Here is a 60948-nt window from a genome sequence, read left to right on the forward strand (position 1 = left end):
GGGGTAATAGTTCAACTCCTAACCTCAGTGATTAAGGATATGCCCAGGAATAAGCAAGAACTACAGCTTTAGTTAGAGATCAGGAAAGATCTGACTTGTGCATAAGAATCAAGGTGTCTCAGAGATGTAACTAGCAAAGAAGAGGGAAAGAAAGAGCTGTACATGTGTGAGGTGGGTCAAGTTGGGACCTAAAATCCTAAAAGATGGATGTGCTTAGCTGATTTGGGGGAGGTTTTGAAGAAGGGAAGACTAAATGTATACTGTCTTTGTCTACTTTTCCACCTCCCTTTAGGGTGAGGCTGAGTAGAATCGTATTGGAGTTTCTATAGTGATTTGTTTGGCAAAAGGCTGCCACACAGTTGAGGGTTTGCTTGTAGCACTGTAAACTCCCATTAGATCACTGACTGCTCAGTGGTTTTACGCAGTGTTAGGAATCCAAGATAATATATACAGGGTATCTTAACTTTCTTCCCCATAACAAAGGTGAACTATGGGGGCAGAGTAGGGGGGATGTACAGGATAGACATAGCTGGGCTGAATAGAGCAGGGACCCATGAAAGACAGGTGTTTGTAAATATAGGTGAGAAGAGCAAGAGATGTAAGTAACATAATGACAACTCTCCATGCCCAAGAAAGGCTGTCCACAGCTCATAGACAGGATTAGTAACAGGTCACCTAGAAAGAGACTACACCTGTTTTGTTAATTAAATAGTCCCTTTGGGCCATTGATGGATACAGCAGGGAATAATAAAAGATGCAGTGGATACATGGAGAGAGAAGGTGGTTAGAGTGGATATGGAAGACTAGTCAGGAGGTGCAACCCCATGTACTGTAGCCTACCAGGCTCCTCTGTCCATGGAATTCTCCAGGAAAGAATACTGGAGTGGGTAGTCACTTCCTTATCCAGGGGATCTTCCTGACCCAGGGATTGAACCCGGGTATCCTGCATTGCAGGTGGATTCTTTACCATCTGAGCCATCGGTAACTTCAGCCAAAGTGAAATGATACCAACTTAAATAACAAAAGGGTTATAAGTACAGTCAAAAAGATATTTGAAAGTTCTAAGAAAACATTACATAAAATTTTGGTGCCACAAACTTGAAAATCTAGATGAAATGAATGTTACATAGGAAACATGAATTACTGATACTGACTTAAGAAAAAGAAAACTTCAGTAGACTGGGTTGCACCAGGTGTGAGAGGTGGGACTGAGGATAGACATTTTTACATGCTTTTTACCCCCTCACTCCCACCTCTCAAGCTAGGATGATTAACCAAAAGGATTCTATCAAATATTCAGAATGAAAGTTATATGTATGATATTCACATTTTTCCAAAATCAGAAAAGAAGTAATTTTCCCAATTCATCTTACACAGTTAGAATAACCTGGGGACCAAAATCTGGCCAAGAATCATTCAAAACTGTAGACCAACCTCTTAAAATACATAAATAATAAAATATGACAACTGGTTCTAATGGCATATTTGTAAACTATATTTTGCCCAAATATGCTTTATTTCAGAAATGAAAAGCTATTTAAATACTATAATATCTATTTATTAATAGAATAAAAGATTTAAAAAGCAGAAGGCCAAGAGCCAGTCATTATAGCATAAATCAGAGGCTTAAGAGGCAGCCAGTGTGGGCTCCAGTCAAGATAGGTAAAGAGGATTATTCTAAGCAAAGAAGAGGGACAGTGAGTCAACTAAAAAAAATGGGTTGAGTCTGTAAATTAGAAATTTGGTGATATTTCCTGTTTTTTTTTTTTTCCTGAAGGGTCGTTCAACTACAATAGGAAGGTCCGTTGCATTGTGTGCTCAGTCGCATCCAACTCTTTCTGACTCCGTGGACTGTAGCCCACCAGGCTCCTCTGTCCATGGGATTTTCCAAGCAAGAATACTGGAGTGGGTTGCCATTTCCTACTCCAGGGAATCTTTCCCACCCAGGAATCAAACTGAGTCTCTTGCGTTTCCTGCATTGACAGGCAGATTCTTTACCACCAAGCTACCTGGAAAGCAGAAAGATCCTTCCTAAGCACAAATAATTCAAGCTGTTTAGTATTCCCTATGAGGCTCCCACTGGTGTGTTACCAGTAAAGCTGGAACTTAAAAACAAAATTAGTAGTATCTGATAAAATCACAGATTTATTTGTGAAGTTGGCTGGTGATGAGAAGTCATATCAGCCCAGAGATTATACCTGTGAGATGTAAAGATCTCTAAGGAGAACTCAGTTGATCAACAGACAATTGGGTTAGATGATACATATGGGCTTTGGCTGCACATGGCCCTGAGGAGGAAATTGGCCCTTGTCACTCACTTGGTGACCTTGGGTCATTTACTTCAACTGTCCAAGAGTCTATATTCTCATCTGTAAAGTGGGGATAATATGACATATCTCTCAGGGCTGTTATGAGAATTAAATGAGATCATGAAAATGAAGAAGTTAGAACAAAGCCTGGCATGTAGCAAAGCATAGTAGCTCTTACCTTATATTGATTATCATTGTATTTGTTGAAACTGAGGCTGATGGCCAACATTTCATGCGTGCTTTCTCCTCTGACCACCAGGGAGCACACTGAAGTTGCCCTTCCCAGGTGAGAAACGCCTTAGTTCTGCAGTCTGAGACCTCAGAAATGCTCTGGGTAAGTCACTCAGAAGAGCAAACCAACCTTCTGGAAAGGCGTAAACAGAATATCTGCTTTCCTCCTGATATGTTAGTTCAGCAAGGAGTGCACAGGATAGAAGTTAAATAGTGGCTGAATAAAAAATTATATATAAACATCAAGGTACACTAGGTTTCTGGCATTAGGAAGCAAGGTGATTTGAGGTATTAACTTTCTTTTTCTTTTATATTTCAGAAAACTTTATTACTTCTTTGAAGTACTATTCTACACATAGCTTCATTTTCTCCCTCAAAAGAACACTGTGAGACACACAGGGCAAAGAACAAATTTTACCTATTTAACTGGTATGAACACTGAGGCTCTGAAAAGTTTAGTGACTCACTCAAAGTCAAAGAGGTATTTGGTGTCAGAATCTGAACCACCCAGATCTTAAGATATCATTTTCACGAATGCTCTTTTGTTTTTTTCTTTCCCTACCTCGTCCATCCCTACTTCCTTCCCTCCCTTTTTTTCCTTCTTTTCTCTTCCTTCATTCCTTCCAGCTCCTCCCCTTTTCTTCTTCATTATGCAGTATTTCACGCATACATATATCTGATCTAAACAAAATGAATGCCCATTAATCCACCATCCACCATTAAGAAATTTTGATACAACCAGTATTTGTGAAGCCCCACAAATTCCACCCCTAACTGTCATCACTGTCCTGGATTTTGCCATAATGGTTGCCTTTGCTTTCTAGTTTGATCATCTTATCACTTATGCATCCCTACAATATCTATATTGCTTTATTCTGCCTATTGATGAACTTTCTATAAATGGAATCATACAGTCTGTATTCTTTTTGGCTAATATCATACATCTGAGATTCATTCCTGTTGATGTGTACAGCTGTAGCTCATTTTCACTGCTTTAGAATACTCCATTGTATGAATATACCACACTTTATTCATCTCTTCTCCTACTGATGGGCGTTTGGGTTGTTTTCCATTATGTGCTAGTCTAAACAAAACTGCATACAACTCATATAATACAAAACTGCAAGAGTTCCTCCAGTGAAATCACTGACTCATGGAATGTACCTACCTACGCTTTAGTGGCTAATGCCAAATTGTTTTCCAAACCGCTTGCACCAGTTCCCATAAGCCTATGAATTCCAATTAGTCGTTATTTTCATCAACTTGAAATTGTCAGAAATTTTAGCCAATTTCACACCTTGTGCTCATATGTTGGATTCTAAACTCTGCTCTCTAATAAAAGGAACCAGAGTTTCTTGGGGAAATGGTTGATTCCAGGGCAGGTAATATAAAGATGAACTTAGAATATCTTTTCCCAGATGGTAATAACATGATCCAAAAGCAAAACAAAATACAGGGACCAATACAAAATAGTTCCTAAGTGCCAGAGCTGGAACAATTTGAGAAGCAAAATAAATAATTATAGTGTTAGATTATAATTCATAAGTATAATAAATGAGCCAATACTGATAAAATAATCAAATAAATAAATGGTAGAAATGGGACAACTCTTCCTTATGGTAGAATTTTAATTAATATAAAAGGAAAGAGGAAAAAAATAAAATCACCATGCAATACCACAATAATAACTTGAAGACAAGTTGCATCAATAGATGATAAAATTGGTGGGTAAAAGTTTGAGGAGACATAAAGTCTGCATGATTACAAAAAATCTCCCCCAACATACTTATTAATTACAAAGGGAAAGACATGATTTTATGGGGGAGAAACTTGGCAGAAACCATATTAACCAATTGGGTTAACACCATCAGTAATAAGACATATCAACATAATGAACCCTGTGAGATATGATGCAAGTGAGGATAATAGTATTTCATGGTATTCTCACCTACCTGGAGAACCTCAGTCCAATCATGAAAAAACATCAGGCCACCTCAAACTCAGAGACATTCGGCAAAATCACCTACACTCTTCAAGAATATCACAGCAATGAAGGACAAGGAAAGACTGAGGCGCTATTACAGACTTCAGGGAACCAAGGACAATTAACAATGAAATGCAATGTGAGATACTAGATAAAGTCCTGGAATAGAAAAAGGACATTAGTGGGAGATATGTGGCAAAATTTTAATAAGTTCTTCAGTTTAGCTAGTAGTATTGTACCTATGCTAATTTCCTGGTTCTGATATGCTTATGTCAGATGTTAACATTGGGGGAAGCTGGGTGAAGGATACATGAAAAGGTACTACTCTGGCACCTTTCCTATCAGTCTAAATTTAGTTCAACATAAAAAGTTTTAAAGACAGTTCTTCACTAGTCCAAATTTGTAAAATTGGTAACTAAGTGTGAAAAGAAATAGGTGTAGGTGTGTGAAAATAAAGGTAGAAGCAGAATATCATCTGTATGCTTAAGAGCCTTGTGATGAGGGTGAGAGAGTGAAAAAGTTGGCTTAAAACTCAAAATTCAAAAAACGAAGATCATGGCATCTGGTCCTATCACTTCATGGCAAATAGAAGGGAGAAAAGTGGATTTTCCTGGACTAAAAATTCACTGCAGATGGTGACTACAGCCATGAAATTAAAAGATGCTTGCTCCTTGGAAGAAAAGCTACAACCAACCTAGACAGTGTATGAAAAAGCAGAGATATCACTTTGTCGACAAAGGTCCGTATGTTCAAAGCTATGGTTTTTCCAGTAGTCACACATGGATGTGAGAGTTGGACCATAAAGAAGGCTGAGTGCTGAAGAATTGATGCTTTTGAACTGTGGTGTTGAAGAAGACTCTTGAGAGTCCCTTGGACTGCAAGGAGATCAAACCAGTCAATCCTAAAGGAAATCAGTTCTGAATATTCATTGCAAGGACTGATGCTGAACCTCCAATACTTTGGTCACTTCATGCGAAGAGCTGACTCATTGGAAAAGGCACTGATGCTGGGAAAGATTGAAGGCAAAAAGAGAAGGGGGTGGCAGAGGATGAGATGGTTATATAGCATCACTGACTCAATGGACACAAGCTTGAGCAAACTCTGGGAGATAGTGAAGGACAGGGAAGCCTGGCATGCTGCAGTCTATGGAGTTGCAAAGAGTCGGACACGAATTAATGACTGAACAACAACAATGCTTGAAGAAGTTGTTGGATAATGTGGCTCAAGTATGAATGAGGCAACAGTAAACTTCTTAATACCATTCCCAAACCTAGACAGACTGACTATCCACCTAGATAGGAAGCACTAGACCCTAAGATCTATCCAGCAACGGCAGTGGCTTTATAAATAAGGTCACTCATGCACTTTCTCTCTGAAACAAGCCAATTAAAGGAGGTAGAGGTAAGGTGCACTCAAGCTTATTCTCCTATATTTACTAATGAGGAAGTTTTTTTCCCATTCCCCTGAAGATAAGTAACCTTGAGAGCTAGACAGATACCAGCTATATTAGACCAATACAGTTCCTTCCACGTGGTAGCAAATATCAAGCACTAGGAATAAGCATTTCCTGCAATCCTCAGCTACAGAATGTTCCAGGTCAGTGATTTTGGTAGGGGAAGATTTTATACTTTAGATTCATTCCTTTATTGATTATGGAATGATTCAGGTCTTCTACTTCTTCTTGAGTCAATTTTAGTAAGTTATGTAGTTTTTATATACTTTTTCATTTAATCTGTATTTTCAAAATGTATTGTTGTCATAAAATACCACCACCTCTGGCCCATCTCTGGAAGCAAGTGTCACCTTCTGGGCCTGGGGAGGCAGGGGTTGGCCAGTGGTGGGCATTTTATCTTTTGCCACCTATGATGATGGCTATTCCTATCCCCACACGGGTGGCAAGCTGTGACTTGACCTCACAGATAAGAAGAGAGCCTCTAGTGAGACACAGGATTGGGGAAGTAGGAGATCCCAACATCTGTATGTTTGAAACATTACATAATTTAAAAATTCTAAAAAATAAAAGAATGATTAAGGGTTAGTTAAGTGAAGGAGGAAATAAACACATCGCAGGTGGAAAGAGCAGCGTGTGCAAAGGCATGGAGAAATATCATTGGAAGTGTGGGTAACATGCTTGATGAAGGTGCTTAGCAAGCAATGGAAGATGAGAAATGGGAGTGTATTGGGGGAGGGGGTGAAACCATGTAACTCAGACTGGGACTTGAACCTACAGTCTTTTAACTGCAATCACACACCTGGTTCCAGGACTTAATGAAGCTCAGGTTCTTGAGGTCTCATTTACAGGAAGAATTCAGGGAGAGACAAAGTGATAGGTAAGAAGTGAAATTATTTAGAAAGAAACACACTCCACGGAATGTAGGCCATCTCAGTAGGTGAGAGCAGCCCCAGGGTATGGGGTTGTTAGTTTTTATAGGGGTGAGTAATTTTATAGGCTAATGTGTGGGAGGAATATTCCAGCTATTTGGGAAAGGGGGTGGAGATTTCCAGGAACTGGGCCACCGCCCACCTTTTGACCCTTGCGGTCTGCTTTGAAACTGTCCTTGCACCTGTGGGTACGTCATTTAGCTTGCTGATATGTAACAATGATTGTATACTGAGGTTCAAGTCTGCTGATGCTGATGCTAAGTCACTTCAGTTGTGTCCGACTCTGTGTGATCCCATAGACGGCAGCCCACCAGGCTCCCACATCCCTGGGATTCTTCAGGCAAAAACACTGGAGTGGGTGAGGTTCAAGTCTAGTGGAAGACAATTCATCTGCCATCTTGGAGCCATTTGGTTCTAGTCAGTTTATGTGGTGCCATCAGGCTATACAATTCTTTTTTAATTTTTTTTAACATTATTTATTTTTGGTCGCGCCTTGGGGCATGTGAAATCTTAGTTCCCCGACCAAGGATCGAATCCATGCCCCCTGCATTGGGAGCACAGAGTCTTAACCACTGGACCACAAGTCCCTATGGCATTTTTTTAAAAAAAATTTGTGCTCCACCCCCTTCTCTCCTGTTTCAGGAGGTGGTATCAAAGTCAAATTCTACTGAAAGGAAGTCAAGAAGCTATAGCTGCTGCCAAACCATTTAAAAGATAGAGCAAAGACAGGTGTTTGATAGACAGCACATACGAACTCTCATTAAGCATCCCAGTGAGAGGGAATATTTCATACTGAGCACTGATAATGTAGCAGGAGCTTTACATACGCCATCCCATGTAATCTAGAGAGCTAGAGAGAGTAGATCATTATTCCTCCTTCACACTGAGGTTAACTAACTTGACCAAGATCACACAGCTAGTAAATTACAGAGCCAGGAATCGGTCCACAGGTGTCTGTTTCTAAAGCCAATGTTCTTAAGAAAAAAAAATATATATCATAAAATTCAGCCATTTTTAGCATATAATCCAAATGAGTTTCAGTGAGTTTAATACAATTGTGAAACTGTCTCCACAATCCAGTTTTGGATTCTGGCTATAAGTCTACTCAATTTTTTTTAATCATTGTTTACTCTACCTCTTCCCCTATGTATTTAAATTTCTCACATCCTATCGACTCTTCTCACCCCTAACCCCTCCCCACACACACTTAAGAACCCCTCCTCCCCCAGCCACCAAAACACCTTGAGTCCTCAATAATTGCACTTGCATTTGTTGGACTGTAATTCATAGTTCATGAGTTCTCTCTTACTAGGCCATGCTCCTTGAGGACAAGGACTCTGTTTCACTTTATTTCTCTTGCTCCTGGTACAGTTTATGGTCGGTACTAAAAAATACTGTTAATTCTCTTTCTTCAAAACTTCAAAATTAGGAAGTTTAAGAACTTCTTGGGCTTCCCTGGTAGCTCAGCAGGTAAAGAATCCGCCTGCAATGCAGGAGACCTGGATTTAATCCCTGGGTTGGGAAGATCCCCTGGAGAAGGGATAGGCTACCCACTCTAGTATTCTGGCCTGGAGAATTCCACGGACTGTATGGTCCATGGGGTTGCAAAGAGTCGGACACGACTGAGTGACTTGCACGCGACTGAGCGACTTGCACTTCAAGAACGTTTTAATACAATCTCTTAAACACTAGGCGACATTCAATGAGTAATTGGTTACTTTTTAGTTCGATTTGCTGTTTAAGACCAGATCCTGTGTACTTCTGATGGTTTCACTTGTTTTCACCTTCCTTTTCCTATTTTTGTCCTTCTTTCTCACCCATTTCAGAGTAGGCAGAGAAACACAAAGCATAAAGAAATTAAATGCTTTTAGGCAAAGAGGAATATATATACGTACACACACACACTTACCATTTTTGGATTAAAAAATGAATCCTCTATCATAATATTTTGTTAAAAGTTGACCTGTTATTAATATCCTGCCTAATATGGTTGGATCCGAGAACACAGGTTTTTTTTTTCCTACTGGTCCTAAAAATAATTTTCAAGGCAAGTTTTAGCAAGCCATAGATGCCTGGCCTTTATACATTTAACATTTCAAAGGTGAAGAAACTAGGTCATTTGGCATTGTAGTTCTCCACTTCAGCGGTCACTGAGTGACCATGGATCACAACCACCTGAGTTTCAGCCCATCATCTCTCCAAGAACCATCAAGCAGTAGAGCCTTTGCCATAACTCTTAAGTCTAAATAGTCTAGAGAACACCACGTGCGAGGATAGCTTTTCTTGCTAATTTTTACATCCTGTGGCCTACAACAGGTGATTTACCTATCCCTTCCTCTTATCGGACCTCACTGAGGGATGGTGGCAGAGACTAGTTAGGAGATTCAGTGGGCATAGGGAGGTCAACAAGTGACTGGAACTCACTCATGGTTATCAAACTCATAACAAATTCTGTATTCTCATTATTCTTTACTTGAAAACTCACTAGTAAGTGAAGCCAGTCAAACTATTTTCTAAATTTAATTAATAAGGACTCTGTGAGTAATTAAATGGGGGATACAAAGAGCTTTGTCTCACTCAAGTTGGAGTCTCAGATCCACAGTAAAGTAGCTTCTCTCCTCTAGGTACAAAATAGCACCTAGAAGTAGCTAGAAATGATGGGTCTCAAAGCTGCCAGAGAACATTCTAGTAAGAAGTTCTGGGACCTCAGATAGCCTCCAAAATGTTTATCACATAAGTAGAAGATCTTTTATATGATGGGGCTTAGTTGAGAAGCTGAAACTGATTTCATCTGTAAATATATTATCTTTTTGTCTGCTGTTGTGATTTTTTAAATTTTAGATTTCTTTTTTTTTTTCCTTGTGCATTTCTTAAACCCCTTTAGGCTTCATATTATCTCAGTTCACTGACATCTGTGGCCTGGCACCTGTTTTGACTAAGTCATCACATGTCTTTCCCTACATAGTGCAGCCCCTGAAGCCTTATCTACTAGGACCAGCCTTTGGCTGCCCTGGGAGGGCCTCCGAGTTGCTTGCTGTATCTGTTTTTCCCCAGAAGAAAACAAGAGAAAATTAGCAAGGTTGATTTTACCTTCCACATAAGGAATTATATTGAGGCCTTCATTTATTGTTGAGACTTTTAAAAATTTACTGAGTTCTTTCCATGTATTAACTTATTTAAATAGTATAACTTTATGAGGTAGATACCCGTGTGTATGTGTGCTAAGTTGCTTCAGTTGTGTCTGATTCCTTGTGACCCCGTAGACTGTAGCCAGCCAGGCTCCTCTGTCCATGGGATTCTCCAGGGAAGAATACAGGAGTGGGTTGCCATGCCCTCCTCCAAGATACCCTTATAGTGGCTCATTATACAACAGAAGAAATAAAGCAAGGGTGTTGAAAAAAATTTTGCCCAATATCATGTGGTTAGTACAGGATAGAACCAGGACTGGAATCCAGGCAGACTGACCCTAAAGCCCACACTCTTACCCACTGTGCTACTGAATTTTCTTTGATCCTCCAAATCATGTTTTCCCCCTGCTGGACAACAACAAATCCCTAGGAACACACTTATGTTAGAGATTTAGTCTGGGAATTATGAAAATTGGATCCATCTTCTGCGCTTTAACCACCTGCAAAGAAAGAGCATGCTAGGTAGGGAAAATGCTTGTGCAAAGTTCTAATGGCCATAGGGGAGAAGAAAGGCCAGTAATAGGGGCAGTGGGAAGCCGCTGTGGCGTTTAAAGCTGGGGGAAGGAGGGGATTAGCTGTACCACAATGACAAAGCTCATCCTGTCTTGCTAAAAGGGAGCAAAAATGGATTCCGGGAGATTTGTTACTGATCAAATCCAGCCATGAGGTGATGGTAGCTTCAGTTAGGGTATTGCTATAGTGTGTGTGGCGCCGGGAGATTTGTTACTGATCAAATCCAGCCATGAGGTGATGGTAGCTTCGGTTAGGGTATTGCTATAGTGTGTGTGGCGGGGGTGGGGGTGGGAGGGCAAAAAGCTATCTTTTTAAAAAAAAAAAAAAAGGTATTTATTTGGCTGCACAGGGACAGCTTGCAGGATCTTTAGTGCAGTATTTGAACTCTCAGTTGAGGCATGTAGGACCAAGTTCCCTGACCAAGGACTGAACCTGGGCCCTCTGCATTGGGAGCACGGAGTACTAGCCAGTGGACCACCAGGGAAGTCCCCCAAAAGTTATCTTCCTGGTTAAAACTGTGATTTGATGATGCATACAGCCTTTAACAAAACATTCCAGAAGTTACACTTCCAAATATGTGTTACTGCCTTCAAAGTGTCATATTGGGAGGTGATACACCCATTTTAATGATGCTGCATGGCTCTAAACAATTTTGTAAAGCCTTTTAGAACTTCCTTCAGAACCAGTTTATAACCAAACCAGAGAAAAAGACATTACTCTCTATACTATACAGTCATACTTCATAACTCCCCAAAGCTAAGGGAACTATGTAACATTGTTAAACTGATGCAGCTTAAAAGAACTTCCCTTTATGAGTCTGACTTCCCAAAATATAGAGTGAGAACACTTTAGTAAGAAAACAAGCAAATATATGGGGGGGGTGGTGAAGCTAAGTTGTCTGATTCTTCATCAAAGAATGAGGATACATTCTTGAGGCAAAGAAGGAGCCAACTTGGGAAACTCAGAGGCAGAAGAAATTCTTGGACAGTCAGGAGGATATTTTTTTTTAAAGGGAGCAGATAACCAATAAATCTTAGGAGACTGACAACATATTTCTCACAGGGAAAAAAAAGAAAGAATGAAGTTATAGCCATCAGTTTTTAGAAGTAGGAGCATGGTGGGGAAGAGTTCAAATTTCAGAACCAAGTCTAGGAGTCAAACTCAGATGCTCTAATTAGCAGGTTTGCATAGATTCTCTCTGTGCCCTACTTTCCCCATCTGTAAAATGAAGACACATATGTCAGGAGTTGTGTAAGGTTTTATTAGTGGAGCCCAAGTCAACCACTCCCCCAATTTCTCTCATCTCAACACCTTTTCTTCAGGTTAAAGAATAGGAAACTGGAGAGAGGGAGGCAGGGGTGAAGGGGCAACCCTCTAGGAACTTTCAGGCTTCTCTGGCTTCAGCCTTCTTAGCTCTGCAGTGCCAGGGAACAGAGGGAAAAATGCCTGGCAGCTTTACCAGCCTCTTTTCAACAGACATTCCCAGAGCACCCTGTTATTTAAGGAAAGCAGCAGCCCGTTTAAATCCCTGAAACTTTGAAAGTAACTGAAACAACCTCAACGCACAAGAGTAGGAGACTGGTTGAATTGTGAGACGTAATACCCAAAGGTAGTCACATGACGGAATTGTAATTGGAGACTATTAAATGACATGGGGAGATGTTCATAATGAATTAAGTAAATACTGCCATGAAACAGTATATATACTACAGATTCCCACCTTTTTAAAATAATTGGTTTATAGGGGAAAAATTAGAAGGAAATAAGAATTGTTAACAATTTTACAAATGTCAAATGTAAAGAATTTTAACAAATTCTAAGTGGTAGGAATATGGATGTTCAAAATTTTTTCCTTTATAAGCCTTGTACAATGAACATAATATTTTTAACATACAGTATTATATGTAAATCTGACATGGCATTTGAAAAATAACTCCACAGGGAGAAATTATGACCACTTTGTTCACCCTACGACGCTCCATGTTGAGACATATAGTTCAGACTTCCTAATACCACAGCCACACAGTGGGTTTATACCCTCTTCAGCATTCACATCTTGACAGTCACCTCTCTGGTTTGCAGCAAGATTAACAAAGGAAATTCCTGTCCTATAGCCTCTGCAGCAGGCCAGATCTCCACTTAAGTAGACAGTGGGAAAGGGGAGGAAAGCATATGGCCCAGACTTTCTTGAGTTTGTAAAACAGGAGTATAGTGTGAGTAGTTAATAGTGTGATACATTTTATCACTGCTGTAGCTGTTAAGAATAACTACCATTTACTGAACACTTCCTTTGTGCTGGATGCCTCCTGCATCATCTAATTTTCATGATGGCCAATTAAGTATTATCCCTATTTCACAGATAAAGACACAGATAAAGAGGTCAGACAATGTGCCTAAGTTCCCAGTGCGGGGAAGTGACAGACGTAAGGTGCTTCGGAGATTGCAAAACTGTTTCAAAATGGCCTCCATCATTCTTTGCACTACTCTGTGAGATGAGCATTCTATGATTTAACTTGAGAAATGGAAGGGACAGATGGCTTCAAAGGCCTTTCTGAGGTTCTTCGTGGCTGATCTCAAAGGCCATTTCCAGTTTTTGGCTTCAGTAGAGGAGTCGTGTACTGAATGGGTCAATGGTGAAGCCAAACATTTTGGGTATGTTACCCCAGATGATGAGAAGCAGATTTTAATCTGACCTTGAAGAAGGCAGTGTGTAGTGGGAGACCAGCAAACAACCAGATCATGGTGGTAAGATTGCTAAGGAGATAATCCTGTACAGAGGATATAGGACCAGCTACTTTAAAGCTTGCTGGTAGAAAGAAGAGAGCCAAGACAGAAGAGCTTAGGTTCTTGAATGATTGGTGCACCAGCTCAACCCTACCTGTAAAAGGTAGTGGCTCCATTCACATAGTGGTGAAATTATTTTGGCCCAGTGTGTAGGCTATCATAAAACTGTATTTTATTCAGGTCCTGAATAAGACACTCTGCTACTAATTCTTAAAGTACTATATATGCTAATATTTACTTTTTGATATACTCACATAACAGAAAGAAAGACAACATGGCTATAATAATTTAGTGCATTTTCATTTCTTATTTGGGACAACACCAAACATTGTTTGAAGTAGTGAACTGGGACATTGAGCTATTTGCATACTACGCTGCAGCCGCTGCTGCTAAGTCACTTCAGTCGTGTCCGACTCTGTGCGACCCCATAGACGGCAGCCCACCAGGCTCCCCCGTCCCTGGGATTCTCCAGGCAAGAACACTGGAGTGGGTTGCCATTTCCTTCTCCAATGCATGAAAGTGAAAAGTGAAAGTGAAGTCGTTCAGTTGTGTCCGACTCTTAGCAACCCCATGGACCGAAACCTACCAGGCTCCTCCGTCCATGGGATTTTCCAGGCAAGAGTACTGGAGTGGGGTGCCATTGCCTTCTCCGACTATCTATACTATTTGTTATATCAGAAGTAAATGCTCATGACTGGTCTTAATGGAAGTAAATTTTCAAAATTTTTGTTGTTTAGTTGCTAAGCTGTGTCCACTGTTTTGCAACCTCATGGACTGCAGCCTACCAGGCTCCTTGGTGCATAGGATTTCCCAGGAAGAATACTGAAGTAGGTTGCCATTTCCTTCTCTAGGAGATCTTCCCAACCCACGGATCGAACTCACATCTTCTGCGTTGGCAAGTGGGTTCTTTACCACTGAGTAACCAGGGAAGCCCCAAATTTTCAAATTAGTGATCTTGGCAAATTTTAAACTTAGTAATCTTGATTTTTTTTTTAAATTGCTTTGTGTGTGTGTGTGTTAGGAGAGAGGGAGAGGCAACAGAAGAGGAAGCATTTTCCAAGAATTATGATTAGCAACCTTGGATCCTTGTCACTCCAGTATCCTTGCCCAGAAAATCCCCTGGACAGAGGAGCCTGGCGGGCTATAGTCCACGGAGTTGAGAAAAGTCGTGTTGGACTGAGCATGCACTTGCAGATCCTTGTCTAGGCTCTGCCCTCACCTAGCTAAGTAATTCCGAATAAACCTTTTAATCTTCAGATTACTCACCTGTACAATGAGATTCTAAAAGGCAGGTGATGTTTGATGTTGTTAATATTCTGTGTGACAAGCTAGCATTCCACAGGTATCCATAACAACAGTAAATAGACCTTAAGTCCAGAGTAAGTATCCCTAAATGTCAAATGCTATAAGACGGATATTTGTGAATGGCTGTCTTTATTCTCCAGGGTATGGATAGTGGGCACTCTAAGTAGAGAGCTTTGATGTCAACCTGTAGGAAAGTTTCCCCTCACTTTGTCCTCACCTGGTGTGGAGAAAAGGAAGAGGAAGTGGGTAAAAGTATAGGATTTGGAAGCTGCATTCTTGGGAGTCCAGACTGGAAGTTGCCTTCTCCAGTTGCTCAGACCTGACCTCTAGTTAATGACAAATACAAGCTGAATTCAACTATCCTTGGATGGTATCAACCCCTTGCTGGGATTTGTCAAGCCTTGGATTTGTGATCTTCCAGAAGCCGGGATGAATCTGTTCTTTGAGATCCTAGGAGAAACTGTTATGCTCTGAGGATAAATAAGATAATAGAACTAACTACAAATGCTTAGGTCTTAATTCAATACAGTGGATCACAGAGTTTAAAATGTGGAAATTACCTTTTCAAATGTATGTTTAATTATTCTGAGGATCTGGTTGCCTGTCAGATATCTACTGGACTTGTTATGAGGATGAAATAGGAAAAACTCAAAAAGAAGACACTAAACACTAGGAAGGACAGCTTTCAGAAATACGGGAAGGGAAATTTCCCATGTGGTCAGGCAAACACACCAATCCTTACTATCTTTCTTGCCCACCAAAGAGCTCTGACAGTAATGCTTCAAAGGCTTGTGTGGTGGTTCAAGCCTACTTAGAAGTTTACAGGGCCCTATGCTATGCTTCGGGTATCTTTATAGGTTCCTCTTGTTCAGTAATTGTGGCCTCCAAATTTATAATTCTCATTTCACTCCACACTCCCTTTATCTGTCCTCTAGGCTTTCAGTGCCTTCCACGAAACATTTTTCTACCTCCAACCAAAATAGCGTAAGAGGACTGCCTAAGTGAAAGTGATAGTCGCTCAGTCGTGTCCGACTCTTTGAGACCCTATGGACTGTCCATGGAATTCTCCAGGCCAGAATACTGGAGTGGGTTGCCATTCCCCTCTCCAGGGTATCGTCCCAACCCAGGGATGGAACCCAGGTCTCCTGCATTGCAGGCGGATTCTTTACCAGCTGAGCCACAAGGGAAGCCCCTGAGTGCCTAAGGGGAACCTATAAAAGTATTAGGAGAGAGTGAGGGCCAGTTACTGCTCATAAATCGGGCACTTTAAAGGCTTTTACTTTAATCACCGTTTAGGATTTAAAACACCAGGAAAGCGAGGAGTGCCCACCTTCATCCCCAAGCTGCAGTTTCCCATGAGTAAAGATAGGCATCACCTCATCACTTCAAGATTCCGTCGACACTTCTCTACGTTGGCAGATAGTTCCTTTTCGACGCGTAAGCGCTTTCAAGCACCTCAACCGCCTAAGAGCTCCTGAGGCTTACCTATTGCCCAGGCGACGCGCCGTGTTTTGTTTTTCTACGTCCCCGCCGGAACAGGCCCGCCCACTAGCGTCAGAGCTAGCTCTTCACTGGTGCGGAAGTGTGCTCGTCTCCTCAGAGAGCCAATCAGAGCCTCACTTTCTACTCAGGGGATTTGAAAAACGGAAAAGACCTTGACCTGTTCCTTGGAGTAGGGCGGGGGTGTGAATGATTGACAACTCGACTCTCCAATAATCAGAGCTCTAGGACCTGCCCCTTCTGGCTCCAGGGCTAGAAAAGAGAGTCGATGCCGGCCGCAGTGATGAGTCCTGGGAGGCCGTGGCTGCTCCGCGGTTCCGAGGAGCGGCTGCTACTGGTGGCCTTTTGGCAGGTGAGTGGCTGCTCTTGTTAATAGTGCTGTTGCGAAGGTTTTGCATTTGTCAGTGATGTGGTGGTTTATTTCGGCGCGCTGGAGGGCCAGTTTCTTTCCTCCCCAGGTTCAGTCTGTGGTGGGAGCCTGGCACTCGCACGCCCACCCCTCAAGCTCCGACCCTCACTTATCCCCTAGGTCCCGCTCAGCTGTCCCTTTCTCAGAATAAGCCTGTTTAGTTTGCTGACGGAAAGGAGGACCCCGCGTTGGTAGTGGTGTCTTGACGGCAAGAATAAACAGGGAGTCGAAGGGAGTGATAACTCCACTCCCCTGGACGTCTCAGGTACCGGGTGTCAGTCCTTCGTAGGACTCCCCCTGAAAGGGCGCTTCCCTATGTTCTCAGGGCCTTGGCGCTATATTGAGGGCGATGGCAGACTTGCCCCTTGAAGGCTCAGCAGATAGAAAAAACCTGAACGTCATGAAAGGAGAAAGGTAAATATCTGCAGTGGTTTCATGGAGGGTTCAAATCTGGAACTAAATCACAGGTTCTTTGAACCACTACAGATGAAAAAGTAAGTGTATTTCTTCTTCTTTCCAAGGGACGAGGGCCATGTTACTGGAGAAAGAGAACAGAAATGTGAATGGAAGTGAAATTCACAGTTGAGTTTTGAGGAGTAATTGTTTGTTGGCTGACTTACTATAGCTCTCATTACCTTACTGCCTCCCAAATTATGGAGGCTTAATGGCTTGTAAGTAGTACCAGAATGTTAACTGCCCACTTTGGGGGGAAAAAATCAGATGCAATCTTTCACCAGTAGTTTCTAGGGTTTTCTATAATGAAAGCAGAACACATGGCATTTTGTCTTTTAAAACTGTCTCCCCTGAGGCCAGGGGACTAGGTTTGTTCCATCCTTGTATTCCTATGCACTTCACATACCACAGATGCAATACTCAATTGTGGTGGGGTTTAGAGAAGCATAATTCAATCAGATGGTGTTGTGGAAGGAGCTCTGAGTTGGCAGTCAAGACACCTGGTTTTAGTCTTGAAGTTGTGTGATCTCAGTGAAGTGAAAGTCACTCAGTCATGTCTGACTCTTTGCACCCCCACGGACCATACAGTCCATGGAATTCTCCAGGCCAGAATACTGGAGTGAGTAGCCTTTCCCTTCTCCAGGGCATCTTCCCAACCCAAGGATCGAACCCAGGTCTCCAATATTGCAGGGGGATTCTTTACCAGCTGAGCCACAAGGGAAGCCCAAGAATACTGGAGTGGGTAGCCTATCCCTTCTCCAGGGGATCTTCCTGACCCAGGAATCAAACCAGATTCTTCTGCATTGCAGGCATATTCTTTACCAACTGAGCTACCAGGTATAATCTTAAATCATTTCAACTCTCTGACTCTTAACTTCTGTCTCTTTAAAAAGTGAATGTTGCATTAGATTATTTCTGAGGTCCATGCCTGTGTTCAAAGTCTGTTTTAAACTAAAGATTCTTAAACATTTTCCACCACAAGTACATCAGCAAAATCTCATTACAGTAAATTCCTAACCAGTCTGTTAGCAAACGAAAGCTCCCAGCTACAAGGGTCATACCTGGTTCTTTTGTGTCCATATTTAAACCAAACCAAGTGGATCATTGTAGAACATTTGGTCATTGTCCAGAATGAACATTGTACAGAAGTAAAACATGGCAGAAAATGTCATCCTTTATTCCACTACTCAAAGACAGCTGCTGTTGGTGTCTGGGTAGATCTTTCAGTCTCTCTTCCTCTTTTGCCTTCTATGGTTGGTTGAAATTACGTGGCACATTTCATTTTAAATTAAGTAATTTAAGTAATGACATCTAAATTCAGCCACACCTTCATCTTTGTCTTGTGCCTAGAGCACGGAGGACATGCCAGTGTCTGAACTGATGATGGGTCACTTGAACATCCTTGGAATGAAATCTGGTGTGAAGGGATATTTGTATGGGGAAATAGGACTAAAAGTATCACTGAATAACAAAACTCTTTAACTGAAACGTGGCCACAAATATGATAAAAACATAGTCTATAAAATGTAAAATAAATGTTAGCCACTTCACCAAAGCATGTGAATTATAGAATATCACTTAGTATTTGGTATGCTTCTAGGACTGTATCTTACCATCAACACCCCTGCCCTGAAACACATACAGCATTTGATTGCATTTCTCCTTACCCTATCTAATTTAACCTTTTCTCCTTACCCCCACCCTCATTTTATTTTGTCCCCAGCTTTTGTTTCTGCTCATACCATCAGCAAGGTAGGATCACTTTCAAGGGCCTGAGGTCTGTATCAGTCTTCATGTGTTAGTCAAACTGTGTGCCATTCAACCCAGAATACCTTGCATTCTTTGGTAGGGTGCTCCACCATCATCTCATTTAGTATTCCTCATAGCCCCTTGAGAAACAGTAATTTCATTATCCTCATCTTTATGGACAAGGAACCTGAGGTGCAGCAGATAACTTAAATAGTCAAGATGACACTGTCATTAAGTAGCAGAGCTGGGACTAAAGTCCCATACTTTTGGGATTTGGTGGAAATGGTTTGTTTTGACACAAATGCTATTACTGTTGGGGAATAAGTAACCAGAGATAGGAAGGAGACATCTTGAGTGGGTATTCCGCACATGAGTGATGCCATGCCGGCTGGAACAGGCCACATGCCCCATGCACACACATCTCATTGCTGGACACTTCCCTGTGAATAAGGGTCTACCTGCTATGGTTTGTTACCTCTGTAACATGGGGTCAGTCAGGGCTGTTAGAAGGTATAAAGTTGGAGAATGACAGGGTAATAGTGTCTGGAAAACACCTACAAGTAATAGAGTTTGCTCCTGGTAAAATAGTTGTTCTTATAATGCAAATACAAATGGAAAAATTACCATCATGCTTTCGGAAAAGTAATAGATGAGGAATGGGAGGTACTTTTGGATACAGGCGTGTTTGAACTTTTCATATTGAGCTGGGCTGGGAGAATCTTAGGAACTGAGCTCCAGATGTCATTTCCCTTAAGAACTGTTCCTTTTTAATTTATCAGAAACTTGGTTAACCTCTCTTTTTCCTATCCTCAAGTCTAGCCAGTCTATCTTCTGTAGAGCTAGATCCCTAATGCAGTGGGGGTTGAGAGTCATTCAAAGCTGCATAGTGAGGATTTAGACCTCCAAGTGGTGCAAACATGGAAACACTCAAATGGTCTAGGGTAGCATTTGAATATTTATTATTGAAGAGAAAGCTTTGGATTAAAGGAACTCTGTGGCTCTGCATCCCTTATTTTATATTGCTTCAACATTCTATCATTGATCACATTTCTTACTCAATTTTTGGAAACAGAAAACAAGCTGAGACTGGACTTTATCCTATAATTTTCCCCACCTGTTCATGAGTTGCCAGGTATGTATTCACCTGAAGTGTGAAGCACTGTGACAATTTATAAAGATGTCTAATAAAAGTAAAGCATGTCAAAATGACAGATTATATTTTTGAAGTTGGTTAACAAGATGAATAATTTTTTTCCCTATTGTTCTATCTTGAACCCATTATTAAGTAATTTGATGAAGCAAAATAAACTACTCAGACTGATTTAAATGTGCTCAGTATTGTCTTTTATGAAGGATTAAAAACAGTTAGGAATGGGATTCCATTATTCAAAGTACTTGCAGTGCTGGCCAAGAATAAAATCAGGTGATTTTAATAATGTTGGGATTATCCTATGGCAGGATGCTTAAATGTTCAAAATGCTGATGTGATTAGTAGATCTGAGTAATCTCAGCTAGACCAGGGTTTAGGAAGCTAAGACCTTCTGGCCTACTGTCTTTCCAGCCCACAAGCTATGAATGACTTTTACATTTTTTTAATGGTTGAAATAAGTCAAAGAATAACAATATTTCATGTGCATGGAAATTATATGAAATTCTCATTTCTTTATCCATATGTAAAAGACAAAAAGTTCCAATATGTTTATTGGAACATAGCCTTATTTGTTCATATATGCATTGTTTATGATTGCTTTCAGCTACAGTGGCAGAATTGAGTAATTTTAAGAGAGACCATATCACCCACAAAGCCTAAAATATTTACTCTTGGACCTTTTAAAGAAAAAGTTGCCCCCCCCCCTTTTTTTTGCCTCCAGCTAAGCTGAATGTCTCTCACATCATTGCCTTCATCCCATTTCAACAGCAATTATGCTGCCCCAGGTCTTCATTAAATGTTACGAGAATAGTTGCAAAAGATTCACAAGTATTCACATCCATTTCCCTTACTTGTAAGTACTGCCTGATCCTCCTAAAATACACAGTATTAGAGCTTTAATGATGTCCCAGTACTTGCAGAAGAACCTATGTTCTTTGGCACAATGTCCTTTCAGGGCCACTATTCAGCCTTATCTTTCTAGACTAGTGTCCTCCTTCTTCCTTATTATACCCTATACTTAGTACAGGATGATCATATAATTTTCCAGATGGGACCTTCAAGTGTGAAAGGGGCCCTATAATAATTATGTTGGGGAAACAGGTCTAAAGCAAGACTGTTCTTGGCAAACCAGTTTGAATGGTTCTCCATAAATACCCATTCCCTTAATTCTACTCACTGTTCCCTTAGACCAGAATTCCTTTTCTTTTTTCTATAAATCTTAAACATCTTTTCAAATCCAGCTTAAATAGTGCCATGTCCACGAAGCATTATTCAAAAAAACAAAAAAAAAAAAACCTCCTTTTCCATCTCTCTTATACATCAAGTGCTTTCTCGTGCTGTGGATTACTTTCTGCTGTCATGATACACACCCGTCCCTTTTCCTCCATTAGTCCCTTGGAGGCATCATTCATGTTCGATTCTCTGTTCCTCCCAGGCCTAGCTATGTGCCGTATTCAAATGAGATTTGCAGCACATGTTTGAAGAATGAGTTGTTTGACCAGACTGGGCAGACTGATGAGTATCTGGGGCTGTCAATGGATACATCATCCATTTTAATGTAATTAAAGTCGTGAGAAAAGTGGGGTTTCCAGGGTAGGAAGACAGAGCCTTGGGTGCCCATATGGTAGTGGAGCAGAGTGGGTCAGGGCATATGTATATGCTTTAGGGTCCAGGCTGGCCTGATACTGAACTCCTGCTCTGCCAGTTACAGTCTCTGTCCTCTTGGGCAAGTTAGCCTCTTCTGAGTTTCTGCATCTGTAAAATAGGAGTAATTGTAGTAACCTGTCCATAGAATAGTGGTTGAGAATTCGAATCGTCCCAAGCACACGATGAGCACTCCAAGAAAGGTAGCAGCCGTGGCGTCTTACAGGCTTCCCTGGTGGCTCAGATGGTAAGGAATCTGCCTGCAGTGCAGGAGACCCATGTTCGATCCCTGGGCCGGGAAGCTATGCTATGATACATGCTTCACCATCCTAGTACTGTTGCCAACAGGTAGGCAGCACCAGGACGTAACAATAGAAGAGGTGGGAGAAATGCAGCCCTGAAGTCTTAGAAGAATTTTTCTTCCCCTGATGGAAGTGCTCAGCTTCAGAGGGATCAAAGCAGTGGGAGTCCTGAGTGAAGATGGTCTCCACTTACTAAGAAGTGACTAATCAGCAGTCTTTTGAGAGACTGTTTCAGTAGAGTGGGCAAGGTACAAGGTAGGTGTCAGACGACTAAAAAAAATAATGGCCAGAAGGAGGGAAAAACAGCCAAGAGGAAGGGGCAGGAAGAGGAGATGCAGAGTCATGTAAAAGATATGTTTGCTTAGTATTTTTTTTTTCTTTGAGCCACATCATATTTTAAAAAGGAAGGCACCCTGAAGTGTGGTCACTCAGTGACCTGTGTGGCCCCTTGGGGGTATGAAGTAAATCATTGACTAAAATCAGCACTTAATTCAAGTGCCAATAACCCTTGCTGAGAGGATAAATGAGGACCCTTAAAAATCAACTCCAGCATGGTAAGCTTTACCAAAAGCAGCACACACCACCCCCCGCCCAAAGCTTGATTTTTAAAAAGAATAGTTTTTAATTCTTGTCATGGCCCCCTCTTTCTAAGTCGGGAGTGTCTGTTGCCTGATTCGACGTTGTGCCTTGAGGTTCTCATGGGCAGTCACACCCCAAGCCCTCCTTTATACTCACTTTGTTTGTGAGCAGCTCATGAAACGTCTGCCTGGGTTGGAAAGACAAGCTGTGACTGGAGATGCTCCTGTGAAGCGAAGCCAAATGAGCCTAGATGCTCACACCCAGACTCGCAAGTCTTCCATGGTGAGGTAGAAAGAGCATAGGTGTCAGAGGCACAGGGCCTGGACAACAGGTCCAGTTTCATTTAGTGCCTCTGTGTTTTTGAACAAATCAATCTCTCTTTTCTCTGTGCACATTGTTAAGGCCATTTAGGAACACACTAAACTGTAACAGATACAAAAATATGATGGATGATTGTTCTTGGCTCTGCCTTTGCCATCAAATACATTGGAATTCTTGAGTTAAAACTTCCTGACATCTTGGACCTGCCAACTGACTGTTGATTTGTTTTTTTGGCCATATCGTGAGATCTTAGTTCCAACCAGGGATGGAACCCACACTGCCTGCAGTAGAAGGGTGGAGTCTTAACCGCTGGATTGCCAGAGATGTCCCCAGCTGACTGTTCTATGCTTTGGCAGTTACCACTAAAACTATTGGACTTCCCAGCTGGCATAGTGATAAAGAATCCACCTGCCAATGCAGGAGATGTCAGAGATGTGGGTTCAATCCCTGGGCTGGGAAGATCCTCTGGAGTAGGAAATGGCAATGCCCTCCAATATTCTTACTGGGAAAATTCCATGGGGAGTGGAGCCTGGCAGCCTACAGTCCATGGGGTCGCAAAGAATTGGACACGATTCTGAATACTCATTGCACCATGCTTAGCCTTATTAGCACAGTCTAATCATTTTTGCTTGTCTTTGATTCAGTCAACACACCTACTAAGTACATAGTATGTGTCAAGAGTCATGCTGGGTTCCAGATAAAGGCAGTGAGTCATCAGCTCTAATGCAGTTTACAGGGCACACAGACAGGGAACAAGTGATCTGTCACAGTGACCCATCACAACTGCACCCAATGTCATAAAGCAGGGGGCTGTGGGAAGGCACCTCATCACTTTCAATGGGTGAGAAAGAAGGGCATACCCAGAAGTCTGAAAGCATTATCCTCAAACCTGCAGCATCAGCATCACCTGGAATCTTGTTAGAAATATAGTCTCATGCCCACCCCAGACCTACTCATTCAGGCTGTGGAAATGGGGCCCAGTAATCTGAAACAGTTCTCTTGGTGATTCCAATGCACATTAAAGTTTGAGAAACCACCAGCCTAGAGGAAATAACATTTAAACTAAGCTCTATAGTCACACCATTCAATATAGTAACCACTGGTCATGGGTGGCTATGGAGCCCTTGAAACTTGGCTAGTTCAAAGTGAGTTGTGCTTTTAAGTATAAAATGCAGATCAGGTTTCAAAGACTAAGAAAAAAAGAAAATACCTCATTAATTATTTTATATAGATCATATGTTAGAATGATAATCCTTTGAAACTAAAGGGTTAAATAAAATGAATTATTAAAATTTCACCCACTTTTTTCTGCTTAATATGACTTTTAGAAAGTTTAAAATTACCAATTTTAAAAAGCCGATTATATGTGGCTTGCATTACATTTTGACTGGACACAGCTGATGACTAGTGGGTCCAAAAAGCAGAGTGGGATTGAAGTGGCAGTTGGAGGGGAGGTGATGATGGGCAAGGGTTCTGTGTAGGATACAGAGTGTGCAGAGTTCCTGAGGCCAGAAAGAACATGGTATGTTCAAGGAAATAAAAAAAACCAAAGCCTTACTGGTCACATTAAGGATTTTGAGTTTTGTCCTAAGATCAACAGGAAGTAATTTGAGGGTTTTAAACAGGGTACTCAGTTTTCAGGAAGTTTGTAGCTAATGCATGAGGGTAAGAGAACTAGGCTGAATGTTGCAGGACTCTCAGAATCAAAGCTCCCTGCTCCTGCCCAAAAGATGGTGGGGGTGGAGGCATTCGGTCAGGCGGTACCATCAAGAGGGAGGGAGCAGGACCCTCACCATCAACTGCCCCCACCCCAGGATATGAGGCACAAATACCCCTGCTAAAGGGAAGAGCAGACACCTGGGAATAGTTTTGTGCTCAGTTCATTTTCAGCTTGGTCAGTGTTGAGAGCTAGAGGAAACATTCCAGAAGAGTCCAAAGTTGAGTAGGAGTTTGATTACAGATCTGTGACTCTGCAAGGCACTGGCAAAGGTTTGGTGAAGGGAGGGTCAGGGACAAGGAAGCCCGGCATATGTGGGGATTAGCGGGTCTGTCCTTTGGAAGAGTGCGCTGGGCAACCACAGAGAAAGGGCCAGGGTTAGAGCCTGGAGGCCTGGGCTCTGGCCGGCTCCAGGAGGTGGGGGTGGGGCTTCCCATTCACCTGTGACCTGGAGGAGCTTCCCCTTTAAGTCACGGGTCCTACACTAGCAGACTCAAGCTACTCTCAGACAGGTCTTGTTTAGCTCATATTTTTTAAAATGTATTCTAGTTAGTTGCTAGTAGTTATATCAGATATCACATGAAATTCACATTTCCAGTTCTTTTGAAGATTGGAAAATTGAGGACCTCAGTTCCTCAGTCTCACAGAGAAATGGGCTGGAGCTAAGTAGTAGCTACTCCTTTCATTTTTCCTATGAACTTTTAAGCTGAACTGATCACATTACAAAAAGAAAAAAAAGACATTTTTGTTACTCTCAAGAACAAAACAGAATCCACAGGTTCTTTCTGGTCTGAGTCTTGCATTCTCTCCAGTCTTGTTTCCAGCAGCTTGCAGCTTCTGTTTGTTCTCCAGAAAAGTTCTAGAATGGTAACCTTAGCTCAGTGAGACTAGATTATACAGATGCTCCATCCGTGTGTCAAAGTGCATGAGTTGCATCCATCAGAGAAGCACCTATGTTCTCTGCAGTTCAGCAATGTTCCCACCACTCACGCAGCCCCACACGGATCTGCAGCCCCTGCCTGAAACTTTAAATGAAACTGACAGCAGTGTTGTATTTGTTGGTAAACACTTGGCATACCAGCTCCTATGGAGACTGAATCATAAAGATGCAAGCTGTAAACCTCAGCAGCTCCTTTGTAAATATTCAGCCATTAATTAAATGGCAAAGGTCAGTTGATAGCAAGGAGGAGAGAGGGAAGGGACTTTGTTGACCTGAAGTAGATGCTCCAATTTGCTATCTTATCCTGTGTTTGCCCTCTGTGCACCATAATAAGGGGCTGGTGTATTTGTAGAGTCTTTGTGGCTGTAGCACTATTTTCTCTGCTTCAGGGTATTTATTTTGAGAGGGAAGAAACAGAAATTGTCTTATTTCTTAAAGTAAACAAGTAGAACTGATTAAAATACTATAAAGCTTCGTGATAGGTACCTGAGTGTTCGTGATGTTATTGCTACATTTTTTCCCCCCTCAGGATAGTTCATCATCAAAAGATGATGGAGCGGTGCATCTGCCTATAACATTTGTGCATCACACCTTCTTCATTTGAAGTGAAAAATAGCTTCTTTGCTATAACGAGCTTCTTGCTTGACAAGACACAGTAAGGGCTGAGGTAGAGAACAATCGACAGCTTCTCTTTTCTCCATCCCCCTCCACCACCAGAAGCAGAGCAGTGAATAAAATGTTGCATGGGCAGGAATCCAGGTTTTGATGGGCCTGAAGCTTCTAGCACTTAGTGGAATTGGGGTGGGCTCTTCAAAAAATCAATACCCAAGTGTCTTTCTTTTGCTGATTAAACACACATACACATTCTCATCCATGTGAATTCATTATTTGGTCTCTCCCAATGCCTTAGAAGGAGTTTGTTCAAGTGAGGGGCCCTAAATCTTGAGCTTCATTCATTTCATGAGTACTCCACTTCCAGGCACCAGTAATCACCTAGCCAAACACTGCCTAGCTGCCTTTCATCCCATTTTCAGTTTTCTGCCCCTCGCTGCCCATCTGGGTTGAGGGGAGAGGCATCTTTCTCCCTCTGGAAAGCCTCAGCTCTGCAAGGTACCTTCACCTGCGTCCTGAGCCCAGGCTCTTCCAGTAACCTGATGCTTCCCTGTTGCACATTCACTAAATAAAGGTCAGACTTCATTGATGCCCAATGTGAAGGGAAGGTCATAAACCTAACTGCTGTCACCTCTCAACCACTTGCAGATCATTTCCATCTGCTTCCTCCCTCAGGTCCGCTCTTGGCCCTCTGAAATCGGAAGCTTTGTTGTAAAGACTCCCCCCCCCCGCCTCCACTTGAGAATCTCTCGGGATTAACTAAGGAAAGGAAGAAATTAGATCCAGATTCCAATTAACTTCGTCACTGATTATTATAGAACTGTGGGCGAATCACAGTTTAAGTGGGACAGAGTATCTCCAGTTCATAGAAGTTGCCAAGAATGGCAGAAGACCAGGCCCTGATGTTTGTATAATCTGTACCCCTTGGTGTGGAAAGTGCTGGGCACGTAAACCGAGTAGCCTTTGTCAGTGTGGATGTGCCCATCAAAAGGCCAGTGAGGCAGGCTGGTGCAGCCAGGCTGCAGATTTTCTCCAGGGGACAGAGTGGGCCCAGATTTCTGCTCCAGCAGCTTCAGTTAGGGGGTTCAGGAACACTCCAGGGTTGCCTGTCCCACCTTACTGGAGTCTCCCTCTGCGATGTGGCTGGCATGTATAGGAAAGCTGAAGGGTTGAGAGGAGGAGATGTGGCCTCCTTATCTGTGTGCTTCCTCTCACTCCTGCAGACCACCTGCTCCTGGTAATCTGGTTCTACAGGCAGCATCTCTCAGCTGCTTAATTTGATAGCTTGTTTGGCATCCAGATTTATTTCTGCCAAAAACTGTCATCTTGAGTCAGGTGAGAGATTATTTAAGTGACTACCGTATTGGATGCCAAGGTTGATTGAAATCATCTTAGTATTGTTTAAATATCGAAACTTAGATTTTCTTGTGTGTGTGGTGTAGACTATGGCATTAAAGAGCCGGTTGTCTCCATTTGGTGATTTACATACCAGGTGAATGTGGTGGTTTATAGAATTAGCATGTTTAATAACTTCTGTAATAAGATGAGACTGTAAATATTTCTTTCTTCACCAGAGGGAAAACAGAATGAGAAGGGTGTTCCTTCAGTCTTGAGTCAGCTTCTCAAAGCTGGGAGTTCCCAGCTACAAGTCATCATTTTAGACACGTACAACTCATTCTATTAAATCCTCTCTTCTGTAAGCAGGAACTGCCTTTTTATCTGGTGGACTTGTAGCATGCCATTAGAATAAAGTGTTCTGTTGTTTTACGTCATACAATTAACATATACTATCTAACCATCAGAAAATTAAGCCAGCTAACTAGGTTCCCTGTAATTGTCTGTAGACTCTGCCCATATGTGCCATAGTGTGTATGAGTTGCTGGATGCCTGATGTCAAAACGGTTCAAGGAATCATTCCAGTGTATTTTAGAAACTGACTGTTGGAAAGTTGTGCTTCCACTCCCAGGTAGTCAGTTGAATGAAACATATAACTTCTTGTTTCTTCTCCATGTAGATATATTGTTGTCACTGAATACCAACCCTTTGGAAAGCCCTAGGAAAGCTCAGCCATCAATATGTCCAAGTACAAACTGATCATGTTGAGACATGGAGAGGGTGCTTGGAATAAAGAGAACCGCTTCTGTAGCTGGGTGGATCAGAAACTCAACAGTGACGGCCTGGAGGAAGCGCGGAACTGTGGGAAGCAACTCAAAGCACTAAACGTTGAGTTTGATCTCGTGTTCACATCCATCCTGAACCGGTCCATCCACACAGCCTGGCTGATCCTGGAAGAGCTGGGGCAGGAGTGGGTTCCCGTGGAGAGCTCCTGGCGTCTCAACGAGCGTCACTACGGAGCCTTGATCAGTCTCAACAGGGAGCAGATGGCGTTGAATCACGGCGAGGAGCAGGTGAGGCTGTGGAGAAGGAGCTACAATGTGACCCCTCCTCCCATCGATGAGTCCCATCCTTACTACCACGAAATCTACAATGACCGGAGATATAAAGTGTGTGATGTGCCTTTGGATCAGCTGCCACGATCCGAGAGCTTAAAGGATGTTCTGGAGAGACTCCTTCCCTATTGGAACGAAAGGATTGCTCCTGAAGTATTACGTGGTAAAACCATTCTGATATCTGCTCATGGAAATAGCTGCCGGGCACTCCTGAAATATCTGGAAGGTACCATCTTCACGCTATTACTAACCGGGTCTTAGTCTAGAAAGAACATGGTTTCTAAACTAATGATGCACAGTTTACATTATAGACTTTCGTTCCCTATCACCTTTTGTCACTTCAGTCGTTTAAGGATTGTTTTGTTCCATCAGAAATCCTGGGTCTTTTACATTTGTATTATTTGCTCTAACTTCGGCAAGCCTCAGAATCACCTGGAGGGAGGGAGCACTTGGACCACCCCTGGTTTCTGGCCCCGCTCTTGGAGCCTGTAGGCCCGGGGTGTGGCTCCATAATTTGCTTTTCCAAAGAATTTTCAGATGATGCCGATACTGCTGCTTGGGCTTCTCCAAGTGCTTGAGAACCACTGATTTAGAAGATTATGTGGCTTTTGTTACCAGGTAAGAGGAGGCTGGGGAGAGAAGAGGTTTCTGTAGAAATGGTGTGCAAGGTACATTTTTGTTGTTGTTGTTTGTTAAGTGTTTCACGATAAGTAAAATTATATAGATTTTAGTCTTGCTCATGTTCTTCCAGCTTTAAACAACCATTGCTGTATTTTCAGACCTAGGTTTCCTGGATAATTGTTTTGTTCCAGTCTTCTCTTTCCAGACCAGATTTAGTCATCAACTGGGAGAAAGTTCAGGAGAAGGAAAAGAAAAGGATGGCTTATTAGAGATAATCAGTAACTTTAATTTTAATTCCTTGATGTTGTGTTCTAGACAGTACTGTTGTTACCTATCTCTTTAAGCAACATGAACTCTTTGGAAGACTCGAGCTCACCAGTTTGGGGTACCGTGATTGCACTGTGACCCCTTCAGGGGTTTTTTTCTCTCCTTTCTCCGTTCACTAAATAATCCCGGTTGTTGTTCAGTCGAGTCCGATTCTTTGTGACCCCATGGACTGCAGCACGCCAGGCTTCCCTGTCTTTCACCATCTCCTGGAGCTTGTTCAAACTCATGTCCATCAAGTTGGTGATGCCATCCAACCATCTTGTCCTCTGTTCTCCCCTTCTCCTCCTGCCTTCAATCTTTCCCAGCATCAGGGTCTTTTCTAATGAGTTAGCTCTTCACATCAGGTGACCAAAGTATTGGAGCTTCAGCATCAATCCTTCCAATGAATATTCAGGACTGATCTCCTTTAGGATTGGCTGGGTTGATCTTCTTGCAGTCCAAGAGACTCTTGAGAGTCTTCTCCAACACCATAGTTTGAAAGCACCAATTTTTTGGTGCTCAGCCTTCTGTATGGTCCAACTCTCATCCATACATGACTACGGGAAAAACCATAGCTTTGACTATACGAACCTTTGTTGGCAGTGTCTCTGCTTTTTAATACACTGTCTAGATTTGTCATAGCTTTTCTTTCAAGGAGCAATCATCTTTTAATTTCATGACTGTAGTCACCATTTGCAGTGATTATGGAGTCCAAGAAAATAAAGTCTGTCGCTATTTCCATTTTTTCCCTATCTATTTTCCATGAAGTGATGGGACCAGATGCCATGATGTTAGTTGTTTGAATGTTGAGTTTTAAGCCAGCTTTTTCACTTTGCTCTTTCACGATCTTCAAGAGGCTCTTTAGTTCCTCTTTGCTTTCTGCCATAAAGGTGGTGTCATCTGCATATCTGAGATTATTAATATTTCTCCCTGTGTTCTTGATTCCAGCTTGTGCTTCATCCAGCCCAGCATTTTTTTGCATGATGTACTCTGCATATAAGTTGAATAAGCAGGGTGGCAATATACAGCCTTGACGCGCTCATTTCCCAGATAATCCCAGATGGTTGTGCATTTTGTGTGATGGGCTCTGCTGGTGTTTTCCTGTCTCTCCTCTCTGTCAGCAGTTAGCTCACTGGCATTAGAATGCATTTCTCCAACATTCCCTTTTCATTCTGCTTTGCTTTTCTATACGAGGCTGTGAAAAATGAAAAGGTTGACCTTGCACATGAAATAAATGAAATAGGTTATTGTTAACAAAATGAAGTGATCTTTATGAGATTTTAATGTAAACCTTTTAGCATGTGTTTTTTTCCCCCTCTAATTTTTATACCATGGCCAAGAGCCAAGTCATTACTCATAAACCCGACATCCATTCCTTATGCAGAGATCTGAAATCTATAGACTTTATTAGCTGTTAAAAACTTTATTGGCCAGGCATGGTGCTTGATCTGTTTATGTGTGGATATGTGTGTGTATCTTATTTACTCAACTGTATAAAGGGTTTTATTCTTCCTTGTTCAGAATAGTCAGATACTTGATTAAATATGTATATATAACTTCATCATTACTGGGTTTATTATAGTACTTTATTGTTTGAAGAAGAGTTGAGGCTCCTCTCAGGAGAACAACAAACTGAAATTCAGAATTTCAAAGTTTCTGCCAGAAGATGTATTCTCTTCTCCCCGAAGATGTATTCTCTTCTCCCCAGACTAATTCCTTTTTTCCAGAGATGGAATTTAGATCTCTCTGTGGCCAGATTCCCTTCCTTCAGGAAAATGCCATCATCTCCTTATGGATCCTCTTCTCTTCCCCATCTCAGCTCAGAAATCCTCCTTTTAAAGACAATTTCCTAAAAATAAATAAATAAAAAAAAATAATAAAGACAATTTCCTGCTGTCTGGTACTATTTACTCTTTGCCTGTCTTCAGGTTTAGAGCGCTTAGATTATTCTACAACCCCAACCATAGCTTACTCTAATACCCCTTTCTGTTAGTGCATTGGTAATTTAACCATCTGTTATTGTTCTTTTTTTGAAAAATATAGGAAGGCTTAATAAATGGTGGTGAGGAGGATTGCCATCTTGGTGGGGTTGGAGAGAGAATTACTCTTCAAGGGCAAGGTAATACATAGAAGAGCTGACTGTATTTGAAGGAGGTTTTGAAATCACTAATAATTTGTTGAAAATAACCAAATGATACAGCTTTTTGAGAAAACAATCTGGCAGTTCCTTTATGGCGAACAGTGACCCAACAGTTCTACCCCTAGATGCATTCCTGTATTCATTTCCTAGGGTGTCTGTAACAAAGGACCCCTAACTGGGTGGCTCAGAAAAACAGATAATAATTGTCTCACAGTCCCAGGAGCTGGAAGTCCTAAGTCAAAGTATTGGCGGGGTCCTGCTCCCCCTGATGGCTGTAGGAGAGAATCCTGTCTTGCCTCTTGTAGTTTCTGGTGTTTGCCAGAAACCCGTAACATTCCTTTGTTTGTAGATGCATCAGTGCAACCCTCCGTCTTCACTTGCGTTTCTCCCTGTGTGTCTCTGCATCTTGTCCAAATTTTCCTGTTTATAAGGACACCCGAAATATTGGACTGGAGCCTAACCCAGTGACCTCATTTTAGCATTATTGCCTCTATAAAAACTCATTTCCAAGTGAGATCACATTCTGAGGTGCTGGAGTTTACCTTCAACATATTTTTTGGGGGGAAATACAGTTAAGTTCATAACAATACCTAAGAGAAATGAAAACATATGTCCAAACAAAAACTTGTACACAAACTTTCAAAGCAGCATTATTCATAAAAGACAAAATATAGAGGCAACCCAAATGCCCATCAATGGGTGACTGGACAGATGAAATATGTAGTATGTCCATACAATTAAATAGTATTTAGCATTAAAAAATAATTAGTGAACATGCTATAATGTGGATGAGCTTTGATATCATTATTACATGAAAGAAGCCAATCACAGAGGATCACATATTGTAGGATTGTATTGGTATAAAATCTCCAGGGTAAGCAAATCTATATAGACACAAAATAGATTGTCTCCTGGGACTGAGTTGGAGGGGAAGAGGGTGGAGTGAAGGGTGACTGCTGATACATGCAGGGTTTCTTATTGGGGTGGGGAAGATGTTCTAAAACTGATTGTGGTGATATTTGCACAACTCTGAATATACTAAAAGCCATTGTATACATTAAATGGGTCAGTTGTATGTGGTATGGTATGTGAATTACTAAAACTACAAAATAATTTAATCAATGAGATTTAAAAATGAGAGGATTTGATATAGCCCTGGAAAGCAGTAGTTTGGGGCAAATACATGGAAGTGACAGGTAACAAAGGAGATATGCATGGATGTGGAGTATAGAATAAATAAAAAAATTAAACACAGCTTTGACCACGGGGGCAGAAATGGATTTATAAGCATTACTGAGGCTTCCCTGGTGGCTCAGATGGTAAAGAATCCGCCTGCAATGCAAGAGACCTGGGTTTGATCCCTGGGTTGGGAAGATCTCCTGGAGAAGGGAATGGCAATCCACTCCAGTATTCTTACCTGGAGAATCCCATGGACAGAGGAGCCTGGTGGGCGACAGTCCATGGGGTCACAAAAGAGTCAGACAGGACTGAGTGGCAGACACTGACTGACTGAGAAATGAGTGGGCATTTGTTCTTAGGCTTCATTTAACTTTTCTTGTGAAGGTTTTTCTTCCTTTAATTTGGAGTGTATGGAACGAAATTACCTTTCAGAGATTAATGATCTAGGAGCGACCTTAAATTATAACTCCTATCCCTGTCACTGTAAACAGGCTGTATAGAAAATGTTTTCATTTGGGGAATAACTGATTTAAAATAGCAGTGTTCATGCTCGAAGAGGTCAGTTACACGAAGAGTAGAAGGTATGTGTAGAGAAAGGTATAAGGCTGGCAGGTGTCTGCAGGGGAAGAGAAGGGAGGTATCTGGGAGGGAGACAGGGAAGGTAGAAACGGTAGGGTTGGTGACCAGGAAGTATGGCAGACATTCAGGGGGAAAAATGGGCAGAAAAACCAGAATATACCCTTAGGCACAAGCCAATAGCTGGGAAACGAATGAGTGAAAATTGCAGTTTGTCCATAGGAAGTCTTTTAAAAATTTTTTAAATTATTTATTTTAATTGGAGTCTAATTCCTTTACATTGTTGTGGTGGTTTTTGCCATACATTGGCATGAACCAGAGGAAGTCTTAAGAGTGGTTTGTGATCTTGGCTCCCCCATCCTTGGGAGGAGGGCAACTTTGTTCCCTTTTGGTCTATAGTACCCCCTGGTGGTACTGTTGTTAAGATTCATCAAGGTTCTTTGCTGTTGTTAAGATTCCCTGTAGTAACTTCCATGCCTAACATGGAAGAAAATGACTTCATGTGCTGGAAATAGACTGGACTAGATTTTAGGATCACATCATAAATTATTTGTTATCTGTTGTTTTAGGAATCCTCCAAATGCCAATTCCCTCTACTAAAGTTTCTCTTACAGTGTATGTTGAAAAATAAGTTCCAAGTATTCTATGCCACAGCTCTAAGAATTAAGCATAAGTCACTTTTTAAAGATCAGAGGAAAGTGTTTATTTCTTCCATGTCATTTCTGATAATTTAGTGAGATCACAGCCCTTTAAAAACTTTATTGTAGATGTATATACTCACTGGAATAGAAATACCAAAATTAGTTATCTTATATGTCATTAACCTTCAGGAGTCCATGTGTGAAGGCTACATGTGTTATGTTAGTTGCAGTCATGTCCAACTCTTTGTGGCCCCATGGACTATAGTTTGCCAGGCTCCTTTGTCTATGGAATTCTCCAGGCAAGAATACTGGAGTGGGTAGACATTCTTTTCTCCAAGAGCTCTTCCCAACCCAGAGATCTAACCAGGGTCTCCTGCATTGCTGGTGGATCTTCTTGGAAAGTTAGGAAACCTAATTTTCATGTGGTACTTGATAAATTCTCAATCTAAAAGAAACCTTCTATTGAATTTGGAAAATATATTGATTCTGGTAAAGATAGAAGGCAGGAGGAAAAGGGGATGAGAGAGGACGAGGTGGCTGGATGGCATCACCGACTCAGTGGACAGAAGTTTGAGCAAGCTCCAGGAGGTGGTGCAGGACAGGGAAGCCTGGTGTGCTGCAGTCTGTGGGGTCACAGAGTCGGACACAACTGAGCCACTGAGCAACAACAAATTGAATCCAGATACTGACTTTCCAAGATTCCAAAAATTAAGTGAATCTCGCTTACTTTAAGGGCTTCCCAAGGGGCACAGTGGTAAAGAATTGGCCTGCCAATGCAGGAGATACAGGAGACGAGGCTTCAATCTGTGAGTCAGGGAGCTTCCCTAAAGTAGAAAGTGGCAACCCACTCCAGTATTCTTGCCTGGAAAACTCCATAGGCAGAGGAATCTGGTGGTCTACAGTCCATGGGATTGCAGAGAGTCAGACATGACTGAGCAAGGAGCACACACACCCTTACTTTAAGGGGGAAAGTACAAGATTTTTCTAATATAAAAAGAAGATTGGCCAATTTATTTGTGTGTATATGTGTTTATTGTGTTAAAAAAATGTAAAGGACTTCCCTGGTGGTCCAGTGGTTAAGAATCTGCCTGCCAGTGGAGGGGACATGGGTTCAATCCCTGGCCCAGGACGATTCCACATGTGGTGGGGGCATCTAAGCCCATGCACCACAACTGCTGAGCCCATGTGCCTAACGCCTGTGCTCTGCCAACGAGAGAAGCCACTGCAATGAGAAGTGTGTGCACCGAAACGAGAGAGTAGGTCCCACTTGCTGCAACAAGAGAAAGCCCTCACGCAACAATGAAGATATTTTTTAAAAAGACCGTAAAATTTGCCATCTTAATTGCTAATTTATTTTTACTGTGGATTTATGCTACTGTACATCCCCCTGTTTTTGGTTAATGTCTGTTACCCTAGTACAGTTACTCACAGCATCTCCTTTCACTTTCTAAAGTGCCCCAGTTTGGATGATAAATTATATGGTCATCTTATTATAAAGGTTATTTATCTGTATTAAGAATGAATCTTTGAAATGGGTGTGACCAGATTCCATATTCCCTTATAAGTACACAAGTTGCTAAATTCTTTGCATTGGTCACAAAGGTAAAAATGAATGTTGTTGTAGACTGATCTGATTCCTAGTCCTGTTTTCTAGATATGTTTATGTAAAATTCTCCCCTACAAACAGGGTCTTTCAAGGAAATGGGCAATTTCCCCCCATACTGTTCTTAAGTTGTTTGACATACTTAAAGCATCTTACCTTCTGTTGGGCAGAATACGGTAACTGACAGAATCAATGACAGCATACTGTCTTATAGAAATACCTTATTGTAACTTTGGATTGGAAAGAATGATAAGCCATCCATGGAACTAATTGGGAAATCAGTCTGCCCTGAAGTCTCCAAGGGCCTTAAGATCGTTTGGCTCAGAGTATACACCTGTTACTCATCTGCTCTAGATTCTATATACCCCAACAATGGAGAAAGTTCCTAAGATGTTATTTTGTTTCTCAAATATTTGGTGCTATGATTCTACCCTGCTGCTGCTGCTAAGTCACTTCAGTCGTGTCTGACTCTGTGCGACCCCATAGACGGCAGCCCACCAGGCTCCTCTGTCCACAGGATACTTACCACCTGAGCTGTTTTATTTTTTTTCCTGAAAAGTAGCCCTCCCTTGATCTATTCTGTTTGAAATACTGTTATGAGAAGCTGACTCGAGTATCTTTGGCATGTAAACTATAAAAAGGTAATTTCATGCAACTAATTGAATCTTATGGTTTTTTACATTGTGGTTTGTGAATGACACCCCCTGGTACAGCTATACAAGATGGCCCTTTTTTGAGTGCATACTATGCGCTAAACACAGTACTAGGCATTTTGCATACATGTTTCTGGTAGGAATTAGAACAAGTGCTTGAACTTACTGGAAAACTGTGGTTCGGTGTTTTGTTTTGCTTTGTTTCTGTGTCTTCCTCTGCTATTTAGTGTAGTCAAGTCATGTTTTTTTAATTTTTAAAATTTATTTTCGGCTGTTCTGGGTCCCTGCTGCTACATGGGCTTTCCTTTAGCTGTGGCGAGAGGGGCTACTCCCTAGCTGCAGTGTGTGGGTCTCTCATTGCGCTGGCTTCTCTTGCGGAACACAGGCTCAAGGGTGCGTGGGCTTCAGTAGTTGCAGCACGTGGGTTCAGTTGTTGTGATGGATGGGGTTAGCTTTTCCACTGCATGTGTGATCTTCCCGGACCAGGGATGGAACCCGTGTCTCCTGCATTGGCAGGTGGACTCTTTACCCCTGAGCCGCCAGGGAAGCCTGTAAGTCAGGTTTTAAAATTTTCATTTGAACAATCATTGATTGTTTTCATTTTGTTTTGTTTGTTTGGTTTTTTAGATTTCACATGTAAGTGAGATCACATGGTATTTGTCTTTCTCTGCCTGATTTCGCTTAGCGTAATACCTTCTAGATCCATCCATATTGTCACAAATGGCAAGCTATCTTTTTTAACACTGAGTAATGTTTCATTGTGTGTATGCACCACATTCTTGTTTATCCATTAATTTATCATTGAATACTTAGGTTGCTTCCATTTCTTGACTATTATAAATAATGTTCCAGTGAACATTGGTTTGCGTGTATTTTTTTTTTAATTAGTGCTTTTGTTTTCTTTGGATAAATACCCAGAAGTGAAATTGCTAGATCATATGGTGGCTCTATTTTTAATGTTTTGAAAAACCTGCATATTGCTTTCCAGAATGGCTGCACCAGTTTACAGTCCTGCCAACAGTGCACAGGGTCCCCTTTCCTCCACATCTTTGCCAGCGGTGGTTATTTGTTGTCTTTCTGATGATAGCCACTCTGACAGGTATGAGGTGGTATCTCACTGTGGTTCTTGTTTGCATTTCCCTGATGTTTAGTACACCGGAGTGTCTTTTTATGTGTCTGTTGGCCGTGTGCATTTCTCCTTTGGGAAACATTTATTCAGGTCCTCTGCCCATGTTTTAATCAGGTTGCTTGTTTGTTTGTTTTTTGATGCTGAATTGTTTGAATTCCTTGTCTACTTCGGATATGAACCCCTTGTCGGATGTATCACTTTGCAGATATCTTTCCCCATTCAGAATGCTGCCCTTTTGTTGATAGTTTCCTTCTCTGTGCAAAGGCTTTTCAGTTTGGTATAGTGACATGGATTGCTTTACTTTTAACTTGATAGTAGTTCTTAATTCCTTCAGAAGAAAGAAGACTTAAATATGTGAAATACTATATAGTAAGAAAACCTCTACGTGAAGGACTGCTTTATTGATTTTTAACAGCATAAACAACTACCCATGCTGTCCTAAGAAGTCTAGATGACAGCAGAGCCCACCTCTCACCACCTACCACCATGATGACTCCTAGCCCAGGCTTCGTATCCAATAGCTCCCTGCTCCTTCGCATTCCAGACGGGTGTGTTTCTTTCTCTGTGGTTGGCAGAGCCACTTCCTGTTTGTTTCCTGCCGGCCCACATTGGAGGAGAAGCGAGGTATTGAACTGAAGCATTGGATGTAGTCTGCATTTTGCCAGCGGAAGTGGATTGTTTAGTCTGGGTTCAAGAGAGGACTAGGCAGTTTCAAGTTTGGAGTAAAAGTGGCATGCAAGACAGGCTTGCCCCACTGAAGAACTTTGTGCAGCTACACACGTATCAAGGCAGAGAAGTGATGAAGTGAAATTAGAGACTTAAGGAGGAAAGGTCAGCTAGGACTTGCTGTGGGGACGGGGACTGACTGACCAGTCACCTTTGGCATTTTGTGGGATATTTTCAGAAGTAGCAAAGTCAGGCCTCTCTTCTGTGAAGCAAATGCTTATCTAGTGGTATGGTTAAGCTTTCTCTTATTATAATTGATTTATAGAAACCTTCCTTTTTAAAAGTTGTAAACCATTTAGCTATAAAATTAGATGTAGGATGGATTCTACTCTCTGCCTTATTCTGAATCAGAGGCTGTTATGTTATCATCATGTTACCTTACTCAAATAACCAATTTCTAATTGTCCCCTGGCCAGTCTTTTAAGTTGTACATGGATAGCATTCAAACCTAAAAGAAATAAAATTAAAAGTAGATGGACCATATATGAAATTCAGAATCTTGTGTCAGTTCTTATTTTGGCAATAGAAGAATACAGAACTCTCATCACTAGTCACTGTCAGTGGGGTTTTAATTGTGACTGATGTGATTGGGAAAAGGAAGTGGGGCACCTCACATTTGTATAATTTGATCGGAGTTTTGCCCTCTTTCTCTAATTCCCAAAAATATGCATCATGGAATTGGGGTTTCCCAGGGCTTCCCAGGTAGCGCTAATGGTAAAGAACCCACTTGCCAATGCAGAAGACACGAGAGACTTGGGTTCGATCCCTGGGTCAGGAAGACCTCCTGGAGGGGGACATGGCAGCTCAGTCCAGTATTCTTGTCTGGAGAATCCCATGGACAGAGGAGCCTGGCGGGTTACAGTCCATGGTCACAGAGTCAGACATGACAGAAGCAACTGAGCATGCACACGCACATCGTCCTGTAGAGATCTGTCTCCCCAAACACCTTTTCTCTTGTTTCCTGATACTCAAAGATTTTGGCAAACACTTTGGAGAAAACCAGAGAAAATATATAGAAGACAAATTTAATTTCAGTTGTTTGCTGTTTGTGTACTAAATACAAATGACTTTTTCTTCAACCTTTTTGACCGTCTCTCTTTTTTCCTTAAAAAGGTAATAAAGGAATCACAATCTTTAGTCAGAGCTTCAACAGTAAGGGACCAGATTTAATTTGAAAGCTTAGAGAGTTCAGGTTCATTCATTTCAGCCTTGTGCCAAGGGTCCATTAAGTCAGGTGCCGTATATTCTTGGTACAAGGATGCAGCACCGGGACATGGACGTGCAAAGTCTGTACTTATGAGGCACACTGTGCGTCTCCTTTTCAATCTCCTTCTGAAACTTGGCTGGTACCGTACCTCCGACATAGTCCTCTGAGTGCTTTCATGTACAGACTGTATGTCTTAGAGCTTTTGCTAACATTCTGTTCCTAACAGCCTTTACTTAATTCATATAGTTGTAATATCAGATCATTAAGCTAAAAAAATTCTGGATTCTAGCAGCCAACACATGATAAAATTCCTTACAGTTGAACAAACATTACTAAATTCTTGCATAAGGCCCCATTCAAAAGCATGAGCATCAGAAGAGTGGCTAAAACATGGTCTTATAATCCTGGTGGGAGAAGTGAGTATTTGCTCAGCCACCGCTGATAGAAGGCAGAGAGGTAGTGCTGTATATATGTGTGGGGATCTTCATGACTGTCCGTGGTTCCTGTTCCTGTTCAGTGATCAGGGGAGTCATTGTAGACACAGTCTGGATTTTTGGAAGTTGGTCCTGTGTGCAGAGAATTAAGTTGTTTGGATTTCTTCCCATATTGGCTTTGAGTTACTCCTTTGACTCACCACCAAACTTTCATTATTTCTTACTTGAAATATCCCAGTCATTAAAATGGATTGCAGTTAACTTTCAGATGCTTCTACATGGAAGATTCAAGAATTAAAGACAACAGTCGGGAGTTGGTGAAGGGGTTGATGCGGGATTAGATATTTCCCTTCCAAACATTCTTAGATGCCGTTTAAAACAATCTAAGCCCATTATCAGATGGAGGATGTGATATCTGGCCACTCATTATAACTTTCATATGATATTCCGGTTAATGCATTTGTAATATGATATTGCATAATATAGTATTGATTCGGTTTGATTTAATCCAATGCAGATGCATTTTTTAGCCTTAGGAGTTCTGCTTGCTTAACTCTCTTAGGACAAAGAATGTGGTTTATGCCAAAATTGAGTAATGAGTAATGGCTTCATTGTGGTTTTTCCTAATTTGCTTTTTTAAAATGTCAGTCACTAAGTCTTGACTGATTATTAAGCAATCTAAGTATTTTAAATATTTGTAAGTAATTAGTCTGCTCTGTGAATGGCTTGAGTAGTCATTAAAGTGGAATGTCAACTTTATTTATTGGAAATATTTCTATTTCTGTTGAAATCTCCTTTCTTTATAGGTGAAATATTGTAGTTCTCGTGGCCTTTGTTTAGTTTGCTCTTTCATGTGGTCCCACACAAAGCCGGGTTGTTATCTAAGCCATAAGCATGAGCTTGAGAGTAACGCGCTTTAAAATAACACTTGTTACACCTGGTTAGATCTGAGGCCATGGTCAGATGAGTTCCATGTGTGCCCCTTGACCCTTGCCAAAGACCTAGCACTTTTCTCTGAGGTCACATCATAACCCCTAACCCTGGCCCATGATAATCCTCGTGTATTAGCTATTTCAAGGGGGATCAGACAAGTCAGTTCATCCCTGTTATTGTTTAGTTGCCAAGTTATGTCCTACTCTTTTGTGACCCCATGGACTGTAGCGTGCCAGGGTCCTCTGTCCATGGGATTTCCCAGGCAAGAATACTAGAATGACTGCCATTTCCTTCTCCGGGGATCTTCCCAACCCAGGGGTCGAGCCCTGGTCTACAGCTTTGCAGGTGGATGTTTTACTGCTGAGCCACAGGCAAAGCCTGTTCATCCCTGTACTAGTCTCGAAAACATGAGACCACTAGATTCTGGTGTCCAGTTAGCACCCAGCCCTTCACAAGGGCAGAACATGGACATAAGCATTCTCCTCTCTCATAGTACCATATTTCCATAGAGGTGGAAATAGCCATCGACGAGTCAGATGACCAGAGCTGAAGTCCTGGAATTTGGAAATTTTTTTAAAAGTCCAATTTTACTACCTTAACTGTCTTGTGATTAGAACCACAAACTTCTCTGAATCTGTTCAGTAGTTTTTCAAACATCTTTCTAGAGTTATAATTCATATGCCATACAGTTTATCCATTTAAAGTGTATAATTCAGTGGCTTTTCACAGAGTTGTTTATTCACAGAGTTGTCCATCTATCAGCACAGTCAATTTCAGAACATTTTCATTACCCTAAAAAAAAAAAAATCCCCATGCCTGGCTGTCACTGCCCAGTCCTCCTATCCCCTCTGGCCCTAAGCAACCATACATCTATTTATGTCACTGTTAGATTTGCCAGCCCTGGCCCTCATGCGTGCTTAGTTGCTCAGCCGTGTCCGACTCTTTGTGATCCTTTGGATTGTAGCCTACCAGGCTCCTCTGCCCATGGGATTCTCCAGGCAAGGATACTGGAGTGGGTTGCCATGGCCTCTTCCAGAGGATCTTCTTGACCCAGGGATCAAACCCACGTTTCCTGTGCCTCCTGCATTGGAAGGTGGATTCTTTACCTGCTGAACCATCTTGGGAAGGCACCATTTGATTTAAATGGAATCATGCAGTATATACTCCTTTGTGACTGGCTTCTTTCACTTAGCATACTGTTTCCAGGGGTTATCAATGTTTAGCATGTATCAGCACTTCATTCCTTTTTATTGCCAAATAATAATCCATTGTCTGGATCTACCACATTTAATTCATCCATTCATCAGTTGGTGGACTTTTAGGCTGTTTTCATCTTTTGTCTATTATGAATGATGCTGCTCTGAGGGTTCGGGTATAGGCTTTTGTGTGGACATATGTTTGCATTTCTCTTGGGGATGTACCTAGGAGTAAAATTGCTGGGTCCCATGGTAATTCTGTGCTTACCTGTTTGAAGAATTGCCAGACTGTTTTCCAAAGATTCCATAGGATCTTATACCCTAATTTACAGTGTATTAGGATTTCAGTTTCTCTATATCCTCAGCAGTCACCTGGCTCTAACCATGTGCTGTTGCATTCCGCTCTGACTGTCTCCAGGGGTTGCGTGTGGCAGCTGCTGTGCGTCCAGCTGACAGATCTGACCTGACGGAGCCCGAGCGCTCTTAAAATCCAAGGCAGTCATCTCCCCACTAAACAGCTGGCTGCTGGTCTGAATTTATTTGTTCTTGCCAGCTTTAGTTTGGAATGGTAATCTTATGTAGGGTTGCAGTGTGAGGGTGGGGGCTTCGCCCACCCTCAGTGTGTTAGTAGCTTTCTCTTTAAATCTTCAACCTAGAAGAGAATTCCTAGTAGAGAAAGAAGAAATTACTTTTCGTGCTGTCCTTCTTCATGTCTGTTCTCTTTTTAAGTCCGTTCCTTCTACCTCACACCCTTGGTAATGGTGGTAAAGAAGAGTGTGTGTTTCTTTTTTTAATTAGACAGAGGCAGTGGAGGCCCAGAGAGGGCCTCTGAGTTATGACCATTGGTTAATAAAAATGACAAAGTGCATTGATAACTAACTGCCACTAACTTATTCTGCCATTCTCACCTTCCAAGTAAAGGAGGACCCTTGAACTTGCCTCAGAACTTGTTCTACCTAGATCCTTTCTGTTAATATAGCACAGAAGCATATGGTTAGAGTTTAGAAGTCTATATAATAAATGTCTGTTTTTAAAGCAGATAATTTGAACACTTTCAGTTGCCTTTTAATTAGCTTAACTCCATCTCTTCAGGTCTCCTCTCTTCTCTTTGTCCATTTTGAATCAGAGAAATTTGAAAAACATTGTATTCTAATTGCAGACACCTAGGGTTCAGTTCAGTCCAGTCGCTCAGTCATGTCCGACTCTTTGCGACCCCATGAAACGCAGCACACCAGGCCTCCCTGTCCATCACCAACTCCCGGAGTTTACTCAGATTCATGCCCATCGAGTCGGTGATGCCATCCAGCCACCTCATCCTCTGTCGTCCCCTTCTCCTCCTGTCCCCAATCCTTCCCAGCATCAGGGTCTTTTCCATTGAGTCAACTCTTCACATGAGGTGGCCAACGTATTGGAGTTTCAGCTTCAACATCAGTCATACCAATGAACACCCAGGTCTGATCTCCTTTAGGATGGACTGGTTGGATCTCCTTGTAGTCCAAGGGACTCTCAAGAGTCTTCTCCAACACCACAGTTCAAAAGCATCAATTTTTCGGCGCTCAGCTTTCTTCACAGTCCAACTCTCACATCCATGTGTGACCACTGGAAAAAACCAAAGCCTTGACTAGACGGGCCTTTGTTGACAAAGTAATGTCTCTGCTTTTCAATATGCTCTCTAGGTTGGTCATAACTTTCCTTCCAAGGAGTAAGCATCTTTTAATTTCATGACTGCAGTCACCGTCTGCAGTGATTTTGGAGCCCAGAAAAATAGTCGGCCACTGTTTCCACTGTTTCCCATCTATTTGCCATGAAGTGATGGGACCAGATGCCATGCTCTTAGTTTTCCGAATATTGAGCTTTAAGCCAGCTTTTTCACTCTCCTCACCTAGGTTTAAATCCAGGCTTTGCTATTTACAGCCTGTGTGATCTTGAATTGTTTGCTTAACCTCTCTGTGTTGAAATTGTTACATGGAAAAATAATAGCGCATATCTGATTTTAAACAAGTTAACACACATAAAGTACTTTGAAAAGTACCTGGCATGTGGAATGTACATTAGCTATTTATCGTTTAAAGCACTCATAAAAAAAAAAAAAAAACCAAAACCTATAACCACCATGCTTGCTTCTACCCTTGCCACAGCTCCAGCTCTTCTGGTCAAAGTTGAACAACCTATGATTCAGGTTACTTAAAAAAGATCTGATGGAATTCCCTGGTGGTCCAGTGACTAAGGACTCTTGGCTTTCATTGCCAAGGCTGTGGGTTTAATCCCTGGTCTGGGAACTCAGATCCCACATACACCTTGCTCTCCCGGCAGTTAGAATGTTAAAGGACAAGAGGAAGATGAGACCTGTCAATCATTTAGTTAGGAAACAACCAGGAACAGGTTGCCCCAAAACATATTTTCCTAAGATTTGATGTAATGTAAATTTCTGTCTCATCTTTCTTTTTTTTTTTTTAATCTTCTGGGATGTCCTTGGCTTCCAGTGACCATAGCTGGAATCCTTCAGTATCTGGCATGGTTCCAAACACACAGTTAATATGGGACTAAATAAATGTGCACTTAAATACGTAACCAGAGCTTCCTCCTGTGTTGTCTTTAACGCCTTGTTTCTCCCCCTCTTGATCTCCAGGTATCTCGGATGAAGACATTATCAACATTACTCTTCCTACTGGGGTCCCCATTCTCCTGGAACTGGATGAGAACCTGCATACTGTTGGGCCTCACCAGTTCCTGGGCGACCAAGAGGCTATCCAAGCAGCCATTAAGAAAGTTGAGGATCAAGGAAAAGTGAAACGAGCTGACAAATAAAGTCTTTCCCACGTGCTGGCTAGGAATAGCTGCAGAAGGAGTGGCATGCAGTGTGTTATGGGTGCTCATCTTGCTTTTTTTTTTTCTTTTTTGGTCTCCCTGCCTGATTTTTCCAGATCTAGGCTGTGGGGTAGAGTTTGTAGAGGTAATTAGGTAACTTAACCTTGGCCCAGTTAAAGGCTTTAGGATGCCCAAGTGCTTATGTCATAGCCTTATGCGCTAACCCCTGCCGGCCTCCTTTTAATTAGTCACTAAGTTAGTCACCAGTGGGGCTTAATCAATGTCCTAAGTTTCTGAGATGGGAAAGCAACAAATGAAGGTCAAGTTCAAGGTCATCCTCATTCAGTAAATCAGTATTGAGTCACTACTGACAGACCTTCACTTCAATAAGACGTTTGTGTTTATAGAAAATTTCTGGGATGATAATAAAGGATATTAGATAATATGCTCTACTTAAGTATTTATTACTAGTCTTTTCCTCAAGGAAAAGGGGTATTCTCATAGGTAAGACCAACGGCCCATTAAATGGGAGAGTCACAGATGGATTCTTCCAAAGCAGCCAGCTACAAACAGCAAGGCCCTTTGCCTCATCTCTAGTCCAGAGACATCCTGTTTGACATCTGGTGGAATTCCTTTCTGGCTGCTGGAATTAGCAGCATATAGATAGCCATGGCTGTTCATGTTCTCTTTTGTTTTTAAACATTAATCGTGGGCTCCTTAAAATTGATTTAAAAATAAGTTCTGTGTCTGAAAATGGTACCCCCAAAGTATTTCCATATGATTCGTAAGTATTAAGTACAAGCTTCTGGATTAGTCTCTGCTCTCATCTTCCTGTAACACAAAGAGTTGTACTGGTTTCAAAACACAGACATGCTTAATTCTCTATAAATTGAAGGTTGGGTCGGGGTGAAGGTAGAATACAGTAGGTGTAATTTCATTCACTTGAACAGGGGAAATGGTAGACTGGCACTTGTCACGTACATTTGTTCTTTATCTGCTGAGGGCAAAACATTATGGTACGTAGTCTGTAGTCCTCAGGATAGACCACAGACTGATTGATTGATTGCTCATCGATCTTAATGATACAGGATGTCTTTAGATGCTGTATAGACAGGTACGTCATCATTTCTTTAAGCTACTGCCTTATGTCAAAGCAAGTGACATACGTTTCAATGATAGACTCATCTTAACAGTTTACGACTATAATAGCTATTACAGGTATCACCAGTTTTTCACGGTTTTCCATTGGTGGATTAGTTTATTTGTATCCATTTTATAGTAAAATTGGTATTAGAAGGAAACTAATTATAAAACCCTTGCTACTGCTTGGTCTCCACTGATCCTTAAATCAAGACTTAGAGGGACTTTCCTGGCAGTTCAGTGGTTATGACTCTGAACTTCCAATACAGGGGACACGGGTTCCATCCCTGGTCAGGGAACTAAGACCCCACGCACTGTGCAGTGCAGCCAAAAGATAAAGAAGACTTAGAGCATCAGCTGATAAAGGTGGCTGAAAAGAACATGGTTTGCTCACAGCTGGCCACATCTGCAATGCGTAAGGACACGGAATGTGGCTGCTTGGCATTCCTGACCAACTACTGTCTTTTCTGCTGCCGTCCTTCTTTTCACAGTCCTGTTGCCCAAACAAATAGCACTCTTTATGATAATTCAGAGATCAGGGCCGCAAATACAACTATCGTCTCTTCCTAGAATTCCAAACCTGTGGCTAAACTTCAACTCAGACCATTTTTGAACAGCTTCATCTCTGGAACTGGCATCTGAATTTTCCAGCCCAAGTGCTGACCTTGTCTTAAAGCAACTCAAGAGCCCAGATTTGGATTTTCCCCTCGTCCCACCTCTAGACGTCCACCTCCAGAGCACCCCCAGCAGCATGATTGCTCCTATGCACAAAGCTGTGCTCACGCTCAGTCACTGGAGCCTCACAGACTTCCGCAGAGAGGGATGATTGTTGCTGACACATTCTGGTGCAATTTTGGTTTTATTGTTTTTGACATCTTGGCTGAAATAAATGAGATTTATGAAAACTTGATGTACATTATCTTTAACAACTTTAGCACGTCAACCTTGAGACCACCTAGCGAACCTGTTTTCTTTGCATGGTTTGCAAAGTATTCAGGATTTTTGATGTAGGTACCTTGAAGTATGCCTAACCTGGATCCTTATCTTGGTATCCTCTGTACTGTGTCAAGCTGGGACCATAAAAAGGGGGAATTTTTTAAATGTAAAAAATGATAGCTTATCTAGAAATTTGGTCCTTGGCGGGCCAGGTTTGGCTTGCCCTGTAACCACCTAGCCAAGTTTCTTCTACCCAGGCTGTAATACTTGTTATATGCAGGTCCAGTGTGGTAAGATAATAGCCATAACAAGATGCTATGAATTTTAATTTTTAAATATCTCAAATGAATCCTGGATCCCAGTACATTGACACTTTGTTTTTCTGAAAAAAACAGAAATTCTGCCTCAGGAAAAAGGTTCTTAAAATCATCCAGTGCAAATTTGAGCACTGAATTAACAAAGCATCCTCTGTTAGGATACGTTACATCATGTATGTTTCCTTGATAAAGATGTGCAAGGAAAATTTCTCAACATGATCTGGCTATTTCCATGCTTAACCAGATTCTTTTGCCCCAAATTTGCAGACTATTTCTCATCTTGGGTCATGACCACTTTTATTAAAATGCAGCCCTTCGTGTGCACATTAATGGCAGTGGTTATTTGTCTTCTAGCCTGGGAAACCTCCCCAGAGGCTCTGTAGCTTTGTTGCCAGATGCTTTTTTTCGTTAAAGCCAATCCCTGTTGGGCTGCAGTTGGCCAACTTGGTAGCCAGAAGCAGAAATCCTTCCAGGAAAGAGAAGTCAGAGATCACATATGTTTCCCCGCTTCCTACCATGTAGTTATAATTTTTTATTTTTCCAGCCCCTCTCTGTTTATGACAGAATGAAGTAGGGGAACCAGCTTTACTGGACAGAAAGTTCATCATCCCCAACATCATTTTTAATTCATTTTTATGCGCTTACAAGTGGCAAGTCTCTCTTCAAAGTTCAGGTTCCCTCTCACCTGGAAAGTCTTTCATGTGTTTCTCTTCCCTCAGAAAAACAAAATTGCCTCAACATTTCAGACTCTGATCACTTTTCCTGCTTTTGTCTTCTGCGTGGTTGGATTTTGCAAGTTTGGAACTCACTTCTATAGCACTGTTCGTCTTAATAAATCATGCATTGCCTCTCAGCAGATCTGACTGTGGCAGATGCTATGTTATGCCGTATCCTGAGGGTTTCCACATTGGACTGTGAGGGAAATTTTGTCCCAAGGGGAATATGAAACGACTGTACTGTAAGAATATTTTAATCATGCAATCTCTCTTTAGTGCCAAAGCTATTTAGCAAAATGATAGGCAGAATTAAAGTCACTCTTGCCCACAATTGGCGAAATTTTATTTATTGGAGGATAATCTCACTATATAGACTAGCTTTTAAGCCATGGAGTTTAAGTCCAAAAAATGTAAGTTCCTTAGACAAAATCTTAAACATGAGCCAGATTGTCATCATCACTTTTGACTTTCACATAATAGAGCCACATTTTATTTGCCTTCTATTTAGTTGGGGCTGGCCCTTTAAACTTATGCTTACTCTGATTTAACAGGAATATATTTTTAATATCTTTTTATTATAAAACATTTTAAACATCCACAAAATCTGAGACTGTAAATAGCACAAGCAACACTCATTTACCGATCACCCACTACCACTTCATTAACTCTGTTGTTGTTTAGTTACTAAGTCATGTCTGACTCTTTGTAACTCCATGGACTGTAGCCCACCAGGCTCCTCTTCTTCCCAGGCAAGAATGCTGGAGTGTGTTGCCATTTCCTTTTCCAGGGGATCTTCCCAACCCAGAGATCGAACCCGTGTCTCCTGCTTGGCAGGCAGATGCTATACCACTGAGCCACCTGGGAACCCTTCATTAACTTGTGACCACCATCGTGTGTGTCTTCTCACTCTGCCCACTGGATTGCTTTGAAACAAATGCTGAATGTCAAACAGGATAGATTTTGAGAAAGAAAACTCCTCTGATAGTCTTCAACCAGTTAAAATGAAAGCCCCAGTAATCTCTTCTGATATTTGTCCATTTTGGTACTCTCAAGAAACAGCCGTTGCTAAGTTGTCCAATTCAGGTCCTAAATACAGTTGCATTATCTGTCCTTGCTCTTTAGAGAGCTGTTAGTCTGTTCTGTGTGACTTCTGCAGGATAATTTGGAATGATTGGGTAACACTGATGTTAAATTCAAGTGTTTAAAGATGTAAATATTCCTGAGACTATTTTGAAGAATTACTTAAGTAATTCTGAATTTCATAGGTTTAAAAATTGAGCATATTTGTTGATGTTGTTGTAAATTAGGTTACTCACAAAGGGAGAAGAGAGATAGAAGGTGGAGGAAGATAAAGAAGACCACCATGTTACTAGTTTTGAACTGGAGATATTTGTATGAATGTGTATGTGACTTCCTCTCTCTTCCCAGCCCCACCTCTCCTTTTCCCCCACCCCCAGCTCTGGCTGTGTGCTCTGAAAGAGCCTGGAAGCCATAACCCAGTAATAAAACACACCTAGTTACCTTGATCTTGTTTAATAAATACTGTTCCACAGATCCAGCGATGTTTGGGAAAACTGTTGATTCCAGGTTGGAAGCAGATAAAGTGAACTTAGAACACCCTGAGTCAGAAAAGAAGAAAATGCCCGAATACTGGTGGGGCATAAACATTGGCTTCAGGTGCCAAATTTGGGACAGTTTGAGTTTAAAGAATAACAGTGATGGATTATAAAACATTTGTTTTAGTCTGTTCAGGCTGTTGTAACAAAGCGCCACAGATGACTTAAATAAACATCTCTCACGGTTCAGGAGGCTGGGACGTCCAAGGTCAAGGCACTGGCAGATTGATTGTCTGATGAGAACTGTCTTCCTGGTTTTCAGACTGACATCTTGCTGTGTCCTCACACGGTAGAGAGGGAGGGGGCTCTGGTCTCTTTCTTTTAGAACACTATTCTTATCATGGGGGATCCACCCCCATGACCTCATCTAAACCTGCTCACCTCCCAAAGGCCCCACCTCCAAACACCATCACCCCAGGGAGCAGGGTTTTACCAATTAGGTTTGAACCTTAATTGGATATTTTGATTAAAAGTTATAAAGGACATTTTAGGGGCTGAAAAATTTGAGGTTGAGGTGTCATGATGCCTGCAATTCACCTTCAAGTGGTTCAGCCAACACAGTGTTCATACATATTTAAAGAGACACAGAAAGCAAATTAATAAATTACAATTGATAAATTGAGGAAAGAATTTATAATGCTGTGCTATTCTTCCAGCTTTCCTGTAGGTTGGATATTTTTCAAAATAGAAGCAAAGAAAAAGTAACAGGGGAAACATTGATAAGCAACCAAAACAGCCTCGTATTAAAAATGAAAACACGTTTTTGCTATATGCAATGACTGGATAAATGTGACTGGTTTCTGTACTTTTTAGTTCTCAAAATTTCAGTCTTGTTAGTAAAGGAAAACCTTCTTAAGTCTATATTATATTGTCAAGAGACAAATAGTTGTATGCTTATTTTACTTCTGCTAGGTCTAGTGCTACAGTTACATATCAGACCAACAATTATTAATACCTTATCTGCTAATACAAGTCAGAAACAGGATTATGATTGCCATCACCTTGTAGCTGAACAAAGAGAATTTATTTCTTCTGATGCAAGACCTTAGGCTTTAATCTTTTCCTCCCTGAGACTGACATCCCTTCTTAATGACACCTGTTTGACTCCTAAACTCCACTTAATCTCTGGGCCTCCATTTCCTTGGAATTTGGCTCCCTGAAGCAATCATCTCCCGTGTGCCTTGTTTCACTCAGCTCAGGGTCACACCTCAGCTTGGATACGTGTGACCTCGAAGCAGCTATGGTTTTCGACTGCTGCTCCATGCTTCCTTCTACTGAGACTGCTGGGGGTCAATTGCCTGTAATGAATGCTTTTCATTGGCACCAAAAACCAGCCTTTTATTTATATTGTGGTTGGCCACTTAAACCTTCAGTCTATTCTTACTTTAAAAACAAGGTTCATGAAAATAATCCCTGTTTTCATGAAGGAAGCTCTACCTTTTCAAGACGGCTTCATTTAATTCTCTGCAATGCCAAGTTCTTAAAAACTTCAGCATAGACCAGAATGCAACATAAGCTTTTGTCCAAAGAGCCAGTGCCTCACTTCTAGTCTGCAGAAAACAGATGCCATCTGATAGCAACTGCAGCAACCATAGACCGAAATGTCAGGTGGTGCCTTTCTTTCCCTGAAGCACTTGCACCTGAAGGAGCTGTTTTGTTTCCGAGTTTTTACTCAAGAATATCTCATGAATTCACTCTAGCCACACACATACTGAAAAGGGCACATTAGCCAACCACATTTCCCTGTATCCACTTGAGAGGAAGCTTCATTTGATGTAATGTTGACCTAGTGTCCGTCGCTCAGTTGTGTCTGACTCTTTGTGACCCCATGGGCTGTGTTCACCAGGCTCCCCTCCAGTCAAGAATACTGGGGTGGGCTGCCATTCCCTTCTCCAGGGGATCTTCCCAACCCAGGGATGGAACCCAGATCTCCTGCATTGCAGGCAGATTCTTCACCATCTGAGCCACGAGGGAAGGTCAACGTTGACCTAGGTGGAGAGTAAAACACAGCTGGAGTTTGTTTCTGTCAAATTAATTGTGTAAAAATCTCCTCTCTTACCAAAAAGACTTTGAAGCAGTTAAACCTGGAACTTGGAGCAGAGAGGGTCAAGACCATTATATAGTGTACACTCATGATTGAGGTCATTTAATTCAGTATGACACTTTTTCTATAGACCATTCACTGGCGTTCTCCAGGCTGCTACTAGCCATTGGTATAGTAAAATACTAGTCAGTATTTTTATTTCTGATGCACCCCCAGGATTCTGAATTGGATGGTAGGAAACACTATTTGGAGCTGGAATTCCAGGTACTCTCCCGAGAGTCTTGGTATTTTATAATCTTTATTTAATCTTTATTTCTGCACCTAGACACTGGGGGTCAGTATTTATTCATAAATGCCTCTCAATTTGACTGTAAGCCTAGCTCTGGCTACTTATGAAAGGTGATGTCTAGAGAGTCCTGGAGTTGATGGTGGGATTTCTCTCTCTGATTGTGTAACTACAGAGCCCAGCCTAGGTAAACATAAAATGTAAATATAAACATTGTGGATCCCTGTAGGACTGTAACCAGGGAAGGAGGCAGACAGTTTTCAATCTGAAATATAAACTAACACCAGATCCTTTTCCTTTCTGGAGACTTGTCTGACAACATTGGTCCAACGGGCGCACTCAAATCCTCAGGCAGAATTTGGCCATCACCCCTGACTTTCCTTCTGGTTACTTATTTTTTGTTGATTCTCCCTCCTCCTAGCTGTCAAATTCATCTCTATCCCCACCACTCAGGCCTTGAGTCACATCCCCACCTTTCCTCTCTTTATGAGACTCGCATGCTGCCTACGGCACTAAGAAGGCACTTCTCTCTCTTTGGACATTTCAGCAGTCTTCTAGATGATCTGCTTTTACTCTCCTTCAGTCCTCTCCAGGGTGACCTTTCAAAAGGTCTACCACACAGTACTTCACACAAACTTTTAGGGACACCAACCTTGTTTAAGCCTCTGCCTTTGTACTCATTTCTCCTCCATCACCACCCCATCTTTTTATCTCCTGCCTAATATCTGCTTATCTCTCAGGGCTCTTAGGCTCTCAAGGATCCCTGTGATTTACCTCTGCTGGATCTCATCTGTCTCTTTGTCTTTTCACTGGCAGGAGAATGGAATGAAGTTAAGTTCTCTGCCTCACAAAGCTGGGTGCCAGGCAAGGTCATGCAAACTTACTCTCCAGACTCCCCCAAATTTACCTCCCATGAGCATTAAACCATCCATTTTTTATAGATATATTCTTTAAAATAGTTCTTGTCTAGAGATATTTGATCTTAAGCTGTACTATGCTTTGTGGCAGTCTTCCCACTGTGTGAATTCATGGAAGCAGAAATGGAAACCCTGCTGCTGGTGGAGTGGAACACAAGTGAGGCTGAGTAGCCCTTCAACCCAGAGCACTTCTCCATAGGCAGCTGCTATAATGGTGAGAAAACAGGTTAATGAGTTGTGTTCTTGCTTTTTATTCAAATTATATAGTTAAATATATCAGTCTAAATATGTTAAAAATAAGTAAACTCCTTAATCCTGCAATCCAGAGAGCTATTTCTTTTCCTGTATGAATTTTCACATAGATATATTCTTAATTTGTATTCAATTTTGTATTCTTTTCTTCATCATAAGCATTTCTCCATGCTTCATAGACTTCAAACAATTGTATTATATGGATAAATACCATTCCATTATTTGGATAAAATTTAAATGTCCCAAAAGGAGGCAATTAGATGCTTTCAACATTCTGCTCTAATAATCAATTCTGTCCCTATAACTTCTCTCCCAGACTCTTTTTGAATGTTTATGAGTTCCAATGCAAGAGCACAGTGGAGGCCCACTTGCTTTTTGTCCAAATATTTTAAAATATCAATCAAGCTAACAGACATTTTATGTACCTTGCAAATATAGCTTCATAACAAAAATATTTTAAAGTATATAAAGGTATTTTTTTTTTATAACTGAAAGCCACCACACATGGGGAATGGTTATGGAAGTCTTCTCTGAAAAGAAGAGTGGTCCAATGTCCCAAGACCTTGTTGCCACTGAAGAACTTCAGCTACATGACACACAGTCTCCCCAAAGCAACATTTAGATTCTACTATTGAGAAATATAATCCCTATAAGAATCATAAATCCTATACTATTTTAAGAGAGATTAAGGCTCCCAAATATATGAATCATTGACAGAACCAAAGGGAGAAATGAACAGCAACACTGTAATAGTGGGAGACTTTAATTCCTCCTTTCAGCTATGGATAGAACAACTAGACAGAAGATCAATAAGGAAACAGAGGACTTGAACAGCACAATTAGACCAATCAGACTTAATGGACATATACAGAACATTTCCCTCCAAGCAGCACAATACAGTCTTCTCAAGTACACATAAAATATTCTCCCACAGACCACATGTAATCTACAAGACAAGTCTTCACACATTTGAGAAGCTGAAGTCATATGAAATATCTTCATCAACCATATAGAATGGAACTAGAAACCAACAACAGAAAGAAAACAGGAAAATCCACCAAAATGTGAAAATAACTTCTACAACCAACAAGTCAAAAAATAAATCATGAGGGAATTTAGAAGACATCTGAAGATAAAATGAAAATTCAACATACCAAAATATATGGCATACAGTAAAAGCAGTAATAAGAACATGTATAGTGGCAAATGCTTACATTAAGAGGGAGAAAGCTCTCAGATCAACAACCTAACTTTACATCTCAAGGAATTAGGAAAAGAACAGCTAAAAGTTAGGAAGAAGAAGGAAATAATAAAAATTAGAGCAGAGAGAGAGAATAGGAAACAACAGAAAAAATTAAAATCAAGAGCTGATTTTTCTAAAATTTTTATTGGAGTAGGCTTAAAATGTGTTAATTTCTGCTGTACAGCAAAGTAAATCAGATATAGATAGATAGATAGATAGATACCACTGTTCTTTAGATTCTCTTCTATTTTCCTATTTCAGTGTATTGAGAACAGTACAGTGTTATACAGTAAATCCTTAATAGTTATCTATTTTACATATAGTAGTGTGTATATATAAATGCCAATCTCCCAATTTATCCCTACCCCACATCCCTCCCCCCCCGGTAATTATAAGTTTGTTTTCTATATCTGTGACTTTATTTCTGTTTTGGAAGTAAGTTCATTTGTACCATTTTTAAAGATCTCACATATAAGCAATATCATATAATATTTGTCTTTCTCTGTCTGACTTATTTCACTCAGCGTGACAAACTCTAGGTTGATCTATGTTGCTGCAAGTGACGTTATTTTATTCTTTTCTATGGCTGAGTAATATTCCGTTCTATAGATGTACTATGTCTTCTTTATCCATTCCTCTGTCAATGAATATTTCAGGTGTTCCATGCCCTGGCTATTATAAGTAGTTCGGCAATGACTATTGTGGTGCATGTGTCTTTTTGAATTATAGTCTTCTCTGGATATATAAGCTAAAGACAAAGGAGAAAAGGAGAGATATACCTATCTGAATGCAGAGTTCCAAAGAATAGCAAGGAGAGATAAGAAAGCCTTCCTCAGTGACCAATGCAAAGAAATAGAGGAAAACAATAGAATGGGAAAGACTAGAGATCTCTTCAAGAAAATTAGAGACACCAAAGATAGGCACAATAAAGGACAGAAATGGTATGGACCTAACAGAAGCGGAACATATTAAGAAGAAGTGGCAACAAAACACAGAAAAATTATACAAAAAAACTTAATGACCCAGATAACCACTATGGTGTGATCACTCACCTAGAGCCAGACATCCTGGAATGTGAAGTCAAGTGGGGCTTAGAAAGCATCACTACAAGCAAAGCTAGTGGTAATGATAGAATTCTAGTTGAGTTATTTCAAATCCTAAAAGATGATGCTGTGAAAGTGCTGCACTCAATATGTCAGCAAATTTGGAAAACTCAGCAGTGGCCACAGGACTGGAAAATGTCAGTTTTCATTCCAATCCCAAAGAAAGGCAATGCCAAAAATGTTAAAACTACCACCCGATTGCACTCATCTCACACACTAGCAAAGTAATGCTCAAAATTCTCCTACCGAGGCTTGAACAGTACATGAACTGAGAACTTTCAGATGTTCAAGCTGGATTTAGAAAAGGCAGAGGAACAATAGGTCAAATTGCCAACATCAGTTGGATCATCAAAAAAGCAAGAGAGTTCCAGAAAAACATCTCCTTCTGCTTCATTGACTATGCTAAAGCCTTTGACTGTGTGGATCAGAGCAAACTGTGGAAAATTCTTCAAGAGATGGGAATACCAGACCACCTGACCTGCCTCCTAAGAAATCTGTATGCAGGTCAAGAAGCAACAGTTAGAACCAGACATGGAACAACATTTTCCCAAATTGGGAAATGAGTACATCAAGGCTATATTTTGTTACCCTGCTTATTTAACTTATATGCAGAGTACATCATGTGAAATGCTGGGCTGGATGAAGCACAAGCTGGAATCAAGATTGCTGGAGAAAATATCAATAACCTCAATTATGCAAATGACACCACCCTTATGGCAGAAAGTGAAGAAGAACTAAAGAGCCTCTTGATGAAAGTGAAAGAGGAGAGTGAAAAAGCTGGCTTAAAACTCAACATTCAAACAACTAAGATCATGGCATCTGGTCCCATCACTTCATGGCAAATAGATGGGGAAACAATGGAAATAATGACAGACTTTATTTTGTGGGGCTCCAAAATCACTGCAGATGGTGACTGCAGCCATGAAATTAAAAAATGCTTGCTCCTTGGAAGAAAAGCTATGACTAAACTAGATAGAATATTAAAAAGCAGAGATATTACCAACAAAGTTTCATCTAGTCAAAGCTATGGTTTTTCCAGTGGTCATGTATGGATTTGAGAGTTGGACCATAAAGAAAGCTGAATGCCAAAGAATTGATGCTTTTGAATTGGTTGGAGAAGACTCTTGAGAGTCCCTTGGACTGCAAGGAGATCAAACCAGTCAATCATAAAGGAAATCAGTTCTGAATATTCATTGGAAGGACTGATGCTGAAGCTGAATCTCCAATATTTTGACCACCTGATGGGAAGAACTGACTGATTGGAAACCTGATGCTGGGAAAGAGGCAGGAGGAGAGGGAATGACAGAGGATGAGTTAGTTGGATGGCATCACTGACTCAATGGACATGAGTTTGAGCAAGTTCCGGGAGTTGGTGATGGACAGGGAAGCCTGACATGCTGCGGTCCATGGGTTGCAAAGAGTTGGGCATGACTGAGTGACTGAACTATATAAGAGCTGTTTTGTTTTTTTTAAAGACCAACAAAATTGGAAAGCCCTTACATAGAATAACTAAGAAAAAATGAGACTCAGTAAACTTAACTTGGAAATGAAATAGGGGACATTGCAACTGATGTCTCAGAAATAAAAAGGGTTATAACAGACTACTGTGAACAATTATATACCAACAAATTAAATAACCTGGAAGAAAATTATGTATTCCTACCAACTGACCAACATAAAAATCATAAGAAATAAACAATCTGAAGAAACCTATAACTAGTAAGGAGATTAAAGCAATAATCAAGAGCCTCCCAACAAAGAAAAATCCAGGGCCGGATGACTTCACAGCAGAATTCTACCAAACATTTAAAGAAGAATGAATACTAATCCTTCTTAAACTCTTCTAAAGAATTTAAAGGGAATGCTCCAAGCTCATTCTATGAGGCCAGCATCACTCTGATATCAAAAGAAGATATAAAAGGCACCCAAATTGAAAAGGAAGAAGTAAAATTATCTCTGTTCACACATAACATAATCTTAAAGAAAACCCTAAAGATTTCACACAAAAAATGGTTAAAAGTAAGAAATTATTTTAACAAAGTTGCAGGATAGAAAATCAACATATAATGGTCAACTAATAATGACCAAACTGAAAAGGAAATTAATGAAATAATCTCCATTTACTATAACATCAAAAAGAATAAGATACTTGGGAATCAATGTACTCAGGGAGATGAAAGACTTATATACTGAACACTACAAAATATTACTAAAAGAAATTGAAGAAGATACAAATAAATGGAAAGGCATCTGGTACTCATGGATTAGAAGATTTAATGTTGTTAAAATGTTCAGACTACCAAAAGTGATCTGTAAATTCAGTTCAATCTCTATCAAAATCCCAGTGGCATTCTTTGCAGAAGTAGACAAAAAAAAAACTTAAAACTGAATCTCATAGGACCTTCGATAGCCAAAACCATCTTGAAAAAGAGGAGCAAATTCAGAGCTCTCACACTTCCTGATTTCAAACATACTACAAAGCAACAGAAATCAAGACCATTGGGACTGGCAAAGAGACAGATGTAGAGACCAATGGAACAGAATAGCGTCCAGAAATAAACCTGAGCACATACGGCCAAATGATTTTTGACAATGGTGTCAAGACTACACAATGAGGAAAGGACAGTCCCTTCTTAAACGGCACTGGGAAAACATTGTCCATCAGGACACTGAGTGGAGCTCGTGAGCTGAGTTTTTTCAAACAAAATTGAAGTGTTTGCTTTTCAAGTTGGAGGAAATAGTTTGCTTTCCTTCTTTTCTCAAGCCATCTTCGATATTCAGGGAGTCCAGAGCTTGTGTATGAAACCTAATTGGATTATATGAATGCATACCGAGGAGTAGGTGAGCTAAACATTTTATTTGCAAAAAAATTAAAATCAAACATTGTGCCTTCTTCAGCATAGGTTATTTAAAGCCACAGAGCCCCAGCCTTAGAAAATAGCAGTGTCAGAATCCTTAGTCAGGAACAGGAGAAGCCACTCTAGTCTAAACAAAAAAGGAGTTTCTTAAAGGATATCAGATGCCTCACAGATTCTTTGGGAAGGCCAAAGAGTTAAGTTTGGAAGTCCAGTCAGTTGAGAATAACACCCAAAGCCCTGTGTGAGAATAGCTTCAGAAAGAACTCCCCAGTACCAGGCTCAGTCACTGCAGCTCCCACCGATGATGTTGAAAAACAGTATAGAGGGTCCTTTAAAACCTAAAAATAAAATTACCATGTCATAGTGTGAGAGCAGCCATATACTATATGAAAATGAATGGGTGTGGCAGTGTTCCAATAAACTTTACTTACAAAAAAAAAAGGCAGTGGCCCTGATTTAATTCAGAGACTAGAGTCTGCCAATCTGCACTCTAGAACAATGTCATTGGTGGTCTTATTTAGACATTAACACCATTTTTTAAAGGTGAGCAACTTGGATGTCTTCACTGGGTGCTAGAAATACTAATGTTGCTGTCCTAATTGGCAATGGTCTGGTAGATGGCAAAAGTGGCCACACTCTCTCCTTTCATCCATGCTTCTTTACCTGGAACTTTGTATCCCCTCCCACCTGATTCTGGGCTCAGCCAATGAAGTGAAGTGAAGTGAAGTGAAGTCGCTCAGTCATGTCCAAACTTTGTGACCCCATGGACTGTAGCCTACCAGGCTCCTTAGTCCATGGGATTGTCCAGGCAAGAGTACTGGAGTGGGTTGCCATTTCCTTTTCCAGGGGATCTTCCCAACCCAGGGATTGAACCCAGGTCTCCCGCATTGTAGGCAGACGCTTTACCACCTGAGCTACCAGGGAAGCCCCAGCCAATGGGTTATCAGAAAAATGTGATACAAGCAGAGGTTTGGAAATGTGCACAGTGGGGCTTTTCTTTTCTTAAAACCCCTCCTGGATGATGTAACACATGTGGCCCAGTCACTCCTGTTACCTAGACCTACAGATTGACGAACACCAGCCCTGTGATGGAACTCATGCTAGACTGCCCATCCACTAGCCATTTTGCCAGTTCATCGTGAACACGTGAGTGAGCCTAGAGATGATCAACTAAGCTGGCCCAGATCACACAGTCCAGCCAATTCACAAAGCCATAAGCTAAATAAATAGTTATTATAAGCCACTATGCTTCCCTGGTGGCTCAGATGGTAAAGCATCTGTCTGCAATGCTGGAGACCTGGGTTCGATCCCTGGGTCGGGAAGATCTCTTGGAGAAGAAAATGGCAACCCACTCCAGTATTCTTGCCTGGACAATCCCATGAACAGAGGAGCCTGGTAGGCTACAGTCCATAGGGTTGCAAAGAGTTGGACACGACTGAGCGACTTTACTTACTTACTTACTTATGTTTTAAGGTATTAGCAGCAAAAGGTCCGAGCTATTAGTTTGCTAAATTTTTTTCACTTACTTTACCTCACCTTACTCCCATAATGCAGGAGGAGCAGATATGTAATCCCATGTTGCAAGGGAGAAGAAATTGAGCCCCATAAAAACTTAGTGACCTGCCAGATATCAGTGAGAGTGAAAGTTGCTCAGTTGAGTCCAACTCTTTGTGACCCCATGGACTGTACAGTCCATGGGATTCTCCAGGCCAGAATACTGGAGTGTGTGGCCATTACCTTCTCCAGGGAATCTTCCCAACCCAGGTCTCCTGCATCGCAGGCGGATTTTTTACCAGCTAAACCACCAGGGAAGCCTGCCAAATATCGAACTGCTAATAAACAAAAATCTGGGTCTAGAATGAAGTTTGCCTTAACCCCCTAGTCAAAATGTACACATTGATTATATTGTTTTGTTTGTAGCAAAGTAATAGAACAAATATTGCTTCAGCTCAGTCAATAGTTCTGCTAATATACTCTTATCTCCTCCAAATATCTTCTAAATTCTAACAATTCAAAGGATGGTCCCTCATCAAAATTTGTCCTATCATTTACAAGAAATTATCAAGTATCCAGACTTGGCTAGAGAGACTTTCAGTTGATTGTAGGGAATAAGCAGCCAAACATCTCCTGTGAAAAGTGTAATTTGGAGGAAATCAATGTCTCTTAATCTCTGCAGATCTCTGCTATGACTTCACACTTGCTGATAACTGTTACAGGTAAACGTGCTCAGCACATTATAGGCAAAGGTCTTTGGAAATGTTTCCTGTGAAGGGCTGGCTAGTAAATATTGTCAACCCGTGAGTCATACAAACTCTCAAAACTACTCAATTCTGCTGTCATCTGTCGTTTAAGAGCAGCCACGGACTATTTAAAAATGAAAGGGTGTGGCTGTGTTCCAATAACTTTATTTACAAAAACAGGCAGGGGTCTGATTTGTTCACTGGTCCGAGCTGACCAATCCCCACTTTAGAGCAACGACTTTGGTGGCCTTATTAGGATGTGAATGTCCATAGATATTAACACCATTTTTAGAAGGTGAAAGACTTTCATATCTAGTGCACTTTAGTTTAAGGGGACCAACCCACACTCAGGTCGTGTTATTCAATCATTGCCCTGGCAAAGAACACATTAGACCAGCCTATTGAGTGCATGGACTGCCTTGCTGTCAAGCATCATCTGCTCCCTCTAGCACTGTGCTGGCACAGGACACAAGTGGCAGAGGTTACTGGCTGCCCACTAAGACTCATTCTTTCCTCGTATAATAAAACACTGCAGGTAGGGGCATAGCCAGCCAGCCAGAAACTGCTTTTCCCAGCCTCCCTTGCAGCTTGAGTGGCCCTATTTCT

The 60948-nt window shown here is 41.2% G+C and overlaps 1 protein-coding gene across 1 annotated transcript; it reads left to right on the forward strand.

Annotated features, from left to right (window-relative positions):
• The first annotated feature begins 16414 nt into the window (after nt 1-16414).
• On the forward strand, nt 16415-46719 carry BPGM (bisphosphoglycerate mutase). The gene is made up of 3 exons (XM_043463762.1): nt 16415-16548; nt 28087-28748; nt 44496-46719. The coding sequence occupies exons 2-3, from the start codon at nt 28148-28150 to the stop codon at nt 44672-44674; spliced, it is 780 nt and encodes a 259-aa protein (XP_043319697.1). The 5' UTR covers nt 16415-16548; nt 28087-28147; the 3' UTR covers nt 44675-46719.
• Nucleotides 46720-60948: the final 14229 nt, after the last annotated feature.

This window comes from Cervus canadensis, chromosome 3, assembly GCF_019320065.1.
Source record: "Cervus canadensis isolate Bull #8, Minnesota chromosome 3, ASM1932006v1, whole genome shotgun sequence".
Classification (NCBI taxonomy): Eukaryota; Metazoa; Chordata; class Mammalia; order Artiodactyla; family Cervidae; genus Cervus; species Cervus canadensis.

Coding starts and splice junctions, on each gene's coding strand:
- BPGM (XM_043463762.1), top strand. CDS start 28,148: ATGTCCAAGTACAAACTGATCATGTTGAGACATGGAGAGGGTGCTTGG. Junction 28,749..44,495: donor ACTCCTGAAATATCTGGAAG/GTACCATCTTCA, acceptor CTTGATCTCCAG/GTATCTCGGATGAAGACATT.